The sequence below is a fragment of the Myotis nattereri genome (assembly GCF_964212035.1).
Source record: "Myotis nattereri genome assembly, chromosome: 9".
Lineage (NCBI taxonomy): Eukaryota > Metazoa > Chordata > Mammalia > Chiroptera > Vespertilionidae > Myotis > Myotis nattereri.
The window spans coordinates 26,971,973-27,032,920 of NC_138084.1; the positions used below are offsets into that span (position 1 = coordinate 26,971,973).

Below are 60,948 nucleotides of genomic sequence, written 5' to 3' on the forward strand. Positions count from 1 at the left end.
AAAATAAGTCAAATGACCATAATCTGTGTGTCAGAAACTACTAAAGGACATGAATCAGGGAGGCCAGGACAAATTGTGGGACATTACTGCAAAAATTTATCACACCCTTGTTAAACAAACTGTATTTAATACTCATCATATGATCATTTCTTTCTAAGCATTATCAACTCTTTTTTTCTAATTTCTCTCCAAAGTACTCAGCTGGAAAAATATTGAGACTCTGATCAAACCCAAAAATCTGCCTATCCTACCATTTACTGAAGCAATTGTCACTAAAGAAAACCCAAACATCCATCCTGAATTCTCTCATTCGTAATTGATGACTACAAATCTCATCTGTCACTGAATATTACTTATCAGTCTCACTTATTTGTTATTATCCTAGATGATAATCTTACTTCATAATATACATCCCAAACACACACATGTTGAGAAAGAATATGAATCAAAGAATCACTCATCTTCCTAGTAGTAATCCTGCATTTGTTGGCATATTCATTACCTCTCTTCTAGATACCAGTTAAATTGACTTCTCAGGCTTAATCTCTCTCTCATGCTCCCTTCTCACTTAGATGTCTGCTAGGCAGATCAAGCATAACATGCCCAGATAGAACACTTGATTCTATTTGTTTCTTCACCACCAACCTCCACCATATACTAGTAAACCTCATCTCTCTCCTAGTTTTTTAGTTTTATTTATGTAAAATGGCTCTTACTGTTGCTCAAGTCAGTAATTGGAACTCATTCTTGTTTCTAGCTACCCCTTCACATATCCATTACCAACTCCTGTTAGATACCAAAAAGATATATCAAATCCACATGCCTTTTTTTATATCTCTGCTTCTACTATCCCTGCCCGGCCAGCATCATCCCTCATCTCCTGCAATATCTTTATAACAGCTTCCCTGCTTCTTTCTACTCTTGAATTCTTCAGTCTACTCTCTGCACAGCTGCCAGAATCATTTAAGAACACAAATGATCATATTACTTCTCTGCTTAAAAACCTCTAATGGCTTTCCACTACACACAGAATTAAATACAAAATTTTTCATGGTTGTTTGCAATGCTCTGATATGGCCCCTGCCTACCATTCTCCAACCCACCTCCCATTGCTATGCTCCTTCTTATGCCTGGGCCGCTCTGACCTGCATTCTACTGCTTGATCACACCAGGCCTGTTCTAGCCTCGTGGCTTTGGCTCTTGCTATTTTCTCAACCTGGGATGCTCATCGTGTGATGAGGCATTGTTATAATTCAGGTCTTTGGTGACAAACGATGTGATCTGGCCATCCTTTCTAATGTTGCTTCTTCTCCTACTCCCTCAAATGGTCCAGCGATAGCCAACTGGTGGTCCATGAGGTCTGAAAGGTTTGTGACCACTGGATACTGTGCTCACTCTCGACCACACTACCCTGCTTTTTCCTCATAGCATTTGTATTACTTAAAGTTTATTCCTTATGTGTCTGTTCCACTAGAATCGAAAACCACAAGTGTTAAGAACACATCTTGTTCATCATTTCATTCCCAGCTTATAGGACAAAGCATTAAAAAATAGTAGGTATTCAATAAATACTTGCATAGTAAAGAGAATAAGTTTTTTACATTGCATGGTTTCTGTGAGGAATGTTTTAAACATATTAGAAACAGTTTGGTATGTAATAATCACTCTATAAATGATGTTCATAAAACACAAAATATGTTTTTCCATCTTGTATCCTTGGCACCTACCAGTTACTAGAAATAGTATCCATGTGACAATTATATTTTTTTTAGCAAACCAATGATTCCAACATAAATAGCATTAACGTTGGTTAGTATAAATTCCATAGAGTATTTCAGTCAAGGCTCTTTTTGGTGACAAGTAATAGAAATCTATTCACACTAATTTATATACAAGGAAGAATCATTAAAAGGACCAAAATGTCATCTACAGAGGCACAGAAAGTACAACCATGACCTCTCAGGGGCTTAGAACCAGGAACTAAAATATCACCACATTCTGTGGCTATTTCCTCTCAGCTAGCATGGCAATTTTGTCTGCATCATTCTCTCTCTGCAAACCAGTTCTCTCTGTTTATTTTTCAAGTAATGGCTATCCTAACTCTGTCTTTATATCAGTTCATAGTTCACATGACCAAAACAGACTAAACTAGTGTCTGAGAACTGAATTTCCAAATCCCTGTGGAGAAAATCTGATTGACCCACATTGGGTTCAGTCCTTACCTGTATTCAAACATGTGTAGCCAGGAGTTGTGGTCACATATTATCAATGACTCTGAAGGTCCACACCTCTGTGTGTATATGTGTGTGGAGGGGGAGGGAGAATAGAGTTCTAACAAAAAGTGGAGAAATAAAGGAATGGACAAATACCTTACAATGAACCTCTCAAGGCCCTAAGTTCAACTTACAGAGAAGTGGAGATTCTATCTCCAATGGCACCTTTTACTCTTCAGGTCTACATGGAGAGAGCAGACTTGGCTCAGATATAGGTGGAGATTTTACCTTGGTTTCAATCACTGGTGGGAATTCACACTCCAGAGGCCGTAGGGTGAGCCAGTGTTTGATCTGTGTAAATTATGTCAGATACACAAAGCACTCACAAGATGGGGCAAGAAGTCGTGTCTGATAATGCTGAAGGAACAAATGTAATTTGCATTTGGATAAAGATTCACATGTTCCTGGGAAGAACCACTTTGAAGCAAAATACTGAGTAGAGCTGCACATAAACACATCTTTGACCTCCAGAGACACTTGATTTATTAAGAGCATAGGAAAACAGAAGGATTTGATTCCTGGTGTTAGCACAGGCATTGCCGCCATCATGCAAGGAAAGGTAGTGGATTTGTTTTCATCCATTTTGCCTTAGCCCTCTGCGGACGAGCTTACAGGTTTCTCACGCATAAGAGAGAAGTGTTTAATGAATTTGAGGACATTATTCTTCTGCCTGCCTCCTCCCACTCCGTGGCTCTCTCATGAAGAATAAACACTATTTGGATTAAGAGATATACAAGAGTGAGAGAAAGGTGACAATTGAACTGACTTCCTGAACATGGAAAGAAGTCATAAAGGTAAAGATCATGATATAGGACTGAATGCTGTCTTATCTTGTGGACAGTCCAGATTAAAAGGAAAATATTTGTTTCGTTCCTTAAGTCCAGCTTCGTTTTAACAAGAACCAGGGAAAAGTACAGTCGTCCCCCTTATCCTCTGGAGATACATTTCAAGACCCCCAGTGGATGCCTGAAACCATGGATATACCAAACCCAATATATACTATGTTTTTTTGCTATACATACATATCAGTGACAAAATTGAACTTATAAATTAGCGTAGGAAGAGATTACCAACAATAACTAAAGATAAAATTAAACAACTATAATAATATACTGTAATAGAAGTTACGTGAAGGCTCTCAAAACATTTCTCAAAACATTTATTAAGCTGTACTCACCCATTTTCTTCTTGTGATGATGTGAGATGATAAAATGCCAAACTTATTTCTGAATTTCTGGGGCCCTCCCTGACGTGCAGTGAATGGCCCGTTTCAGGGGATCCCTGGCTGAAGTTTTTATATAGATTCAGTGCTTCCTGGCGGAACCCATTCCTGTCCATCAGAAACCATTTTCTGTTAGTCTTCCACCCACACACGTAATGCCTTTTCTGTCTTAATTAAAGCATTTATTTCACATTCTGGCCATAACTTTTGCAGTTTGAAGTGTGATAGCAAAACCAACATAGAATTCTTTCCTCCTTCACAATTTCAAGGACAGAAGATTTGTTCTTACCGCGGATCTCGGCAACCTCGGCATGCCATTCTTTTTCTTTTCTTTATTAAGTCAAGGACTTTCACCTGCCCCTCTTCCCCTCTCCCCGCCGCCCTTCAAGGAAGCACCTTACGGTCCCGCTTTGGCAGATCCGAACTGCCAGCAGGATCACCCTTGCACTTGGGGGCCTTAGTAAATAAAATAAGGGTGACTCAAACACAAACACAGCAATACCACCACAGTCCACGGCTACTAAGGGACTAACTCCTACGAGACTCAAGTCCCAGGCGAGACAACACGAGATTTCATCCCGCTGCTACTCAGAAAATCGTGCAATTTAAAACGTGTAAATGGTTAGTTCCTGGAATTTTCCATTTATTATTTTCGGGCCATGGTTGATCACAGGCCACTAAAATTGCTGAAAGCAAGTCCCCAGAGAGGAAAGACTACTGTAATTAAGAAGGTATAAATGTTGGATATGCTAAGGCTTTTTCTGCTCTGAGCAAGTAAAATAATTATACAGAAAATATAGTATTACTCAGATTTCAAACATTTTTTTTCATAACCATTTGTTAAGACCTGAGCTTGTGGACCAGGACAAAAATGAAAGATATACGCCAGATTCTATTTGTCATTATCTGTTGTGCTATCTAGCCAAATTCATTGCCCTGAATAATGCTAGCTATTTTGAAGGGTTCATATATCAGTTGGTTGCTAACAAGTACATTTTTATTCAGTTATTCATACTTTTTTTTACACATTTATTTTCTCAAAAGATGTTTTTAGGACCTTTCAAATTCCAGGTTCAAAAAAAAAAATTCTAGGTTCTGTTCTATAAATGTAAGCTATATAATAAAGCAAAAAATAAAGAAAAAGGAGAATAATAATAATTAATTAGGACCTTGCAGAATACTTTGTTTTGTTGAACTCATACTTTGTTTTGTTGAACTTTTACTTTGTGTGGTCATTAATTTTATGTGTCAACATGACTAGGCTCTGATGTCCAGTTGTTTGCTCAAACACTGACCTGGATATTGTTGGGAAGGTATTTTGTAGCTATTAGTTGTCTTCAGGTAAAGGAGATTACCTTTGATAATTGTGAGCGGGACTCTTCCAATCAGTTGAAGGCCTAAGAGCAATAACAGGTTCTCTGAGAAAGAAGCAATTGCACCGTAAGCCTGTAACATAAACGTCCTTCCTGAATTTCCAGTGCATCAGCCTGACCTATGAATTTCAGTTTGAAGACTGCAACCACTAACTGTTCCTGAGTTTCCAGTCTGCTGTCCTGCCCTACACATTATGAATTTGCCAGCCTCCAAAATCATGTGAGCCAATTCCTTAAAACTTCTCTTTCTATCAGTTCCTTTCTATCTTTTCCATATAAGTCACTTTCTTAAGGTTTTTTATTTATTTAATATCTCATTTAATCTTTGGCCCCAAAGCGCAAGACAGATTTATTTAATATCTCATTTAATCTGACTCAGTGACAGATCCAGATATTATGAGGCCTGAAGGTAGTCAATAGTCAATTATGAGGCCCTTCTTAAGAAAAACAATATAAAATTACAAATATAAAATTACATACTAAATTTGAAGAAAATATGTACAAATGATGCTTTGAAACTTATTAATGTTATAGGAAATCCACCTCTTTTTATAACAACCTATGAGATAAGTACTATTGTAAGTTTTTCCAACTGATACTCGAGGGAAACAATATTTAAGAGTGAGTTGTTTGATGTTTTGGAGCTCAGGATAGAGCAATGTGAAATTCTAGGATAAATCATGCTTGAAGTTTAGGGTTCTTTATAGTAAGTATACTAGGTAACATTTCAAACAAGAAGTTTCCATTTTTGGTTGAAAGGAGGAAAATCTGAGAAGTCTGTGCCTTCCAATTTGATGTGCCTTTTTAATTTCTAGCTCCAAAATGTACCACCACGATCCCTGACCAGACACAGAGCATAGAGAAAGAGTGCCCATGTACTCTGAAACGCACATGGTGTTGGAACATTAAGATTTATGGGCACAAAATGATAGTGCATTAAAAATTGGGATTTATGAGCACCAAATGATAATAGTGCAAAAAAAGGCTTAAAACCCACATGGTGCTGGCACATTAGGATTTATGGGCACAAAGGGATAATAGTGCATTAAAAAAAACTGAAGCAAAATGGAGTGGTTTTAGTACCTATGCGAGTGAAAATACATTTTCTTTTCTCTTATCCTTCATCCCCAACCAAATGTTATATATTATATTCAAGATACTTCGGGGTAAAACAAATGCCATTGTACATACAATAAGCTTTAAACAAATCTTAATGTTTTGCCATATTTGCTTTCAAATTTTAAGATAATATATTTCAGATAGAAGTTGAGCTACATTTGTATCTCTTTCTCAATCACAGTTTTCTTCTCCTCAATAACTATTTGTTGAATAAGTGAGTAAATGAACTACTGAACAAAAACACTTGCAATATATCGTCCCCCCTTTCCTTCCTAACAAAGCCATAAGTGCTTTCATCCTCTGCTCTACAAAAACACCAACAGATAAACACACTGCAGATCGGAGTGAAGAATCGGAAGGTGGATGTTCTGGCCCACCCAGAGTGTCAAAGAACATTTTTAGGAAATATATTCATTTATTGTAAAGCCCTATTGAAAAACCTTGAATCAACTCAGACTTTGCTCGATTGCTCAACCAATCTATGATCAATTTACAGGCATTGAATGCATCTGTCATTTAAAAATTGCTATCAGAATCTCCCGAGATCCATTTTTAGAATTATAGAATCACTTCTCTTTAATTCCTAGTTTGATCTATAGGTTGAAATGAGGACTAACGTTTCTGAAAAATCAGTATCCATATGTGGAAGTCACTTTTAGCATGAAAGGTGGGATGTTAAACTCTGTTGGAAAGAGCAAGAAAATATAGACACAGGTAACAGAATCACATCAAAGTTTTGTGACCTCCAACATCTGAAGAGCTCTGGTCTTTGAGTTATGCTATGGCTTTCATGTTCATGGAAGAATTGCTTGCGATTGCTGTCTGGCCCCGAACACTGGAGAGATAGAGGAAATAGCTGTTCTCCACCTCGCCAGGGTTCAGAATTCTTCTGTTTAGTGAAGGGAAGTAGAAGTCTGATGTATAGCTGAAAAGAGACATTTATTAAATCAAATGCCAATAATAGTCAACAGGTCAAACTCTGAGCTAGGCAAGCTTGGTTTAATATCCTGGTTTTTCACCTGACTAGCCTCATGAAGCCCGAGAAAATGAGCCCTTCTCTATAACTTACTTTCCTCACCTGTGATATGGAGATAATGATAGTAACTACCTCATTAGGCTGATTTTAATTACATATCTTGCATCTCAAGTGCTTTGCATAGCTGGGGTGCACCAAAGGTACATAACTTTAATTAGTATGTTTAAGAACCAGAAAATGAGCTGCCTCTCCAAGTCCCTTCCCTTTCTAGCAACTCTGCCTTCACAAAGTCACTTCTAGAGCCATCATACAAATACATTATAACCTCACCTGCTGGCCACAGATGATGGTACAGGGGTGGGCATCTGATCAGTCCTTTCCTGAGAATTTTGGAACTAGCACTGAGAGTAACGCTTTGAGTTACGTCTGCCAAAGATACAAAACGCTGGAGCTGCCTTCTTGGGAGCCCATGATTATGATGAATAAGATGCCGGTGTTCAGTGGAAGTAAAACTTCCACATGCAAATGGAGGTACATATGAGGAGCAATAGTGTGCTAACGGCATATGAATTGCAGTTGGTTTTGAGATACAGCCACATCCCTGCATTCTGTAAAGTCTTCATGTTTTATAGCATATCCCAATAACTCTCCAATACATTGCCCTTTATACTTAAGCTGAGATTGAATTTTTATTTTCTCTTACATATATTATCTCATTTACTTTTCAATAATGCCAAGAGGTAGATATTATTATCCATATTTTGCAGATAAGGAAACTGAGGTTCAAAAATGATAAGTAGTTGCCCAAGGCCAAATTACTAATCAATTGTAGTACCAGGATAGAATGTGAGCCCTCTGCCTCCAAGCTTTCATTCCTGACTCTCCTTTGCACCCATCAGGTTCTTGCCTTTTCTTGCTGCTCTCTCTCCCTTCACCTAACTTAAGTTGGTCCTTCAGGTGCTGTGGAGAGCAGCTACAGCGTTTGGACAGGTTCAAGCCTGAGACTAATGAGAGGACACGATCCTCTCATGGCAAAGCCACATGCAAGTCCCAGCACAATTATAGCCAAAGACTATAGTTGTAAGCTTGACCTTATGGTCTGAACCTGTAGCCCCACGTGGCTAAGTGATATGGGCTGCTGGAGGTACAGCAAGTAAACAAAGCTTATCAGCTGCATGTAATTGAGTAGATTTGAAACGTGTGAGAATGTTATAACCACGCCCTTACTTTGCCTCGTGGAATTTGGCTATAAAATAAAGACTCAGGTTACAGGCCATGGCACTGTCTCTCCATCAGAGAGGGCAGCGTTCCTCCTAGCGCCCAGCTTTATTCTCTTGTCTGTCTTTTCTTAATCCTTCACCACCCCCTCTCAGGCTCATCGAACTTGGCTGTGCCAGCTCAGCACATATAGCGTCCAACCTGGGGCTGAGTATGGGGAACAGGGGCCTGAGTTCGGGGGAACTGCAGGTTCACCCATGGCTGTGCCGGCTTGGCACAAGGTGCCAGCCTATCATTCCTTTGGGAAGCTTTCCTTGGCTCCATGGACTGGGTGAAGGTTTCCATTCCATGCTCCCTAGCTTCTGGGCTTCCCCTTATAACACATATCACTTTGTACCCTGAATGTCTTCTCCTCTGTGTACTCCACTACACTATAAACCATCCAAAGATAAGGGTCTTTTCTCCATCTTTGTATCTCATATCAGACTCAGCCCCAGGCATAAAGAAGGCCTTTATATGTATATTTTGAATTGAATGAATATTTGGAGGAGAATGAGGAGGGAGTTTTCTGTGTCTCCAAATTCATACTAAAGGTATCACCCACTTTCTTATACAGATCAGCTCATCCACCAGACAATCTTTTCCCAGGCCTGATGCTCCTATCTTATATAATACTAGAAATCTTCCTTTGACATAGCTGTCCCTCTTCTTCTCCCCTGAACCCTCACCCCAATCCCCTGCAGCTTTGCACTCTGCTTTAATTGGAGGGTGAGAGTGAAATAACAAATGAAGACAATTTAAACCAGTGGTTCTCAACCTTCTGGCCCTTTAAACACAGTTCCTCATGTTGTGACCCAACCATAAAATTATTTTCGTTGCTACTTCATAACTGTAATGTTGCTACTGTTATGAATCATAATGTAAATATCTGATATGCAGGATGGTCTTAGGCGACCCCTGTGAAAGGGTCGTTCGACCACCAAAGGGGTCGCGACCCACAGGTTGAGAACCGCTGACACTCTGAGTCATCTCATGACAGTTCTACAGCTTGGAAAAAATGTCTTGGGCTAGTAATGTTTATAGTACTTCTGGTTTAAATTCAGTCATACTGTCCTTTAATCTCCAGGAATAGAAGCTATTGTTTTTCATTAACTTTTACTCCAGAATATAAAACATTACCCAGTTTTTATATCTTTTTTTCTTGACATGTAGGAAATAATGCATTAATATAGTACACACACAGAGAATGTATACTTTGAATAAAATAAATAAAACCTAAAATTACAGTATTGTGAAAGATTCTTCAAAATTAAATTAATCCTAATAAAGTTGAAAGAATAATTTTTAAGATAAAATTTTATTGAGCATAGTCTGCACCTAATTAAACTTTTCTCCCCAGAGATGTTCTCATGCATAGGAAGAACCATTGGAACAGATGCTAAAATGAACTATCAGATGTGTGTGTGTTGGACTTGGGGAGCCTCACTTCTCAGTTTGATGGAGAACACTGTGTCTTTTTGTGGAGACCATACCAGAATGTTTTTGAATTATTAGAACTTTTGGTAAAGTGTGTCTATTTTGTAAAGGTGAACTGTGCTGAAGCTGTGAGTCTGTCACCATCCTCATTAAATAAAACAGTGAAAGATCACATCCTCATGCAGGTTGGGACCGAAGGTTTCCAACAGCTACTTTGTGGGCCACGGTGATCCAAGTTGTCCTTTGAAAGCATTGTCTCCTAAGCGAATGGAAGGAAGGGGACGAGAGGTCTTCAGCTCTACAGAGGATGGAGCAAACCAAAAGATACGGAGTGTGAGGCTTTCAGAACAGTGCAGCTTAGCTCGGAACACGTGAGACGCCGCCATCCTTCCTGCAGGCTGGGGGATGGCAGGATGGAAGCAGTCGCAGAAGCACGGAGGTTGACATCCGTAAACAAAAGCTCTCGAAACATAAGGAATAGAATTTGAGGGCAAGAACATATTCCTCAATCACTGTCAAAACTATTTTAAACAGGAGCTTTATGGTTCTCAAGCCCGGAAGACTTATTGTATTTAAAACCTTCCACAAGATGTGTTCCCCTTCCATGAATTTTTTTTACTAAAGTCGCTATTTCTAAATTTTGGTGAGAGGCAAGAATCTGTTCAGCTGTAGCTCCTTTGCTGATTACAACAAGGAAAGGGTTAGTTGTTTCACAAATAGAGTTTATCATGAAAGGTGCTAACTCACAGAGATAAATTAGATGGATGTTTGTCTTTATTGCCATGAAGATGAAAAGAGTTACTTGGAAATAAGCTGCAAACCTCCAATCAGAATGCAAGTGGAAATCAATAATTCATTCCCATACATCTTCCTGCACTTTGCTGGCAATTGCAGACAAAATTAACAACAACCCTGACAGCGAAAAAGAATGACTCTACCACGTTTCCCCAGGAGGCCTATGCCATTTCAGTCCCAGGGACATCGTCTCTACATCTTTCACACCTTTGCTCTGGGTACTTATGCGTCAGCTATTTCCTGTGACAGCTTTATCTATAGTCTGGGCAGTTATTATTTTCACGTAGCCAAAAATAATGTTTTTGTTTGCAAGGAACGGCCATTTTGTGGGCATAGCAGAACCAAAACTCAATCTAATTAAATCAGTCAACAACATTTATCAGCTGTAGGAAGAGGCATCAACGCTTCACAAGGTCTATGGGCTGCAGTAAATGCAGGGTCATCAGGGGTCATATGCAGAAATCACTTGATTTCCAAGAACAGAGAGCCATTACAGCGAATCTAGGTAACGTAGAGTTTAGAATAAGGTTAAAGGGAAGCAATATCATAACCACCTAAGGAGAAAAAATGGAGAAAATATGTCCTAGCTTGACTAAAATGTCAGAAACCCCTCTCTTTTTCTCTTGTGGTTGTGGCACAGAAAGAGAATAGATTCCCTGTCTCAGATTTAGTTCAGGTGAAAGTGATAATATCACACACTCCAAGAGACTATAAAAAGATTTATTGTTCACATAATAAAGCTTTCTGGGGAGAGTAGGGCAGGGTCTCAAGCAGTTCCAAAAATGGCTTGAGAGAGCAGGGATGGGCAAGTGCTTTGAGGCTTACAGCTGTTAAGGGGTGGGTGAGGGGTCTCAAATTGGGTCTTTCCTAGTTGAGACTTTCCACTAGTATGAAGGGAGGGAGCACTGGGCTCTCTTACCAGTGTTCCTAGATGTGGGGCAGAAGAGAAAAGAGGGGGATGCTTGAAAGTTGGCAGTCATCTAACATAAAAAATGTGGTCAGACTCTTTATTACACTGTCCCTCTCCCATTGGGCCCAAACATTCTGTGATTTCAGATTCTCTCTGGGTATCTGTTCTTTCATCTTTTTTGAGGACCTGCTCCCTCTGTAAGTCTTTTGTTTTCTGTACGTCCCTCAGGGCTCTGTTAGGGATGGCAAAAACTATAGCCATAACTCGCCGTGACCTTTTAATATTAGTGTCTATCCCCATGTAAACCTCTGTATTACATTCAGGAGTGAGATAAACAAAAAGAGAGAGGGAAATAATAAGACAAAGAGAGAGAGAATGAATCCTATGTTTGGTTTTCCCCCCAATCAAGTATCTAGTCTGGCCCATTAGATTCTGTCCAATGAGGTAGTCAAGTGGTTCAAATAGGGCCACTCAAATGCTCTCTCTCTGAAGGTCCTGTGGTCGGGGTGAATTTTAATTAAAAGAAGGCTAACTTAGGAGTGCTTCAAAATACCTTGGTGGTTTCCTTTAACCAAGTCCATACTTTGCAAATAAACCCTGTAATAAACCCTTTTCATTTATTTTGTTTGTGCTGGTTCCAGATACAAACCTGGCTATGTATATACACACATAAGCATACGTTTTAAATATACTCATATATTTAAAGCAATGAATAGAAACATCTGGAAATTATTGCTTAAATAAAAGCAAATGTTAATTTGCTTTTCCACATTATGGGGGATAAGCTTAAAGTTTAAACTGCTTATTTGATGATCAGGAAATACTGTCCATTTGGCAATACAAAGCCAAATAGTAAGCATCTCCATGGTTAGCCCTGACTTCTTAAGAGATTAAACCCCGATATATCATGTAGGCATCATTGTGCTCATCAGAAACACCATTCTGAACATTAAAAATGCTCAGGTGTGCCGAAACCGGTTTGGCTCAGTGGATAGAGCGTCGGCCTGCGGACTGAAAGGTCCCAGGTTCGATTCCGGTCAAGGGCATGTGCCTAGGTTGCGGGCATATCCCCAGTGGGAGTGTGCAGGAGGCAGCTGATCGATGCTTCTCTCTCATCGATGTTTCTAACTCTCTATCTCTCTCCCTTCCTCTCTGTAAAAAATCAATAAAATATATATAAAAAATGCTCAGGTGCTTAAATATTGATTTTATCTCATTATATCACTGTGTGCAATACATCTGATTTGTAAAATTTCTGTTTGTTATTAAATATGTTCCCCATAAATCCAAAGAATAGGCATATTGTTGAATTTTATTATCACTGACACTGTCAGCTGACCTAAAGTCTTACAGAAAGGCAAAGAAAAGAAATCAAAACTGTTGTCATATCCAAGCTCAGGTGCGGCCCTCAGGAACATTGTGCGTTTGACAAAGTCCTTGGAGCTCAGACTTCACCACCTTCTCATTGTGTGCCTAACATCCTGTTTTTCTTTCTCAAAACTTACTCTCAAACCTTATTCAGATTTTATTAACTGATAAAACTTGAAATGCCATCTTAAGTAATTTATTCTAATACTCTCCCCTATGGTTTTTTTTTTTTAATTTTTGGAAAATACAATTAACTGAATATATAAATCAAAATTTCTCATGGATAAACACGTATTCTTCAATAACTTCACACTCCAACAAAGATGTTTCCATTTCTCTGAAGTCACATAAGTGGTCCTTTTTTTTTTTTTAGTTTTTTTTTATTATTATTAGTTAAGGAATTACAAATGTGTCCTCATCCCCCCCTTTAACCCCCAACCTCCCCCCCACACACAAACTCGTGCTCCCATCCCCCCGTTGTCCATGTCCATTGGTTTGGCTTATATACATGTATACAAGTCCTTCTGTTGATCTCTTCCCCTTACCCCCACCCTCCCCTACTTTCCTTCTAGGGATTGATAGCCTGATCGCTGTTTCTCAGTCTTTGGGTCTGTCCTTTTTCATCAATCTATGTTGTTCTCTATAATCCACAAATGAGTGAGATCATGTGGTATTTATCTTTCTCTGACTGGCTTATTTCACTTAGCATAATGCTCTCCAGTTCCATCCATGCTGTTGCAAAAGGCAAGAGTTCCTTTTTTTTTACCGCAGCATAGTATTCCATTGTGTATATGTACCACAGTTTTCTAATCCACTCATCTGCTGATGGGCACTTAGGCTGTTTCCAAATCTTAGCTATGGTGAATTGTGCTGCTATGAACATAGGGGTGCATATATCCTTTCTAATTGGCGTTTCTGGTTTCCACATAAGTGGTCCTTAATCAGCCCAAGAACTTGGCTAAAATTTTATCCAAGTTATAGTTTAATAACTGGATTTTTACACTCCATTATGTTTTTTAACCTTCTTTATATGGGCCCATCAAAGACCCCCAAGAATTTTGTCACTTATCACTAAATTTCCAAGTCATAGCACTGTTTGTCTTACAGATAACCTTTGTTTACTGAGTACTTAACTATATAACAGTCTGTGCCCTAAATCCTTAATGCAGACTTTCACATTTAATCTTTACGACCACTATCATCCTACTTCATGGATGAAGTTTTTGAGGTCCCAGAGAGGTGTTTTGCACAAGTTCTATAGCTTTTAAGTGGCTGAGCTAGTTAAAGGAATATATATATATGCTTAACAGGAGAAATGGTGCACTTCTGGGTTGTCTCATGGTCCTTATAACTGGCACATGTATGTTTAATACATAGATTTTAATATCAATTACCAGTTCATCCTGATAAAAAAAATTTGTGGAAATTGTTAGCAAGAAAATATTTTCTGTGTCAATGAGACCTGGATTTCTCTCCTTTATTTCAATTGTTTTTGCAAAGAAAAGCAAAAGTGCCTTGTGGGCCAAAGGACTAATTGTGAAAGTTCTCTTGATCATGATTTTATAGACAATGCTATTCACATCAAGTGGGTTTGGAAAATGGCAGAACTTTAAACTGTCTTCATCAAGCCATTCCTTTAAATATACAGTCTTTTCTAGTATTTAAAGAGCACATATTGCTGTGGTTCTTAAGCTTATCAAAAGGTCAGACCAAGATAAATTGTAAGTGGAACAGAGGAGAAATGGCAAGGGAAAGGAGTAGGGATTTGAAGCAAAGAGAAATAGCAGACCCAGCGGGGAGACCTTTGGATCAGCGGGGGATAGTCAGGGTTGATGAATATAAGGAGGAAAGCAATCTAATTTCTATAAATGACCATATTTGTAGGACTGGAAAGGGCAGGTCCAAAGCATAGTCATTCCAAAGATGTCTTTCTTACTGTCTAGGAAAAGACCTGCCTGAAAAGGACCTGAGCCCCCCTCATAAGCCCTGTCTGTCATTTATTGGGCAGTCTGGCCTGCGGGGTCCGCATCTTACCAGGGTATCAAGGCCACATAGCCTGGGAAGCAGCAGTCTTACCATCAGGATATTTTTCTTGTTTTATATTTCTTGGCTACTTTTTATATTATCTGTTTGTTTCTCTGAATCTCCTAGACATAAAAACCTGAATGGTTGGCAATTTCCTGATATCCCTTCTGCTCCCCATTCTTCAAAAATGCATATCAGATTTTTTAAAAAATATTTTTTTATTGATTTCAGAGAGGGAGAGATAGAAACATCAGTGATGAGAGAGAGTCATTGATTGGCTGCTTCCTGCATGCCCCCCACTGGGGATTGAGCCCACAAACCAAGGATGTGCCCTTGACCAGAATAGAACCCAGAACCCTTCAGTATGCAGGCTGATGCTCTATCCACTGAGTCAAACCAGTTAGGGCCATATCAGCTTTTGGAGCTAATTAGATTTCTCTTCAGGTTCAGGTGTAGAGTAGAAAATTCTTCACCAATATTACCATGAGAGGTTTAATTAAGATTCCTCTTTCTCCCTCACCTCATCATCCAATATTCATTGAGAAATCCATTAGCATTTCCTTCAGAATATTCTGAAACTTTAACAGCTTTTCATCTTTACTATGGCTACTGTCTTTAAGTCCAAGCCCCATTATCTATCAACTGCACACTGCAGTAACCTAACTGGTCTCTTGCCTCTGTTCATGCTTCCCCTACAATTTATCCTCCACAAGGGAGCCTCAGATCTTATTCTGAAATTTAAGCCAGATCATATCACTTCCCACTGAAAACCTTATGATGAGTTTCCCTTGGCACTTACTAACATGCATACACATCCTGGTTCCCATCTGCTTCTCCAGCTGTGTTTCATCCCAGGCTCCACATTCCCACTGAGCCCCAGAAGCACTGGCCAAGCTCATTCCCATGATGGAGATGGACACTTGCTCTCCCTTCTGCCTGAAGTACTCTTCTTCCAGATATTTTCATGAACAGTTGTTTCATACTTCCAGGGCCAAGATCAAATACCACCCCCTACTTAAGATTCCTTCTCAGAGAGGCATTCTTCACAACCCAGTCTAAGGAAGAAATCCCCCCTCTCTTCAATCTTCTCTATTTCATTACCCTTTTTTATTTTTTCCCTAACATATACCATTCTGAAATTGTCTTTTTTTAATACTTTTTTATTATATTAATTTTCATTAAAAAATATAAGGTGCTTTTTAATTTTTAAAGTGTACTTTTAATTAAATGTATAGGGGTGACATTGGTTAATAAGATTATATAGGTTTTAGGTGTACATTACTAGGGTATATGATCTCTATATTGCATTATGTGCCTACCACCCAAAGTCAAATAATCTTCTGTCACCACATAGTTGGCCCCCTTTACCCTTTGCTACCTCTCCCCACCCCTCTTCCCTCTGGTAACCTCCATACTGTTGTCTGCATCTATGAGCTTCAGTTTTATCTTTTTTACTTATTTATTTTTAAAAAATCTGTCTCCTGGACATGTAATAAACTCCATGACATACATACATATACTTGGAAAAGCACCTGTCGATGTGTGGTCACAGTCAATATTTGTTGACTGAATGGAAGGCAGACTTTACACTCGCATGAGGAGGAAAATGCTTTCTCTCTCCGAACTTCTTACTCTCAAGTCTGGCGTCTGAAGTGGGTAGCTGTTTTTGAGCATAGCTGAAGGTTAAAGGGAAAGGTGACCTCTACCATGAGAAAAAAGGCTAAGAGCAGGGCAGGAAGTTATCCTTAAGTCTTGCCAGGAAATCAGGCCTGTAATGAATGTGGGACATCCTGTAAGAAATGCCTAAGGAATTCCCAAGCCATATAGCCCCTAAAATTGCCAGTCCACAGGTTGTCAAGTGTGAGCCTCAGGGCCAAATTCACCTGGAGATATTTTGTTTAGCTCACATTGTTAAGTTGCCCTTATATTTGCTGACAAAAATAAAAAACAAAAAACAAACAAACAAAAAAACCCAGTTGTGAGATGTCACAGAAACACCTGGATTTTTAACCTCTCTTGAAAAATAGTGACATTATTTCCACATAGTTACGGTCAACGGGAACGAAGGAGCTGCTGCCCCTTTTCAGCTGGCCGTGGTGGGTTTTCCCTGTCAGCATATCCCCACCAGCCTTCCTCCTTCATTTGTATATATGCTTGGTCCTTATAAGCCTTTGAGTTTCTAACTCCAGTTGAAAAATTGCATGAAACTTCTATAATCCTGGATCCTTTCTCTGATGAACGTTTGTAAACTCTTCAGTTTGCCTTGAGCTGTGCTATAAGTAAAGGAAAGACTAGAGTGGCAACTGGAACAAAGGGGCAGGCCATTATGGTTGACACCCAGCCAGACTTCTGCATGCCAAGCAATGTACCCTGACACCAGGAAACCAAAGCAAAAGGTGTCCCTTTCAAATTTCATTGGCCTCATAATAATTCATTGGCTGCCGGGAGCTGGTCCATGCTTGCTGTTTCAAGGGACCTGGCATATATGGCATACTGTTCTTAATATGTTTGCTCACCTTCTAGGCACTATGTGTTTTAACCAAGGTCTCTGAGAAAGGTTGTTTCCCCAGGTAGGGATTTTCCCCTGAAGTTAGGGAGGGAATAAAACCTCTTAACTAAGTGCCAGGTGGGTAATTAATCACTTTAACTACGAACAATCATGCTTAAGCTACATAATCTTTACTCCCTGGAATGGAGATAAGAAACGCCCTAACCTTTGAAATAGAGATTGATAGGATTGGAATCAACTGGTATAAATACAGATGTAAGAAGACAGGCAGAGAGAGAGACAGAAATTGGCACAGAACCTACACAGAACCTACAGACAGAAGAACTTCGCTGGAGAGAACATGGCAAAACATCCTGGACAGAAACTGGCCTCAGAACCTAGAGACAGAACCTAGCGAGAGAACATGGCAAAAGATCCTGGACTGAACCTGACTACAGAAATTGGCAAGAGAACCTGACTAGAACCTGGTGACTGAACCTGGCTGGAGAACCTGGACAGAACCTGGCTGGAGAACCTAGCGAGGGAACATGGCTACAGAACCTGGCTGGAGAACCTAGCAAGAGACCATGGACATAGAACCTGGCTGGAGATCCTAAACAGAACTTCGCTGGAGATCCAGACCAGAACTTGGCTGGAGATCCTGGCTAGGCTGCTGATCAACTGAATGCTGTCTCCTCCATGTGATTCCTTCTCCGCCGACTCCATCCACACCTTTGGGGACCCCTGGACCCGCTGGGGCTGGACCCCGGCAATTGGCCAAGAGCAGCTCATATGTAGAGGGTGAGAAATGGGTAAACAATGCCCAGTCAGGCCAGCATGGTGAGAGCAGAAAGAGTTTGCGCTGAAACTTTTAGTAACATTGGGTAGATCAGTCCTTTTGCACCAAATGCAACAGAAGCCCAGTCAGTGACTCAGTCGAATGTTACAGCTCAAGGGAAGCCCCCCAAAACCAAAGTTCAGGATTGAGTCAGGAGTAGACTTTAGGTTTAACTGCTGTGTGACCTCATTAGAACTCAGAAGCAGAATGACTTAGAGGGCTTCTGTTTTATTGACTTTCAGGCAACTTACCAGTTTCATACACTTTGAAGATCTCACACTGAAATATATACCGTTGTTGATTCTTAAATAAATACCTACTCTAAAGAATAGCTCTACCTCCTGCGGTGACTGAGTTGTCATTATATGGAATCGCTTCACTGAATTTTCTGAGTGATGTTAAGCACAGACTAAGACACAAACCATCACATGGAAGAAGTCAGACTCATGAATGATTTGGGATACCAGTCACACAGCCAAATACACTTGTGTTATGCCCTTGTCTCTGGTGCTCATTTTATTTCTTGCCCTTTGATCTAGGACTTCTGCCATCTGATTCTTGAGGGGATCGACAGCGTGTCTTGTCAGACTGACTCCTTGTCAGCAGGATGGCCGCACAGCATTTCTGTGATGTCTTCCTTATTGTCCAGAATGCAAGTTAAGTGAAACAACCATTTGCAAGAGTCTTAATACCCATAGTAAAGGGGAGAAATCGAGATATTGAATAGTTGCTTTCTAGTCACTAATCGCACAAGCTCTTAAACAGTTAAGACCAGAGGGAGGTTGTTATGAGTTGTATTGTGTGCCCCCCTCCCCCATCAATTTATATGTAGAAGTTCTAACCTGAAATACTTCAGAATGTGACCTTATTTGGAAATAGGGTCATTGCTGATGTAAAGTTAAGATAAGGTCATACTCGACTAGTCCCTAAGCCAATATAACTAGTATCTTTATAAAAGAATATTATGTAAAGAAACAGACATGCACACCAGAGAGAAGGATGTTATGTGGAGATTGGAGTTATGCTTTCGTAAACCAAGGAACTACCCAAACCTAGGAGAGAGGCCTGGAACAGATCATTCCTGAGTGCCTTCAGCAAGAGTATGACCTATTCCACACCTTGATCTCAGACTTCTGATCTCCAGAACTGTGAGACAATATAATTTGTTGTTCTATACCACCCAGTTTATGATACTTTATTATGATAGTCCTAGGAAACTCACACAGAGGTGTTCTGAATCCCCCTCCACTTGATTCTGTATTTATTATGTGAGAAGTATAGTTTGGGTTCTGTGTGAACATACGAAGATAAATAGGACGTGATTCCTACCTTTGGTGAGTTTGCTGGGGAGTACAATTTTTAATTTTTAGAGTATATTTTTATTGATTTCAGAGAGGAAAGGAGAGGGAGAGAGAGAAGGGAACATCAATGATGAAAGAGATGCATTGATCTGGTGCCTCCTACATGCCCTCCACTGGGGATCAAGCCCACAACCCGGGCATGTGCTGTGACAGAGAATCAAACCATGACCTCCTGGTTCATAGGTAGATGCTCAACCACTGAGCCACGTTGGCTGGGCATTGGGAGCACAAATTTAAGCACAAAGAATAAGACACTAAAAATAAGGACTGCATGGAAATAAAAGTATCTTGCTGCCAGTGAGCAGAGAAAAGAATAACATACCAGCCTTTTAGTCACATCCCCTTCCTTCTCAGTGCTCCCTCTCTCCTCACGCCACAGAGGGCTTCCTTGAAGTCATGTGGCTGCTCCTGCCCACATCCACCCAGGGGTACCCCTATGAAACCCACCATTCCTGAAGAGCAGCTCTGCCCAGTGACCACCTCTCTTAGGACTTACTTCCCTTGGGTTTATCCTATCCAAGAATGAGTACTGTGGTATATCTAAATTAGCACTAGTTCTGAGTTCTAGCCCCAAATTGTACAGATAAAAGACTATCATTCAGTCTCTTTTTTCTGTTTTGTTTTATTTTAAAAAAATGGGAATAAGGACCCTTCTCCATTCTATATCACAGCACTAGAGTGAAGATCAAATAAGGGAGGATGTCTGCAGGCTTTTATCAAACCTGTAATTTGTCATAGTTACTAATGGTCTAGTATGTTTACATCCAGTTAAATACTTTCCTTTTATTGGGAGCCTTTTACAAAGAGCTGCTACCTTCACCCAAATGGATGAACTAAAAATCTCTGCATTTTTTGGCACCTTATAAAGATCTACCAAGCTTGCAAATCAAGTTATCTTCCTTGATGTTTACTACAATTCACAGAGCTATGCATTGTTATGTCTGTTTTGCAGATGAGGATACTGAGCTCCAAGTGGTTAGAGGTGTAAAGTAAAGCCAAATCCAATGCTCATCTCATAGAACTTGGCAACCCCTAGTGAGGGGGGTGTTTTGGATTACCCAGCCCTTTCTATGTTTTTAAAAATAAACCCTTAATACAGGCAACTATAATGTCCACCATTACTGATGAAGCACGATTTTGATAGTGACAACCCTCTAGTGATACATCAAGGGTTTATTTATGTTTCCAGGCACATCATAAAGAATCATGTCTGTCCAGAAAGGAGAAAGAAATACAATGAAAAAATGCACAAAAAATGATGGGGATATGGTCAGAGCTTAAGTTGAATCCACCATTAAGAGTCTATTGTTTCCTGGGTTGAGGGCATTGATTTTCCTTGAGGAAAGAGACTAACTTGGTTGGGTATACCTCTGGAATAAATCTGTCCCTAGATATGAGAAAGAAAATAAAGTAAAAGATTGAGACACTTTGTCTTCTCCTTGTGTATAACCTTGAATTTCAGACAGTATTTTGAAAAAGAAGAGAAAAAAAATGTTATCTCATAAATATTGCCTGTAGTTCTTTTTGAGTAATTTTGGAAGCAAGAGACAAATAGATCACTATACCTTGGAATTATTATGCAAGGGGCAGAAAGCATGAATCATGTACTTGTGAATATATTTTGATTATCCACATCTGCTCTTGGGTTTGAGTTGGAAATAGGTAGATATGGAAGGAATGAATATGCCAGGCCCTTGTCTTGACATCTCGAAAGCATCATTGTCCCCAGGGCAACCACCCCTCGCCCACCCAAGTCTTCCATGGCACTGGTGTACAGAATCAGCTCCCAGTCTCTCCCCACTCCTTGCAACATTTTGCAAGACAAATCTAATCATCTCAGGCCCCACTAAAATGCCTTTAATTATACGATAGCATCTGAACACTTTAGTCTGGCATTTAATGCACTGCACAGTCAGCTTAATTGTCCCATGTAGGCTCACATATGCTCCTAAGTACACTTGATAGTTCACCACTTCCCCTGTTCACACCTCCAAACTCACCATGAGAGCTGCACCTTCATGACCTGCTAATGATGTAGCCTCTGCCTCTATGTCTTTCCTCTACTTATAAGGTGGGCAAACATCTCTTTCACTTTCAAAGTCTAGTTCAATGCTTTCTCTCTATCTTTCTCTGACTTCCCTTCTGAAAAGAAGAAATAATTTAATATGGAGGATAATATCATTTTGCTTGCATAGCAAATATGCCATGCATTCTTCCATTCATTATTTGTTGAGTTTCTAATCTATGTTTAGTTGTGGATGCATTATGAAAAGCAAAAGATATGGCCATGGCATTTATAGATTAATTGAAGAAAAAAAATATTTTAAGGTTAAATGCCGGGGTCCCACCCCAGCAGGTCCAGGGGTCCCCAAAGGCATAGACGGAGTCGGCGAAGAAGGAAGGACACGGAGACAGTGTTCAGTTGATCAGCAGCCTTGCCAGGATCTCTAGCCACAATCTCCAGCCAAGTTCTGTCTAGGATCTCCAGCGAAGTTCTGGTTAGGATCTCCAGTGAAGGTTCTGTGTCCATGTTCTCTTGCTAGGTTCTCCAGCCAGGTTCTCCAGGTTCTCCAACCAGGTTCTGTAGCCATGTTCCCTCGCTAGGTTCTTCAGCCAGGTTCTGTCCAGGTTCTCCAGCCAGGTTCAGTCACCAGGTTCTAGTCAGGTTCTTTTGCCAATTTCTGTAGTCAGGTTCAGTCCAGGATCTTTTGCCATGTTCTCTCCAGCGAAGTTCTTCTGTCTGTAGGTTCTGTGTAGGTTCTGTCTTCTAAGTTCTGTGTGTAGGTTCTGTCTTCTGAGTTCTGTCTTGTTACATCTGTATTTATACCAGTTGATTCCAATCCTATCAATCTCTATTACAAAGGTTAGGGTGTTTCTTATCTCCATTCCAGGGAGTAAAGATTATGTAGCTTAAGCATGATTGTTCATAGTTAAAGTGATTAATTACCCTCCTGGCACTTAGTTAAGAGGTTTTATTCCCTCCCTAACTTCAGGGGAAAATCCCTACCTGGGGAAACAACCTTTCTCAGAGACCTTGGTTAAAACACATAGTGCCAAGAAGGTGAGCAAACATATTAAGAACAGCATGCCATATATGCCAGGTCCCTTGAAACAGCAAGCATGGACCGGCTCCCGGCAGTTAAAGTCACAAGCAAACAAATGCCTAATTGCAAATTGTGGTAAATGACATGTAAAAGTGTTCTGAAAACTATAAAATGGTGTACTTACAAAAGGAATGAGCTTGAATACATGTTGATATGCAGACTTTGCTGTCCGAATGAGAGATTTCTTTTTTTGTTTTTTTGCTTGGATGACATTCTATACTTATTTTTATTTATATTCATATTTTTTGAAACTACAAGTTTCTCAAGAGCAGAGACCATGCCTAATTTATTTTTGTATTTACACAGTACAGTTATAGGCCTGCACACAGTTTAATAGATGTTGAATGTAGTAATGATGAGCAAATATTATAGCTCTTGGAAAGATGTCTTAGTATGCTAGATTTAGGCTTAGCTGATTAGCACTTCCACATAATAAATAAATCCCACTTTTTCTATATGTACACCCACTAACGTTTGAGTAGCATTAACATTAAAGTACTTACCAAGTTCTTTCTAGCATGGGGTCCTGGCAAATACCATTTTCTCTTTCTGAAACTTTCTTCCTGTCACGCTCTGCCAGGCTAACTCACACTCACCTTTGAGGTCTCACATTATATGTCACATCCCAGAGGAAATTTTCCTCAGTCCATAGACTAGGTCAAGTTCCCCATTTGAAATTATCAAAGCACCTATACTTCTCTTTCAAAGCATCTATCACAACTGTAATTGATTTTTATGTTCATTTCTTCACTGTCACTCCCACTATATTTAGAGTTCTATGAAAGCATAGAATTTATTCTTTTTTCCCCCATTGTATTCCTAGTACCTGCCACATAGAACATTCTCAATAAATACTTATCGTTTGAGAAACTCTCTAACTTAATGAAAGAGTGGTTCTCAATTACCTCAAAAGCACTGTTGTAAATCTCTAGAACAGTGGTTCTCAACCTTCCTGATGCTGCGACCCTTTAATACAGTTCCTCATGTTGTGATGACCCCCAATTTCATTGTTACAAATTGAACATAATTAAAGCATAGTTATTAATCACAAAAACAATATGTAATTATATATGTGTTTTCCGATGGTCTTAGGCGACCTCTGTGAAAGGGTCATTCGACCCGCAAAGGGATCACGACCCACAGGTTGAGAACCACTGCTCTAGAAGTAATTTCATGCTACCCCTCCATTACTAACTAGTTGGGTAAACTTTAACTAGCCACTTCACTTTTCTAGCTGCAGCTTCCTCATCTAAAATGAGTGGGTTTAAGCAAGCATTTCCATCATTTCCAATGCCAGGACTTTATAATATATCCCATTAAAATAGTAAAAGTTGAGTGTGACCTGTTATTAAAACTTAGATTCATGCTTTCACATAAGGATTTCAACTCATTGCAGGGTGTTTGGTTAATGAACGATCCCATGATATCCTCAAGTCCCAAGTTCTGTAAGAATGTGCAAGGTGTTCCCTATGAGCCAGGAAGAAAGGAGCATCACAGAAAGAAGACCACCAGGATGACAGAAGCCTCCCATTTTGGCCGTACTGTTAGCTCCATTCCTAATTCAAGTCAATGGGAATGTAGGCAGAAAGTAAGCATTTAGTCTTATATTTAGTGGAATTCTGAGAACAACTATAATACTTTTTCAAGTTGGCTTGAGGAACTCAGCTATTTGTCAGCAAGAACAAAGTCAGAAAATATCAGAGCTTCAGAGCTGGGAGGATCTTTAGAAATGATCAAAGCTAACCAACTCCTTTATTTTCCAGGTGGGGAAGCCGAAGCCCAGAGAGCTAACGTGACTCACCTTAGATTATATAAAGGGCAGTGGCAGATCTAGGGCTTGAACCCAAACAATTATACTTTTTCTGCTATCCCACTGCAACTGGAATTGAAAGAGTTAATGTTCCTTTAGACCAGAGGTTCTCAACCTGTGGGTCGCGACCCCTTTGAGGGTTGAGCGATCCTTTCACAGGGGTCACCTAAGACCATCAGAAAACACATATATAATTACATATTGTTTTTGTTAATCACTATGCTTTAATTATGTTCAATTTGTAACAATGAAATTGGGCGTCACCACAGCATGAGGAACTGTATTAAAGGGTCGCGGCATTAGGAAGTTTGAGAAACACTGCTTTAGACTTATGATGACATACTAATTCTCACACTATATTCATGGGCAGAGACATATCCCTAACACCCCCTGTTTAAAATCTTTGAGAAACAGTGCAGTAGACTCTGACAAGATCTGTCAGAAAGACGGCTTTCATAGGTGACATTTAATCTCATGCAGACTTTTGTTGGCTCTGTGCAGAAGAACTTCATTTGGATTCATAACCCTGCTCATAAATGTGAAAAATTCTACCCTTACCTTGACTTTTTGAAATAAAAACATTCTCCCAAAGCGGTTGCATTAAATTATATAGCTTCTGAAAACTGTCAAATACGCTTGAAGATCATGATATTATCTTCAGCGGTAGCCCAAATATTTAAAAAAAAAACAAACACACAAAATACTGGAGAGAAATAAGACTTGTGTTCACTGAGGAAAATATTTTCTCTGATTTTTGCTTGCTTTTCCATTTTACAATAGAGAAAAGTACCATAAAGATATAACAAAAAGCCATATATGAATTCTATATTATTTTCTCATATTTGCTTCATATTCAAAATTAAAAAATAATAATTTTGAAACTCCTTTAATGCTTTTCCCAAGTCCATTCTTTTTTCCTCTTGAGATGCAACCACTATGAATACTTTTGTGTGTATCCTTCCAATTCATGTCTTTATGCTCACATTTTTAGAATTATACATTTATTGTATATAGAGCACCCTATAGTACCTATTATTCTGTGCCACATAAAACCTATAAAATACAATTGGAAAAATAAGCTAGGTAACCAACCTGAGTAATTTTTTATAAGAATATAAATATCTCAAGATAGTTTCTAAAATGGCCCATTGTGATGAATCTGACATTGAAATTGTAATTGAGTTAATACCTTATATTTACTTATCATTATGTGAAAGGGGGAGGGGAAGTCAGATTTGTTGAACTCTTACTAATGTACAGGGTGCTGAGCCAACTACTTGATATGTTATTTTATTTCATTGCAAAAACAGCTTGATATTAGAGTGTCATATTATACATGAAAAAACTGAGTCTTGGAGAAATTAACTTACCAAAGTCACACAGCTACTTAGCAACAGTGATGGAAAGTACAAGGTCTGGAGACAGAGGGCTTGTTTTCACATTCGAAATTTACTCCCTTAGCTGTGTGACGTTGGATAGATACTTAACGTCCCAGTGCTTCAGTGCCTTCATTTATACAATGGAGTTAATAATTGTACCTAACACAAAGATTTGTTTTTAAAATATTTTTAAGATTAAATGATTATAAATATAAATATAAGTAATCCTGAGATCGGCCCCTAGCCGTTTTGGCTCAGTGGATAGAGCATCGGCCTGAGGACTGAAGGGTCCCGGGTTTGATTCCAGTCAAGGGCACATGCTGGGGTTGCAGCTCAACCCCCAGTAGGGGGCATGCAGGAGGCAGCCAATCAATGATTCTCTCTCATCATTGATGTTTCTATCTCCCTCTCCCTTTTCCTTCCTCTCTGAAATCAATAAAAACATATTTTAAAAAAGTAACCCTCAGAACAGTTTCTGGTGTTTCATGTACCACATATGAATAATTACTATCATTATTATTATTATTGGATCCCTCATTCACTGCCTCTTTTAAAAGAAAGTCAAATAAATAACAACTGAACAAACAATGAAAAAACAGAAACTAAATAAAACTGAGGAAGGGAGAGAAAAACTGCAATTGAGCCAAAAAGTGCGTCTCTAAAGCTTCTTGTGGAGACAAAGGAGATGAGGTGGCCCCGTGCCCTTTCATACCTAATTACTGACAGTGCTGTAATGCATCAGGACAGCATTCTTCCAGCTCCTAGAACTGTACGCATCTTCATCTTCTGCATACTGAGCAGAGCAATAAAACAGGTCCTCAGACGTGATTTAACAGAAGGACAGAACCTCTTCATTTTGCCTGTTCTTGGTGAAAGCCGAGGAGGTGTTCATTCAACAAGAGCTGCTGAATTTGGATGAGGGACAGGGTAATATATCCAGATTATGCAGCTTTTAGGTGCCTGGCTAGAATGAGGGTGTATGAAGAGGGGAGAGCATAGAGAAGCTTGAGCATTTTAAGGAACTGAATAGTGTAGATCAACCTACATCAATGAAGTATTTTTGATAGTAGCTGAATGACAATTCAATTTTGAGGTCTTGCATGAGAATAGAGAGAAACATAATAATAAAAAACCCTCACCCTGATCATTGTATCACTATAGTAGAATGAAATATCAACAGCCACTATTTGTTATTAAAGCTGATGGAGGCAGCATGTACATAAAGGGGGCGGGGGGAGGAATGAAAATAGATAGATTATTAGAAATCCAGGGGAGAAACAGAAACAAAAGCAATTTGAAGCACTGGATGGAAAATGTGCTTAATAAGTTCAGCCCATCCATCTCCCCTCCTGCAGATTCAGGCACCGGAGAAAAATGATGCTGATCTCTCCTCAAGGTCTAACCTCCCTGCAGCATGGGGATGTCTGAGGCTGAGAAAAGCATTGTCACCTGAAACTATTTTTAAAATGACAAGGGAGCACCTCGATAGCAGCCCCACTTTGGGAGTTCAGGGGCTTCAGGAAAATCCTTCCTCAGGAAGCTTAGCAAGGGCTGCATGTCCAAGAAGAGTCTCTTGGTCACATCTCTGTGGCCTGACTGGGCAGCTGGACGTGCTGCAAACACCTTAGGGAGGAGACAAGCTTTAAGGTCCATGATGGTAGAGCCTGGATCTGTTTTCTCACCACTATATGCTCAGGGACTTCTTTCACAGTATAAGGGCTTAATAAACACCTGTCCTATTGAGTGAAGAAGTGAATTAGTAAATGAATCCCAGGAAAGCCAATAACCGGTAGTACTCTCTATAGACAAACACAGGAATAGTAAACTATAGATAGTAACTTAAATATCCATCATGGTTATAAATGTTAAACATACTTTGCATCCCCCCATGCAGAATGAAAAAGAGAAAAGAAGAAATATTCATAAGTAAGGTATTGGATAAATAAATACCTTAAATATCGCTCATGGTATGTAATATTAGACTACAGAACTCTGTTGCTCAAATAGAAATATTCACATGCTGAGATGTCAAATGGAAAAAGTAGATTGCGATAATAGAGCAAGTATGAGTTCAAATTCGCAGATTACAAAATATATGTGAGTTTTCTGTATATGTATTTTTTATAGAAAACATTCTGTATATATGGTTTTAACACTGATTATGTCCAGATAGCAAGATTATTGATTATCTTAAATTTTTTTTATTTTTAATACTGTACCTAACAAAGGTCCCCTTTTACCCCATACTACCTTTATAATCAGAAGATTAATAAAGTGATTAAAAAGTGAAAATACTGGTGCTGAAAGAAAACTCTTTATTGCATCCTTGTCCGGGGATTGTGCAAGTGGCAGCTGTCACTCAATAGCACAGTGGGGGAAAAAGTGAGCCCTAGCCTGTTTGGCTCAGTGGATCGAGCATTGGCCTGCGGACCGAAGGGTCCTGGGTTCAATTCTGGTCAAGGGCACGTACCTTGGTTGCAGGCTCCTCCCCGGGACAGGTTCTGGTCGGGACATGTGCAGGAAGCAACCAGTTGATATGTTTCTCTCACATAGATGGTTCTCTCTGTCTTTCCCTCTCTCTTCCACTCTCCCTAAAAATCAATGGAAAAATATCCTCGGGCAAGGATTAACAACAACAAAAATTCTCTCTACAGAACCATCTCCCACACAATTTAAAGAATGCCATATTTCTCCATTAAATCTCGAGTGGCTAAAATGATGTTCTTCTTGAGCCAAGATTTGGCTTCATTGGATCATACACAAGCTAAATTCACATTAAAGCTACAATCTCAATAAAATCAACCCAAATTAAAGTATTGCTTTTTTATAAAAGGATAAATAGAGCATTTTATTAACACTTTTTTTGCAGCAACAAAATGAAAGCCCATATCTTTTCATTCAATACAACAAAAGCTGTGATCACATAACACCACTTTGAGACACAAAGCAAGAGATATGGTTTGCATTTTTAAAACAGACTTTATGTTTTATATTTGCAGTAGCAGAGCCTCCAGTCACTAGCACAATACAATGAACAGATCAAATATCCAGAATAGACAGTTGAATACACCAATAATATTTTGAGTTGAATTGGGAAATGCATTATTATCATTTTAGAACACGAAAAAGAGGTCTGATGTTATTTTTTTAAAAGAAAAAAAGAATCATTCCAACCACCCAAAAAAGCTACCACAAGCAAAATAAAGATAAGATACAGACAGGAAATTTTATGCATTGCACTTATTGCTTGGTACACAAATGTTGCTATTACTGTTGAGTTATATTAAGAAGTGACAAGCAAAATGCCTCTGCCCCCATCTAAAATTCTATGACTCTATGAAAGTAGAAATTTCAATCCCCTAACCCAACATTAGGTGTATGCTATTTTGTATGAAGATTGTTTATTATGTTTCTGTGTATGGATATGTATAAGATATACAGATATATAGAGATATAATTTTAATATAATTTGTTGTCCTATATAAGACAAATATATTTTAAATGGGACTTTAAATAATAAAATTATCTACTTACAATCTCTCTATTAAATTTATCTTTTTATATTATATATAGCTCTGTGGCACAAGTTTTATATAGCATTTAATTATTAAGGAAGAAGAATATCTAAACCATTTTCTATTTCTTTTGTTGTTAATATTGCATTTTCAGGGCTCTATTTCCATAGTAAATTTCTCATTAGATTCTTTATGGTGTGTGCATCTTTTTTTTTTTTCCTAATTCAAGTTACAACCTGTACAAAGTTGTAATAAAAATACATTGAAGTCTTTTTCTAATTTTTTTGCAAAAAAGTTATGTGATATGCTACATGAAAAGTCCGATTTATTAAAATGTGGAGTGTTTTATACTGTCAGGTAAATAAATGGAAGAACATGAAGCATACCCCACACTTTACAAGTTCTCGTTCACAGGTATGTGTTTGTGCCCAGCATTTCATATAAACCACTGCAAGACATTCCGTTTGATAACCAACAAAATGGCCCACATTATGTAATAACAATTATTTAGTATGCCTTGCTCATTGCTAGCCCACAATGTTCTCTAATTGAGAGATATTCCAAGTTCATGATTTACACCCAATAAACGTTGTCAACATCTGCTGCAGCCAACATGGCAGCATTATATTGTTGTGTTTTGTTTTGTTTTAACACGACTTCTGCATGAGATCTTGCAATACAGTGTAACAAATATATAAGTGCATTTGACATGATCAAGTAGCTTTGGCTTCCTAACTTTTGTAGGATGAAATGTGCCAACTGTTTTAGCTGTGCTTTATTAAATGGCGATGAGTTTTTGCTCATATAAATCCAATGAGTAACTACTTGTTTCTACAGTTTTTGATCAGTCAACCTTGAAAGCACAAATGCAAGAATAGATGACCTGAATGGAAAAGATGGAATTTCACAACTTCTACAGATTGCACTTGATGGTAACTTCATGAGTTTGTTTTCATTTAATTTTTACAGCAAGACTTGCTTGGTTGATGTTTACATGTTCACACCACATATTTTAAAAATTTTTTGTGCAATCACAATTAAGTTAATCACAGACACTAAAAATAAATCCAGCGTTTAGTTTTGTTATGAATACTCATCTCGGTCCTTATAGGTGTATGTGTCTTGTCCTTCTTCTTGTACAAATTCCTCTTTCTTTTCCCAGCCATTGGGCCAACCTCCATTGGCCTGTGTTGTGGCACCATAAGACTTGGTGGTACCATAATTGATATAATTTTGAGTAATGTCCCCTGTTTCTTCATCGAGTTCATCTTCATGGATAAACCCACATTTTTCTTCACTGGTTTCCTCAGGGTCTGCCCATGGTTGCTTCTCTCCTGAGGCAAATATTCCATAAAATATGACTCCACCGTAGTGGACGAGGGCAGCAATCAGGAAGACATATTGCCACTCCTCGCGTGACTGCAGGGACAAAAGTGGCCGTGTGAGAACAAACTCCCCATGTGTGAGACATCTTCTCTAAATGTTCCACCAGCGAGCTTTTCATAAAATGCTAGCTGTAGGGGAAACCTCTCTTCTTGATCATATGAAGCAAATCCTGTGACAGAAACTTCCTATAACACTGCAACTTTCATTATTTTAAAAGTAATTTAGTCAAAACCGGTTTGGCTCAGTGGATAGAGCGTCAGCCTGCAGACTGAAAGGTCCCAGGTTCGACTCCGGTCAAGGGCATGTACCTGGGTTGCGGGCACATCCCCAGTAGGAGATGTGCAGAAACATCTCATCGATGTTTCTAACTCTCTATCCCTCTCCCTTCCTCTCTGTAAAAAATCAATAAAATATATTTTTTAAAAAAATAAAAATAAAATAAAAGTAATTTAAATCTCATGTTTTGAAATAATTCCAAATATATCCGTGGTCAGCTAATTTTAAAAATATTTATCATTGATTTACTTAATATCCTCTTCTCACTCCTTTTATTTATTTTCCTCTAGTAAACCACAATTTTGAAGCTCTACACATAAGGACAACTAGCTGATAATTAAATTCTTCCCCTGATAACTACAGAAGGGTCCAAATTGAGTCTTGTAAATAAAGCTCAGAAGATTTCTCTTGCCTATTTTAATAAGCTGAGGGCAGAAGGTTTGATTTGTTAACTACATCAGAAATATCAGAAATATGACAAGGTGTTAAGGAGCATGTTGCTTATTGGTTGGGAAAGAGGGCTCACTCAGAGTTCTTGGATATTTTTTTCTGACCCTCAATCCTCTCCCCTACTCAGAAGTGTGGGGAGTGAACCAGAAAAGAAATGCCAAAGAGAATGTATTAACCCTTTCCCAAACCATGAGAGAGAATCTTCTACAACTAATCATCTCTTTTGTTCCATCTTACCTTGTTCTTTGTCATTGCACCCACAATGATAGGGCAAACCATTCCTGACAATGTGCCAACACCATTCGAAATGCCCATTAAGATGCTGGCATATCTTGGAGCAATATCCAGGTGGTTAACATTGAAACCTGAAATACATGTAGAATCTTTAATTCAGAGAACCCCAAGCCTCTTAGAAGTGCCTACAAAAATATTCTCTACCATACTCACTACCCTCCTTAAAACATACTAGGTACACAGCAGGTGCTTAATAACTACTTTTTGCTAATTTAGCTCAGGGATATAATGAGAATAAAATGAGGTATACTTTCTTATATTATGCTTAATATGTGATGCTCACTCCACAGAAGGAAGGAGATATGTTCTCATAACCAAAAAATAAATGAACTAAATAAAAAACTAAGAAGGGAGAAAGTGAATAGTAACAAGTCTAAGTAATGATTTCTAAATGTTTTATTATTTTTAATATAAATTGTAGTGGAAATATGTTCAGTAAACGTTCTTAACTCAAAATATTTAAATAGGAAAGTAGAATATATGGAGATAGATGGATAGATCGTCTTATCATCACCAGCCAAAATGAGATGTCACAAGTACAAATTTTAAAAATGTATGTTACCAGATATAGCAAATCCGCTGAATCCCACTGCAAGTACCAGGAATGAGATAGCTACCCCTCTAGTGTGAGAATAGCCAACGACCAGGAGCAGGGTTGCTTCCATGCCAAAACCTTCAGAAACAAATACATGAAAACACTTCAGAAATTTGTGTAAATTTTTCCAATGAGCTAAAAATGCTCTAGCAAACCACTTCTGGCAGCCTACTTAAAAATAATAATAACACTAATAATTTATATGCAAAGATTCCTGAAACCTTCCATGTGCTGAATAAAAACATCAAAAGCAACCTTAAGTTTCAGTGGTGGCAAGGTCAAGTTAGTTATACAGTTATTTAAAAGTAGGAGTTATGAAAATCTAAAATAAGATAGGAAAATGTTTATAAATGAGCAATGACACAAATGTAATGGCATATGTGATATGTATAGAAAAAGTTACTTATGCAGATTAGAACTTCATGAACTAAAAGTATGTTTTTAACATCATGGATGTAGGTACTTACCACCACAATTCATGATCTTTCTTACTGTAGTAGTTGAAAGAATTTGCCTGCTTCTTAGAAAGTCTGCAATCTGCCCTCCAATAGGTACAATAATTGTCATTACTAAGTGTGGCACAGCAGACAGCATGCCAACCTGATGACAAGAGGGGAGAAATATATGTGATCATAAGTAATGTGAGCAATGTAATGGTCTTGATTTTCTTGAACATCATCATAAAACTCTTCATGGGCAAAGGCAGGAAGAATTCTATCTCCAAATGACCACTTACTCATTCCTAGAATAAGTAGTAACTTTCACAGAATAAATGAGAAAAGCCAAGTAATTTTATTTGTATCCCTTTTTGTGTTCTGGAGAATACTTTTCTTCTGTGCTATGAGTCAGTACATTTTGAGTTTCTGAATAAGCTACCTTGAATCTTATCACAGAGTGATTCACATTTATGTGCCCATTTTATATTCTTAAATATGTTTTCAAAAATGTATCATTAGCAAAAAGTGGGGAGTAGAAGAGAGAGAGACAGAGATAGAGAAAGAGTCAGAAGGAAAAATATAGTACATTCGACAAAACCTTGAAGAGGCTGTAGTTTAAATTCATTTTTAAGTTAATAATAAGTCTAACAATGTTTATAGCATTTAAAAAATATATATCTTATGAGTTTTATATTTAGATTCTATAAGAGCCCAGAAAATATAGATCAATTATTCAATTTTAGGCATTTTTTTATGTCAAATATCAATATTTGGTCACATTGCCATACAATAAAATATATAGGGTGTGCCAAAAAATATATACACACACTTTGAATAATTACAAAGGCAGTGTTTTTTAAAATACATTTCATTTTCAAAATTGAGCTATCAGCTATTAAAGTGTGTATGCATTTTTTGGGACACCCTGTAGTTTCTATGCAACCTAAAAATCTAACCCACCTGCACCAATTCAACACAGAGTTTCTTAGCAATAATTATGTGCAAGGCACTATTCTCTAGACATTATGGAGGCAGGAAGTATAAATAAAATGCATTTTAATTATGTACTGTATTACCACATGTGTGGACTTAGTAAATTTTAACTATAAACATATAAGGAGGTTTTTCACTATGCATACTAGTACTCTGAAGCACAGTTCCTGACAAGTGTAGGATAAGTTTATTATTTGATGTAACTATGTCTTTCATATTAGACTACTGAAGGTTTGAGACAAAGATTGCGTTTTATTTTCCAAGGTGTATAATGTGGCGCCATGACCAAAGATTTGGGTTGTTTGGACGATTAATTAAGATGGTGAATGACTCTAAAATAGGTTAAGTGTCCAAGCTACTTAATTCTCTCTTTCACTTTGGATAGAAGTGTTTTATATTGTCATTATTATAGTTTATCGTAGAGTTTAGTTCCTGAACCATGTCAGCCTAGAATCAAAGCCCATGATCTATTTCCTCCATCACCTCCTTTACATGTTTTTCAGGGAAGTTTAGAGTCTTTTTTTTGTTGTTGTTACAGGTATAATCAAAATCATCAAGCCAATCTGTGTGTGTAGAAGTTATCCATAATTTTAAAATATAATAAGTGAATCAAATCAACCCATCTGGTTATTATATTTAGTTGTTGTAAAATACTATTGCTTTCACTCACGCATTTTCAATTAATTGGAGCTCCAGGGCCAGAATGACCATGCAGTTTCATTAACATCAGTTGGTTCCTTCACTCTCCCCCAGGAGACCTGACTTTATTAATAGCCTCTCAGTGTCATAGTTGGCCCAGATTCTGAAAATGGACTCACACCTCCAGCAGCCTTTGTTGAGAAGTGTAACACCTCTCAGAGCTCCCAAAGGCTACTCTGCTGCGTTTGATCAGCTACCGGGAGAAGAGCCTTGTCTAAAGCAGCATTATTCTTCTCAATAATGGAGGAAACAGTTTCCTTAGAAACAGGGATGACAAAAGGGCTCTTAGAATAGCTACGCCTAACTCAGGTTGCCTTCAGTTCCAGGCCTCAGATAATCTTTCAAGTAGAGGCATAATATGAATAGTGAGCCCAGCTGGACTTAGGTAATGACATGAAGAGAAATGGCAAGTCCATTGCCAGCACAGACAAGTGTATTCAGTACTCAGCCAAGGGCTAGGTGCAGAGATGGCATTCAACGAATACTTGCTAAATGCTTAAGTTAATATGTGGTTTACCTGAATTTGAATGGCACAGTAGAGGGAATTGAAACAAGTCAAAGGACCTGGGCTTAAAGTTGATTCTGTCATTTATCACCAGCTTGGCTTCAGGCAATTTAAATGCTATCCCTAGCTTCTGGTTCTACATCAGTTCAAGAGAAATGGTGATAGTTACACCCTATTCAATCATACAAGGTTGTTCATGAATATGAAAGGACCTTGAGATTTCAAACCCTTATATAAAGTAGTAGTATTATCTTCATTTCATCCTTATAGAAAACCTCAAAATGATTATATTATCATAGCTATGAATATATGCCTAAATACAATAGCATTTAGCATACTGCGCTGTAATTAGTAGCTTCCTCTTTTTTTTTTGGTCTACACCACCAATCAATAAATTCTTGAGGACAGAAAACATATTTTTATTTCTGAATCTAACACAAAATTTCATATATCATGTTCAACAAATGAATAAATTGGAGAAACACCATGTAAGCATGTTTTCAAATATTTTTTGTTATCCTCAAATCTTTTAGCCAGACAAATTTCTGAGAGCATTGAAGAAGAGTTAGATTGGTAATAGCAATTCCACCTTAATGAAGTACTTTTACATTCACTGTTCCATAGTCTCTGATATGATATTTAAAAGAAGTTATGTTTGCCCTGGCTGGCCAGTGTGGCTCAGTTGGTAGGGAGCCATCCTGTGCACTTTAAAGTTATGGTTCAATTCCCAGTCAGGTCACATGCCTGGGTTTCAGGCTCAACCCCGCGCACCGCCCCCGCCCCCCCCTCCGCCCCCCACCGTGGGCTCTGTGCAGGAGGCAGCAGATGGATGTTTTGCTCTCATGTCTCTCTCTCTCTCTCTCTCTCTCTCTCTCTCTCTCTCTCTCTCCCTCCCTCCCTCCCTCCCTCCCTCCCCATTCCCTCCCTCCACACCTCTCTCTAAGCATGTCCTCTGGTGAGAATTAAAAAGAAAAAGTTATGTTTAATTGCAGAGAGAGGGCAACATCGCTGCCCACCCCAATGGAGATGTAAGCTCCACGTGGGCAGAGAGTAGGTCTCTTTTGTCTGTGTTCCCTGCAAAAAAGGAGAGCAGATTCCAGCAGATATTTGAAGGCAGTGCATAAACATCGTGCTTAGCTTTTCTTTCCCAGAAGTTACTTATTGACCGAATACACAAATAACTCATGAAATTTAGAAGATAAAATCTTGGTAAAGAAACTTAATATTCACATAAGTACAAAAAGTATGCACTAGTTACATAGAGATAATTTTCACATACCTTGCTGATTTCAAATCCAAAGACTTCCTCAAAATATGCTGGCTGACTAATAAGCAATAAATAGAAAGTCCAGCTTCTACAGAAATTGGCGACAATGATTGCATAGACTGGCATAGATGTAAAAAATTTCCTCCATGGAGTCTTGAATTTCTGAAATCCCAAAAAGAGAGCCATTCTGACCATTTCAAATACATTCTAACGGGCTTTGCATTTTTATGATATGTATGTTGGGGCATGAGTAGGATGGTAGACAAGAAGTAGTGAGTCATTAATTGAAACAGTCCAGTTAACCTTAGTTATATGAATAATCATTAGAAGAGAAAAAATGTATTAGCCTCATATTTTGATTAAATTGTTTCAGTGTTGGGGATATACAAGATTCCATATTTATATAAAACTAATTCCAGAAGCACAGATCTCAGTTTTTAAGATTTCTTTCTGTTTTGCAGTGATAAGATCATGCCTCAGCTAAAACTCACTGTAACCTTGTTGGTATCCAAACCGGTGACCTTGTTGGTATCCAAAATATTTTGTCTAGAATATTGAAAATTCAACGTACTTATAAAAATAAGAAAAATTGAGTGCAATAATCTAGACCCTATCTAAAGACAATGATACCACTACTTATCTATAAACACTCTTGCTAGTCAATGGATATCAGTATAAATTCTGTGACACTGGAGTGCAAGGCTCTATAAAAGTTACATGATGGATATTTGGTTAAAATATTTAGCTTTAACCCAGCATACCATGCGCACATCATAACTACAGTCATGCATTGTATAACAACATTTTGGCAATGGTTTACCACATATACTATGTGGTCTTATAAGATTATAATAGAGCTAAAAAAAAATTCCTATCGCCTAATGACACCGTAGCCCAACACATAGCTCGCATGTTTACAGAGCCTACTGCACTGATAGTCACATAGAAGTATAGCACATCCCTGGCTGTGTGGCTCAGTTGGTTGGAGCATCATCCTGTACACCAAAAGGTTACAGGTTCAATTCCCAGTGAGCACACATACCCAGATTGCATGTTTGATCTGTCAGGGCACATGTGATTTTTCTCTTTCACATTCTCTCTCTCTCTCTCTCTCTCTCTCTCTCTCTCTCTCTCTCTCTCTCTCTCTCTCATTAATAAAAATCTCTTTGGGTAAGGATTAAAAAGAAAAATACCGCACATACAATTACAGCAGCAGGCTGTGCCATCTAGGTTTGTGTAAGTGCACTCTATGATGTTCGCACAATAACTAAATCACCTAAAACCACTGTTTCTCAAAATGTATTCAGTCACTAACTGCACATGACTGTAGTTATTTATGACATACAAGACATTCAAAATGAACAACCTAAATATGATTGGCTTTGCTTATAATACCCATTAAAAGTTGCATCCAATATACTTAAAGATTCTGTGTTTGCCCAAATGCACAAGTATCCTTCCCAAGACTAATTTTTACACCTTAAAATGTCTCTCATATTTCTAAACACTTTTCAATTACTTCACTTTGAACACCAAAATACTGTTTTGTGAAGAATCAATAGACTAAAATAATTTTGCTTATTTCTAGCTTGGGATCCTTGACCTGACCATAAGCGTAAAAGAGGAGGCACTCATCAGTGGAAATAAAACTGAAAGAAACAAACAAGACAAACAAAAACCACAGTAGGATGGTGGTTACTAGTGTCTGGGTCTATGAGGAAAGGAGGGTGAGGAGGGGGAGAGGGAGTGGAGTGTATGATGACGAAAGGAGATTTGACTTTGGGTGGTAAGCAATGCAAACCTCTAATCTTATGTCACCCCAATACATTTAATAAACATTTAAAATTAAAAAGAGAGGAGGCAAACATGCTTTTTACACAGATTTAGTAATTATTTCTGGATGGAGAATCCCATCATTGCTATTATTGATTGTGATTCTAACGAATCCTTTTAAAGGTCACTTTAAAAGTAATATAGTAGAATGCTATACTGTGGTGATCACAAATATAATATATAATATAAAAAAAGAATCAAAACGTCACAAAAGCCCATCCTAATAATATATAATGAGTTCTATGGCTTTGGATAAAAATGTTAAGTGTCAGCATTATAGACGGGTTCCAAAAGTGCAGGGTTGTTGTTTTTTTCTCCTTCAATTCAGAATGTTCTGGAACAATGGTGCCAGATGAATATACTTATTCACTGATAATAAAAATGTCCAAATAAGGAATGTTAGCATTATAGATATTTGTACAAGAAATAAGTTTAGAATATTATTAGAAGTAAATAACTTTTTCTTGCTCGACTGGCATTTCTTTTATTTACATCAGGGCCCTGAGGACTTTATTTTTCAGGTTGCAAAACATTTCATCAACCATAAGAGAAAAGTATCTAATTTCATACCTTAAAAAGTGGTTGGGGGTTGTTGGAGGATTTATGGTATTCTGATAACATTCTACTACAACACAGGTGTATTTAGTTTATTAAAATTTAGCAAGCTATTTGCTTATGATTTTGTGCATTTTTTCTGTATATATGTTGTATTTAATTATTTTTAAGAGAGATTCAAGAAACATTATAGTCAGCTGCAATGTGTGTGATCTTTAATTGGAGCCATACTCAAAATGAATAGCTATAAAAGACATATGAATATAGACTATGTATTCAAATTTGCACCAGATATTAGAAATTTAAATATCTAGGTTTTAAATAATGTTAGGAAATTATTTCTAATTGTGTTAGGTATGATACTAGTACTTAGATTCTGAAGGAGGATATTCTTATTTTCTAGAGACTCATGTGAGATACTCATGAATAAAGGTTTATGATATCTCATTTACTTTGAAATTATTCAGCAAAAAAAATGAAATAAATAAAACAAGATGTTAACAACTTGCATCTATGCAGTGGGTATATGGCTGCTCTTGCATATTAAATTTGTTCACAATAAAAAAGTTCAAAATAAAATGTAAGTTCTATCACCACTGATATATTTTGAATAATTTACCTTGAAGCTAAAGTATAAAATATCACTAAGTCATAAAATATTATGTTTAGAAAAGCAGTAAGATATAGAAAATGGGAATTTTGAGATTATGTTCTTTTATCCATCTGGCTGTTCTTTTGAGGGTTATTTCAGAAAAATTTATGCCTGATCTAGACACACAGTATTTCAAGAACTGGTAAATAAAAGAAGCACATTTAACTAATGAAGATACAGGCTGATCAGGTTGTTTTGGGCAGAAATTGAAGCTAAATTCTGAACTCACCTTGGACCAACCTACTTTTAGCTTCTGCTCACAGCAACTGTGGCTGGTGGGCACCAGAGCACACTGCCAATACCCACCCCACCCCCACATTTCCTCCTATTTTTTGAGTAGCCACCACTAGAAAGAAATTATCAATCCATTTACAGAAGGAAACAGGAAGGGGAAAGTTTTAAATATCAGTCTACTCAGCTCATGGAACAAATATAATGTAAGGATTATTTTTAAGTACTGAAGTTTAACTTCTGAATAATATCCAACATGGAATTTTTCTTATTCATTAAAAGTCAAAATACATGTCTTCAGTAACAACGGGCAATGACCTTTTACTAGAATGATATGTCAAAGACAGGCCTTCTCTAACAAATGAAGTAGGGAAACAGAGCTGGAATAATATACAATTCAAATGTGGGAGGAGAAACATAATGTATAAAGGGCATTGGTTCCTCAGCCAGTGAATGTCACCTTCCCACTCAGCATAAGGAAGTTAGGTTATTGATTAAATGCTGAATTACTAAACCTGTCTAAATACATGACTTTTCGTTTACTAGATTTATCGTAGTATCATATGGCTATCTGCTACTTACTATTTATGATTTATTAATGTCACATGTACTAAAATAGTTGCATTATTGACATATAACTTCATTTCACTCTCTATAGGCAGATCCTGTCCAAGAAGCCCAATCATAATCAGGAAAAGGGCTTTACAACATTATCTATATAATGATCTCCATAACAATGATTCTGAAAATGGATTATATCAATAAAAGGATTATGTTAATAATATTTTCACATCAGCTCTCTGTTATCAGCATTCTAATGCTTTAGGACTTCCTAAACCACATGTAATATAAATACATATGTATAAAACCAACATTTAGACTATTTGACGAACAAAAAAAAATCGCCTTTTCCATGACTGAATTAGGTGATTTGGCATTTCCTACAATCTAAAATTAACTATTGGTTGAATTTGTTTAAATTATGGCCCATATTGAACTGTTTTTAATAACTCACTTAGGTTTATAATCATAGCTATAACACAGGGCAAATTTGAAAATACTTAACAAAGATAAAGAAAAAATATAGCAATAATTCCCAAGTATATCAGGGAATATGAATGAAGTAAAGAAAACACTCATGATTGATACCATATTAGTTTTGTTGAATTGGTTGGTTGAAGGGAGATGAGATGGAGAATAGGAATAGAAATATACACCATAATAAAATTCTTACTTCCATTGCACCTAAAAGATTTGCACTCTCTCCAATGCTTTCTTCTATGTACCTACGTTCTTCATCTGTAATAGTAGGATGCTTTGCAGGACTCTCATAAGACACCAAAAGCCAAAACATGTACCAGACCATCCCAAAACTTCCTGCAAGCAAGAGTTCAAAAGGAGCAAGTCAAAGAAAACCATTATAAATACTTCCATTTAAAAGTCATTTGCTGAAATAACACTACAAAAAAATCTCATGACAATCATATTCTATAGAGTGTGAATTCAAGTTTCTGTTTCTACAACTGACTTTAGTTATCTCTTCTTGTCGTTTGCCACCAGACTTCAATCTTCCTGAAGGGTAGTCCTGGATTTACCTCTGTCTCTTTAAATAATGCTGATACGCAAGAAACTCACAACAAATAATTATAGATTGGTGTGGTCTGGAACACATTCACCCATCCAACAAATATTTATTGAGAAGTTACTTTTCCAGGCACTCTCTTAAGGGAGAGAAATATGAGGAACAAGACAAAATCCCTGTCCTCAAAGAATTCTATGAGGTTGATCCTTTTGTTATTGGCCTGTCTTAAATATAGAAGAGTGGTCTGCATTTCCAGAGAAAAGAAATGCCCCTTTACCTCTTCTGATAGCATTTCCAGATCTAGTAAACAGACTATTAAGTAAAATAGAGAAAATTATTTCAGTCTTGAGTGTCTATTGTACATTTAAAAATGGGCTTCTGTAATTAATATAGGAACATTTCCCACTTTATGTGACTGAATACCATATTATTTTCGGGACATGCTATTGCCTATTGATCATTTTTTGGGGGCAGATGAAAGTTATAAATTTCAGTACAATAAACTGTTTGCAAGTTCTTTTCATCCCCTTCTTTATTTACCTCTCTCACCATTAAACATGCCCTTACTTTGTGATATAAATCTGGACACATTAATAATACAAAGAATTTCAAGTGATTTATTCTTGTTTCCCAGCAGCTGGCCATTTCATTCTTGCCTCAGACTGTTCTTTCTCCCTTGGGTAACAATCCCTGATCCCCATATACTTTTTTTTTTTTTTTGCTTGCTCAGTCTCTCCGTGTCCCTTAATAATACCATAGTTTCTGATGTGGCAAGCTTCTTTCAATTACTAAACATGACAGTGAAAATCCGATATAGTGTACTGGTTATGGAATATGGCTCTCCCAGATTCAAATCCTGGCTGTGTCATTCATTAGCTACATAATCTGATCAGGAACTGAATCTCTCTAAACCACCACTGTAAAATGAGATAATAATTCATTTTTTATGAGATTGTGGCAAAGTAAAGTTAAGGCAGATAATGCATAAAGCAACTAGCACAGTGGAGGGCTGAAAATAAGAATTCAATAAATGGGAGCTCTTGTGATTTAGAAATAATTATCATTACTCCTCTCTGAATGCATCTGAAGTGCCTAATATGCAGCTAATTGCTTTTTACAGGATGTAGCAAAAGAAGGTTTACAGTTGTAAGTACCTGAAACATAGTTTATCCTGGTATTATTATTTATTAATGAGTGTATTATTTTCCATAAGAACAACTGTAAATCTACTTTTGCTCCCACCCTGCATGCATTATCTTTTTAAACCTTAGTCACTACACAAGTCTTATCTTACTGAGTTTTAAAATATCAATATTAAATGTATGACTCAAAGACCCAAATTTTGTTACACACAGCAACTGAGCAGGTACCATGATAGGATATTTGCAGATTACCTAATATTTAAACTTTGAACCATTCAAGGATAAACATAAAATAAGTTATAACTTGAAATAATGTGGCTGATTTTCATACATGCTTTGTGGAAATTAGTCTCCTTACTTTAAAGCCACACCATGTTTTCAGTCAAACACATCAGAGGGTTTAATGGATGGCCCTCCCAACTTGTACTCTATACCCGAGAAATACATGCTTGAAACTTCTTTGAATTATGAACTCTTAAAAATCTAATGAAAGATATAGATTAAAATCTGATAAAGTGATCTCTCCAGGAAAAACAATGTACAAATGCATGCATGGCTTATAATTTAGAGCATTCATAAATGCAAAGCCATCCAGGGCTTTTGAACCAGACTAAGAGCCCCTCCTATAAAGTATATTTAATAACACTCTACAAACATAAGTGTTTGCTCTGATGAGAACATTTCAAAATGGAAATGGATCTCAACAAATTTGGAAACAGCCAGATAACTATTCTGCTCAACCACATGGCTTCATTAATCTTTCAGGTTCTCATGCTCATGCTCAGAGATGGTATTAATCAGTGACAAAATCAGTTGGAACCCAGCTCTCTTATGTTTTTCCTGTCCTCATTATTATAAAAGTGTCTCTCAGAGACCCTTAGGGCAACGGTTCTCAACCTGTGGGTCACGACCCCTTTGGGGGTCGCCTAAGACCATCGGAAAACACATATATAATTACATATTGTTTTTGTGATTCATCACTATGCTTTAATGATGTTCCATTTGTAACAATGAAACTGGGGGTCACCACAACGTGAGGAACTGTATTAAAGGGTCGCGGCATTAGGAAGGTTGAGAACCACTGCCTTAGGGGGACTTTCATTGTTAAGTTTTCAGGTTCTAGTTAGAAAGTAAACAGAAAGGGAGTTTGAATTTAGGGTTTCTTGTATTTTTTATTTCCATGCGGGGGCTTAATCTCCTTTAATGCAAAAGAAATGAGGACTCAAATGTGCTACTGCTGCAAGGGACTGCTAATATTTCTTCACAAAATTGAATTGTTACGTTAGCATTACTATAGCCGTCCAGCTCTCTAACACTATTCAGACTTGAGGAGGCACAATCAGGGAAATGACCAAGGAAACAGTAGTAAGAAAGAGAAGTGGGGGCTTCCTAGCTCTTTCCTCTTATTCAGCTTTGACTCAAGAGCTAACTTAATTTTATTATTCATAATCAAGGGCAATATCCATCATACATCACAAAGTTTCCATCAGCAATGAGGTTGCTTTTTAAAAAACAATAAATAACAATGTAGGAAAAATCATAGAGGTAGAACATTTTCCTTGATCTTCCCAGAATATAAGGAAAGAACTCTTAATGGGGAAAAAAATAAGTAAGTAAACACAGAAGTTACATTTAGTGACCTATCTCATTGTTCTAGCTTAGGCAGAGTTCTTTGAACTCTAGGGTATAGAAATGTAACATACCATAGACATAGAATACTGAAGACCAGCCTGTATACTGTACAAGAATGCCAGCTAAAGGCATTGCAATCACAGCTCCAGCATAGGAACCTAAAGGAGGAGGGAGAATGGGGGAAAAAAATTAAATGAAATCAATAAAAATTCTTGACTTTATTTTATGTTCCTTGATTCACTCACACAAATTTTCACTTATACACTTGAGTACATGCACACTCACACTCATATATGCCTACATATTTAGCCACGAATACAGGACTACACAAGTAGTTATAACTTGCCCAAGACACAGCAAAGATTTAAAAATAATAAGACTACAATAAAAATTAAATTTAAAAGACTATAATAAAAATAATTCATAAACAAATTTGAAAACCTAGATGATGTGGATGAACTAAAAAAACAACAGCAAAGCACAAGAAGAAATACAGGATGTAAGGAGACCAATAAGAATTAAAGAAATTGAAATGGTGACCCCAAACCTTTCCTCATATACACACACAGGCACTCCCCAGTTGGTTTTTCAGGTGATCTTTACTAATTTAAAAATCTTATTCAAGTCGTTCCTAAACTTTCACCCACCACAACTACATTGGCGCATAGTATTTACCACAAAAGGAGGTGGTTGCCAATCTACTTCTCTCTAGAGGAGGGGCCCATTTGCTCCATATTCCATGACATGCTGGGTAGGTGACACCCTGTGATGGAGGAAGATATATATCACCATTTAGGATCCAGGGTCATTGGAAAATAGGCACATCCCCTTCTCTGATGCAGTTTCCTTAGAATGGGCACAAGGGAAAGTTGCTATTCATGAGACTTTGCTGATTCCCTGAAATTCCATCTTAGAACTTTCAGCCCAGCCCAGGTAAGGCCTGGCCTCTTTTTAGCGACCTGTTCAAATTTCCCACCCCTCAAGTCTGATTTCTACCTCAATTTTCTTCTGATCAAGGCAAAATGAGAGATCTTACACTATTCAGTTCATATGTAATTCTGAACAGTTTGGGAAATTTGGAAGACCTTTCTGTGAGGCATTAAACTCAGTGATTCTTAATATAAGGAATCCATACAAAGGAAGTTAAAGCTTAGATCCTTGAAGTTCACACTTCCTGAAAGTAGTATGTAGAACTTAAGACTCTTAAAGCATAGTCAGCCCTCTGCAGCCACAAATTCTACATCTGCAGATGCAACCAATCTCAGCTTGAAATTTTTAGGGGAAAAAATGCTACATTTGTTGCTGACATGTACTATGTAGTTGGGCCTGCCATGGTTGTGTCTGTACCAAAAATGTATACATTTGTTTTTCTTGTTATTATTCCCTAAACAATAGAGTATAACAACTATTTATATAGTATTAACATTGTACTAGATACTATAATTAATTTAGAGATGGTATAAGGTACAAAGGAGGCTGTGCACATGTTATACCCAAAGACTACACCAGTTTAAAGGACTTGTCATCCATGAAATTTGGTATCCAACGAGGGTCCTGGAATGACTATAATTCTCCTTTATCTGTTATTTCGATCCTATTAATTTTTCCTTGTTTGTGGAGAGAGGAGATTGTTTTCAGTGCCTTTATACTTATCTGACTTAATCTATTCCCACCATACTTCATAGAAAGAGAAGGGCAACAGGTAGGCCAACCTCAAGTTTTTAAATGCAATTCTTTCAAAGGCAGCAAGCTGATGGAGCAAAAGTCAGTCACTAGAGTTACATGCCCATTTCAATAAAATGCATCAGTGAAAACTCAAATAATGTTTCAAAACCAACAGAGAGAGTTGGCATAAAATTCCCAAAATTCAGTATTGTGGCCAGCAAAGAATACACTCAAAAATTTTTATTACAGCACATTTAAAAAAATGCCTGTTTTTTTAAAAAGTGAAATAGTCACTAAACATTTCTTTAATACCACTCAATTCTAGAGAAGGGGAGGTAAGCAGTCACAGTTGTAATTTATCATCATTTAAAGACAAAATAGCTGATTGCCTAACTTTTCCAATATTTTACATGATGTAGACACAACCAAATAAGACATATTTATTTGTAGATCAAGACAAAGATTGCTGGTTCTTAATAACATGGCAGCCTTAGCATGCTGTCATCCTGCAGTTTCATACCTCAACAAGTCCCTGCAATATCCTAACAAAGATGACACATCCATAATGCACTCTGGCTGCTGATGGGATTAGCATATTCAGAGTAGAGGTGAGAAGTATGGCAGCTCCAAAAACCCTGAAAAACAAAAGAAGTTAATAGATCTAAATTTCTCTGGTTAAGTTAATCACAAGTACTTTTTAAAGTAGAATGTTTTTTTCTCTCAAAGAATGAAATACGTTCTGGACTTGATTGGCTCGAGCCATTGCAAACAGATTTGTGGACTAACTCGAAATGCTAGAAATACAAGAAATAAAAGAAGAATCTAATAAAACTGGTTATACTTACTTGTACTTATTGTCTTTGTAGATGTACTTACAAAGTACTGCAAATATTTAATGAATCAGTGAATATGTTTTTGGTCTGTATCTCCATCTACAATGGAAGCTGCTTAAAGGATAGAGTGTGTTTTCAGATACACTGTTATATCCCCAATACTAGGTGCCAGGCATATAGCAGATACTCACTGAAGAGCTATTGAAAAAATAATAAATGCCTAAATGGAGCTGTGCCTTACATTATACAACCATTGTTAACATCCTTAAATCAGTATATTCATAAAATTTTATGAATGATGTCATATTGTAAATGCCCCAAGAAATCACATGATCAAATCTCACAGCACGTTTTTGGTTTTTGCTTTTTAAAATATTTTTATTGATTTCAGAGCAGAAAGGAGAGGGAGAGAGAGAGAGAAACATCAATGATGAGAGAGAATCATTGATCGGCTCCCTCCTGCATGCCCCCTACTGGGGATTGAGCCTGCAACCTGGGCATGTGCCCTTGACCAGAATTGAACCCAGGACCCTTCAGTCCTCAGACCGATGCTCTATCCACTGAGCCAAACCGGCTAGGGCAGCACATTTTTTTATAATCAAAATAACTATTACTTAATATTTTTGTCTCAGTTTTTTTTTTTTTTGGTGTGTGTGTGTGTGTGTTTTGTTTTGTTTTGTTTTTGCATGTGGGTAGGTGGGGAGATGATGTTTGAGTAGCATCTCTAGATTTGCTGAAAATATGATGCTAGGCCTTTTATCCATCTACAAATAGAAAGTCCATTTCATCACAATACATTTTTTAATGTTCATACTAAAGCAAGAAAAACATCCCCCAACTGAGTGATTTTAGAAATATCCTCTTGCCTGGAGGTTTGTGACATATTATCTCTAATGAGCTTAGCTGTGTGTTCTATGCAAGTTTTCTTAAGGCGCACATTCAGCCTTTTACTCAGTCAAAATTTGGTTGCCTCAGAGAACCTCAGATTCTTCCAGGGGCACGTTGAAATGTGACTGTGAAAGGCTTGAGCTTCTGTAAGGAGCCTTGATCGTGATTCACCTGCTACTGAAATATGAATGACTTTATGAAGGGTTGAAGAAGGTAAGCTCCTTTTCCATGAATCAAAGACCTAGACCGAGCCAAATACTTTTGTTTACTTGATGCAGCCAAATAGCCCCTGTCCTCAGAGGTTTCTCTCCAGCGAGGTAAAAGGTGACTCAGGAGGTGAATGTCCTGTTCCATTTTCCCTCCGTTCTGTCCGCTGAGTAGATATCTTTGTGTTTGTGTCAAAACATAATTTATTTCCTAACTCTTTGACACCACATAGAAACTTTCTATTTCTAGAAATAACTCTTCCCATGAAAATGCCACACACCCAGTAATGTTAAACTTCTGCTAAATATAGATTTTTTTTTTCCAGAAAACAAATGCAAAAATCCCAGAACCTGTCTTGTAAAATAAGAATCTAAAATTATTATAAGAATTGCTTTTAAAGTATTTTAATCCTTAATTATTCTTTTTGAATTAAAAGAATTTTCACCTCTCTTAAGTCTACAATCTAAATGTTCTTGTGTGCCATCCCCAGAACACCTTGGGTCCTTTAGGGTTGAGAGGAAGTAGAGGGAAGGAAGTCTTTGGGGCCTGTTTGCTGGACCTGGTGTTAAACGGGGCGTGTTCCCAAAGGCCAGTGAGGCAAACATATCTTCCCACTTTTCTAGGAGTTTGAATGTGGTACCTGTGCAGCAGAAAAAATGAAGGTGGAAAGGACAGATGGCACAGGAGATCAGGCCACATGAGTAAGCTGTCTGGGTGCTGGCAGACCTGCGCTGTCTTTCTGAATATCCATCCCACTTTGTTCATTATCATTGATAATAGTGAAACTGACTGCTTAGGGCTTTAAGGATAAAGAGAACCAAAGCTACATAATGCTGCAGGATTCTTGAAAGTGTTTGTATGAGTTATGCATCCTCTCAATTCAGCCCTTTCAAAGAATTCTTGCAAACTGTCATCTATCAGCCAGATGCATTAGAATTCGCTGAGTGCTCATTAAAAATGTAGATGTCTCCCTCCACCCGCTCCTCCCCCCCAAAAAAGAAAATATCATTTCACATCGAAAGACAAAGAGAGGAAAGCAGTGTGTGTGTGTGTGTGTGTGTGTGTGTGTGTGTGTGTGTGTGTGTGTGTGTGTAGGCTCTATATTAATAAAGAGATTACCAAAATTGAGACCCACATAGTATGGCTGATACAGAAATCTTGGGAAAAGGAAAAGCTGTTGTTGAAAACCTGTGCCACATCCTGCCTGATGATAAACCTTCAGTGTGTTCCAAAGTGAGTTAGCTGTGGGATTCGCAGTCATACCCTTTTTTGATGAGCCATAGCCACAAACCCCGCACATATCAAGCCCACCCCACAAGGATTTTCCCGGAAGAGGTGACAGAAGCACTGGTGACTTGTCACTTCTATGGATTATATCCATTTTCCCGGGATCAATCAATCAATCTCCATTTGGGCAGTGGCTTGTCACTAACAGGGAACTAGTGTTCCGCACCCCAGGTGTGGCACTAATCCTCTCCTAGAGCGTCTGCAGGAATAGAGTGATTCAGGCTGTTTAATCTATTTAGTCTAATCAAATCCGTGCTCAGCCACCTCCCTTTGTCACATCCGATGCCCCCACTCCCATATTAAATAAGGACTACACGAGCACACCAGCCCTCGGGCTCCCTTGGTACATCATTAAGTTGTAAAAATGACTTCATCACTCATGACAGAGAAATTGGACAGCCCCAACAGTGGCATATGGCAGAGGGGAAATCATTCTACCAGCTGCCCACCTCTCTCCTCCCTCCCCTCCAGGGGCTGCCATTGTAGGATGTGGCCACAGGGGAAGATAGAGCTGGTAAGGGGTGAGAGGAGGGGAAAATGAAAGGCCAGAGAAGCTGAGAGAAGCTCATGTCAGCAAACCACCTGCAAGCCCTTAGGGACCCCTCTCCCTCTCCCTGCATCTATTCATCTTGTGGAAAGGGTATTTCTTTTGTCAGAAAAAGGAAGGCCTCTTCTGCATTGCCCTAGATACCTAACCTATAGGGCCCACAATGGGAAGGCAGCTAGATGTTTGATAGGCAGCTAGATGAGTGAGATAGAAATAGTCACCTCTGACCCTAAGAGACTGAATGACTACAAACTGTTTTTCCATTATAGCAGGATAGTGGTCCCTTGCAGCAGGCTTTATGTTTATGATCTGAATTATTGTCTCACACAAAAGGAATTTGCAAATGTTTCTCACAGGAAAGGTTAAGGAACCATAGCTTGCAATTTACTTCAATGTTGTAGAAAACAAGTAAAAGTACAGAGGAAAAAAGATGAGACATAATAGATATATATAGATGATAGAGATAGATAGATAGATGATAGAAAGATAGATAGATAGATAGATAGATAGATAGATAGATAGATAGATAAGAAGATAGGGTGTATTTGTATGTGCATGCGTATTTGGCGATAAGACTTAAGATTTCCAATAAATGCTTGTTCCAATAAATAAAACACACTTTTATTGTTTTATTTCTCTGAAGGAAAAAGAATAGCTCCAGCAAAACGGTTTCTTTCTGGGCTTAAAATATGAAGGTGTTGTGTTTAAAATATCTTTGTTTCTCTCTTTCTGAAAATCACTCTCAGCGGGGGATTTTTCATAATTAGGTTAGCGAGAATATTTAAAACATATCAAATTTTTTTATATAGATGCAAATGCACATTAATAAACAGTTTTAAAATCCATCCATTTGAATCTGTGCATGTGTAAGCCTAAGTTCTTCCCTCTTTTATATTAATAGTATGAATTAAATTGGGCCATTTGAAATCCCAAGGAAGAACCCTTCTTCTTTGACAAAAGGTCTAAACTCCCCCACTCCCCCAGACATGCTGGAACCCCTACAATCTTCCAGGAGCCCAAATTGCCACAGGGGCTGAGTAGGGAAGAAAAGTTCTAAATATCATGTTTTCCTCTCCAGATAATTATACTCTTTCTTTAAGTCATTATCAAGTTTGGATATTGTTGGATATTGCCTTTTGTAGAGCGAAGAACAGAATCGCTCATGTTGTGGCCAAATAGTTTGGGAGCCAGTACACACACACACACACACACACACACACACACACACACACACACAAATACAGTATGTTTCTCCTGCCACAAAAATCTAAGGATCCCGTGGGCCTACTAAAAGCTTCTCTCTCTAATTCACGGATTTCTGTCCAGGATTTGGGGCATGATAGATTGTAGGCACTGATTCAGAGAACAGATGGCTCAGCCTGCTGCTGAAAGTGAACTTGGAGATGAAGCCCATACCATCAGGCAGAGATGTTCAATTTCAAAGTAGCTGTGGCTGTGGGCATGTACTATGGGACATATGAGTTTTAGTCTCAATCTCTCTGTGACCTTGGGCCAGTCACCTCCTCCCTGATTCTCTATTTCCTTTCCTGGTCTGTAAAATGAGAGGATTGGATGTGATGGGACCTGTCCAGCTCTCATATGGGCTCTTTCTGGTTCAGGGAGTGAACTCTATGGGACAAACATATGCAACCCTCAGTCTCTTCAAATACAGAATTATTTTTCTTTAGCAAAAGTCAAGTTAGAAACCCAAGAGATACCCTGAAAGACAAAATGTTACAGTAGGAACTGAATCTTCTTTAAATAAAGAATGGGGCAAGGGAAAAAGAAATAGTAGCTTTCAAGAGAGTTTAACCTCCAGCCTGTGGATTTCTTAGTGCATTTACAATGCCTGGCTAGAATTCAGACATCGCATGCACTGGAGTACTAACACTCTCAATACTCTGGGCTGAAGATATTTTTTAGGACAGCTCTTTATGAGACATGATACTTCCGGTGAACAGTAATATGAATAGCGTGTAAAGGAAAACAACTTTAAAGGCAGAAATCTGATCTGAAAAAAGGCATTTTATCAAAATAAAAATAATCCTTTGCATTACTAATACTTAAGGCAAATTTAAACACAAGCAATGCTGAATGTTCATAAGAGCTTTTTTCTTTTAATGTCTTATCTGGATTTAAGATTTTATTAATAATGAATGACAACAGCAAACAATTATTGAGTGCCAGACCCTTCTAAGAATCTCACACATGTTCTCTTATTTAGCTGTCATGAAAACCATATCAGGTAGGTATTTTGGTGAGTCCCCGTTCACAGAAATAGAAACTGAGGCTTAAAGAGGTTACACAATGTGTAATGCCACTCAGTTATTAAATAGCGTATTTAGGAATCTGAACTTACACCGTTTGCTTTAGAACCTACATCCTAACCACTACGACGTGATCCTTTTCTTTTTAAGCCACAAACACTTTGTTGTGATGTTCATTTTGTTTGTTAACAAGGATCTATCATGGACCAGGCACTCTCTGAGATGTCAGGTATAGAGCAGTAAAAAGGACATGAACAAAAACACTTGCTTTGTCATGAAGCTTACTTACATTTTATTGGAGAAAGGCAGATATTAAAGAGAAAAATAAGTGAACTATTGGAATGGCAGGTGGCAATGAGCGCTATCTAAAACACTACAGCAGGGTTGGGAAATCCCGGACAGGAGCATATTAAGGGCAATTTTTAAATAGGGTTTAAGTAATATTGCCACCTTGAATAAAGAGGCAAGAATAGTCTGTGTGTATATAATACTATCCATTAGAAATGTCATGTTGGCCAAACTTCCTTTGGTAATTCTGACCTTCTTTGGTTATGCCCACTGCAAAATCCTGTTGTTTCTCACATGAAGTATTTGCCCAGCAAGGTTCCTCCTCATTCTCTCACTGCAAGGTACAAGCAGTCCTTAGCCATCACTGGAAGCTCCAGGCTGCATTGTTTAAAGGCCAAGTTAATTGTCCCCAACACCTTTCAATCACTATGTTAAATAGGTTCTCATCTGAAAACAATGCAGTTCTTGTGAGAAGTCTTTCTTTGACGCCCCACCCTAAGGCCCTCCATGGAGGTGACTAAATTCTCCTGACCAGGATGTGCACTAGCCCTTTAAGGAAAGACAAAGGAAAAAAAATGATGCATGTTTGAGTTTTCTCTTGGGAATTGAATTTTCTCTTCCAGGGACTCCCTCATTTCCTCCTCTCCATGAGCGGGAAGGCAAGAATGTTTAGAATTTGACCAGAAAAGAAGAACCAATAACCTGTATTCTGTCCTTTTGCTTCATCCTTAAAATAGAGGCACCAAACTATTGCTGTTTGTTTTTCATTGAGAACTGCCTGGAAGTGTAACCAGGAGCCCTTCTCTCTTGAGGTGCTGTCTCCACACACCTCAGTTCCTCTATTCTATTTCCACCCATCACAGTGATGGCAAACATTTTCCAAAGCAAGCTTCTTTCATGCCTGGAGGGAAAGGAGTCTGTGCCCAGTATCCCACCCGAGGGGAATTTTATTCTATTATTAAATGATCTCTAGGGAGAATCTTATTTATGGGCCTCAATACTTGTAGGTGGAAAACTGGTCTTGCTGTGCTGTTTTTACTGTGTTTATAACAGAAAACATACACTTTTCAACCCAATTCTAAAAATCTCTCAGATTTTGTGTTAAAACAAAACCAAACCCTTCTAAGATTAAATTCCATGTAGCAGGTACAAGACTAATTAGGCAGTCACCAAAATGTTAATAATAGGTGACTCTGGGTGATTAAATTATTTACAATTTTATTATCATTTCTTTTTTTATATATTTTTGTTTAGTATGTCATGCTTTTATAATTAGAAAATGGAATGTTACATATTTTTAAAACCTGTTTTCACAGGAAGTTTCAACTATATTTGTAATGTTTTGTTATATATTTTTTTAAATGTAACCAAGATCTCAAAATCCTAAGATATAACAAAGAGCTAGTCAATGATTTTTCCATCGGTTCATAATATTTTACAATGAACTTTTAGTTTTCTCAGTCTGGTAGAACACAAAACATTGCATGTGAAAATATTAAGTTCCTCTCCCTTTAATACCCATTTAAAGGTAAGGTGTATACAGATCCAAATAAAAATTTTAAAATTCAGAAAAATTTTCCTTTGTGGAAAAATGTACCAAATTAATGAGAACCTGAGTCAGTATTAGTCAATTCTTTGCTAAACATGACACAAATGATAGCAAATAGCTTGCAAAAAAAAAAAAAAAAAGCAACAACAATGACAAAAACTAATAGAAAAACCTGTTTATTGACCTCCCAGTCTTACAACCAGGAAAGCTGGGACATCCCTGGTGCTGCTTTCTTGGCAGGAAAATGTTAACACTGTAACGTTTGGCAAGCTGGAGGCTTTGCCTCTCAAAACACTTACAGGCACAGCCATTATATTTTCATTGCACATTACATTGAGTTCCCTGAATCATTTTTGGGTTTTGGTAAATTTTTTGTATATTTATCCCCTAAAGTGAAAATATTTCATGTATGTATTTGGAGTATCTTTCTGGGGAAGTTTAGTTTGTTTTAGAAAATATTTTATAGGACAAAAAGAAAGATTCAAAACACAACATGTTAGGGATATGAAAGCCAAAAATGTAACAAGTTCATTACCAGTAATATTTAAGGGAATATTTCCTTAGCTTAGTCTAATATAATTTTTCTTTGATTTATCCCATTTAAAAATTGAGTCCTCTACACAGTTGATGCTTTTCATTTTAAACTGATTCCTTAAAAAAAAAAAAAAGAATATTTGTCTCTTGTTGGGTCTAAGTGCTAGCCATCCATAATCTCAGAGTAAAAACAATATTCAAAGGGCACTATTCTTAATCAATTGCATTGTCCTCTTAACATTTTGAAGGATCGTCCCAAAATATTCACCATAGAATCATTAAGTCTAAAATAAATTTCCAAGAATTCCTTCCTAGGCCTTGGAAAGGACTGGAAAATCTTGGGAAGGAAGGCACGGCTAGGAATGGGACTATAGGTAAAAAAAAGGTACTGGACTATTTCCCTGAGAGATGAAGAGGGGCCAGTTTACAAAAGCAGAGGAGATCAGACTAGAGAGGTGCCCGATTCTAGACTACTCGCCACCTTTGGGGGGAAGAAGGGGAGTAGTCATAGGTACAGGGTCTGATGGAAGACCCAAGTCTCTGTGCAGCATTACCTGGACGGGCGAGTATTCTTTATCAGTTCAACAATTCAGATTTAAAGAGCCCTTCCTTTTATTTGTCATCATTCACACAGTGAAGGAAATGAAGCCGTCTCTCACCCTCGGGTAGCTGGGTTCTTTGATACCCCCACCCCACCAGTTCCTATGCCCCGGATTTGGGGTGCCTCTCCAGGTGGCGCTTGGGGCAGTCCCGGGGCTGACACTAAGGCCTGGGCTCGCAGCCACCGCGCAGCCACCGCTGGAGGCCGCAGGCCGCAGGTGGCGCCGCTTCCACCCCGCCCCTGCTCCGCGGAGCTCATTAACAGGTGGAATCTCCCCCAGTCCCCTCCTCCCCGGAGCCTGAAATCCCGCCTGCCTCCATAGAAACAAATCCTTCAGACCTTGAGCCCCATCTGGGCGGGCGCCCCGACCCGGCTTTCCACCACCCTGCCGGGAGGTCAGCGCCTAAAGGAGCCGGGGCCGCGGGGGGACGAGCCGGGGAGAGCACGGCGCGTGACGCCCCCACCCCTGTGTGCATCTGGCCTCGCTGTCCCAGCTCCGTCTGCTCGCCCCCAGGCCTCAGCTCCCTCCAGGCCTTAAGGCACTGCCGTCGACTATTTTGCGAAGGGCGGATTCAGACTGGGCGCAGAGGAAGCGACAACGTGCGCCCTCCCCGGAGACCCCAAATCCTTTAGGGCGCCTTTATTCTGGAAGGAGGCCCCAGCAATTCCTGCTCCGAGAGGAGGGTGCCAGGGAATTAGGAGACCTGGCCCAGGAGTTCCCAACCCCCGCGGGGCGGTGGTCCCTGCCCCGAGTCTGCCCTTCTCTGGGTTCCACCACCCCGACCCGAGCCGGGCCCGCTGGGCGCGTTACCTGTTGGCCGCCAGCCGAGACGCGATGTAGCCGCCAGGAATCTGGGTGATGATGTAGCCCCAAAAGAAGGAACCGTGGATCATCCCCACGGTTTCCGGGTCCCAGTTGAATTTGGCTTTCTATGGGAGGAGGAAAAAAAAATTAAATAAAATTTAATTTACAAAACTGGGGTGGAGGGAAAGGGTAGAGTCAGCGCCTGGGCTGAGGGTCACTTTCCGTGGTTCGCCAGCCGAAGAGCCCCCGTTCCCGGGCACTCTCTGCATTCGGGGCGTCTGGGTGACTTGATTTCGTTTCTTAACAAAACAGAACCAATACCTTCTTATAGAGAGGAAATGTCTCTTTTTAACGGAAAACCCGTGCTCATTTGCAACGTTATTGTGATGAATAGAAAAACTAGACTCCCTAGCTTTGCTCTTGGAACAATGTCAGGTGGGTGGAAACTCCTGGACGAGTGGGGAACGCTTAGGGCTCCGGTTTGGGAAATGGGACTTCCCAGGAAGAGATTCCGTTAGCCCGCTGGGGATAGCGACCCTGCCTGGGCGCATTGATTAGACGCCAGCCAGTGCGGACCCTAGTGGAATGGCTTGGAGAACGGAATCCAATCCAGGAAATTTTGGGGAAGGAAAGTGGGAAACTTGGGGTGGAAGGTGCGGAGGCCCGTTGGAGGAGTTAGGAAGGAGGATGGTCCCAGCAAAAGGGGGATAGGCCCGGGCAGGAAGGACTAAGAGTCGCCCTGGGGATTTGGGGAGTCAGTGGAGAGCGAGCTGTTGCTCAGGGGTAGGTCAGGAGAGCTCAGAGGGGTGTGCCTGAGGGTCAGGGCCCAGCTCTGCCTTCGCCTGAGCAACTGGGGCCCCCTTTCTTCCTTGGAATAACATTCTGAAGCCGAGCGCACTTTGCAGGGTCTCCGGGAATCCCCAGGGCCGGTCAGCGCTCACCGCTTCCCCTCCAGAGCGAGCGCCAAATGAATCCTCCCAACCCTCGCCAGGTTTACGGTGGCCGCTCAAATCCCTAAACTGGAAATACAGACCCACTGGTTCCTGCGACCGTGACATTGACCCTTCTCTCCCTAGGGGTCACACACACACTGTACGGGAAGAGAATTGGATTCCAGAGACCCCAAGTTGCCCTGGGTGGCATCCCCTCTCCTCTCCCCGCTAGCCACGCGGATCTGCTTTGCTTTTCGGTTTTGTTTCATTTTCATTATGAAAAATGTTTGGAGGAATTCGGCAGGAAATTATAACTGATATGCTGCTCCATTCCTTCGAGTAAAAGAAAAATACTTTGATTTTAGAGTCTGCGGATATGACTAAACCCCAGCTTCTTGCATGAAGCTACTCTTCTCAAAAACCTAGTGAGCTAAAACAAATAATAATAATAATAATAATAATAATAATAATAATAAGCCTAGTGAGCTACACGCGCGTTTCCATTTTGCAGGTGAGAAAAGGAAGGCCCAGAGGGCAGAAGCCACTTGCTTCAGGAGCAAAAATGGCAGGTGATGATGATCCCAGAGGGTCCATCCTGGAAGGGCGGTCTTAGAAGGGCCCTAGAAGGGCCGAGGGGCACCCAGGCCTTCCGTGTGTGTGTGTGTGTGTGTGTGTGTGTGTGTGTGTGTGTGTGTTGGGGGAGGGGAGGGGCGTAACCGGGCTCTAACAGGGGCTGTGGGTTAGCGCAGCCGCGCGGCCGGCTGTCGCCCACCTCCTTGATGACCTTGCCCCCTCGGTGGATGGTGCTGTTGTTGACCATGTCCACGATGGCCACGCCCAGGTTGCAGCGGATGCCGAAGGAGATGCAGAAGCCCAGGCCACTCATGATGGCGATGATGTAGCGGCGCGGCAGGCCGAAGCACGTGCAGTCGCACAGCGGCGCCTTCTTCTCAGGCACCTCCAGGGGCTTCCCATCCTCCGTCAGCTCGATGGTCTCCCCGGTCTCCTGCTTCTTCTCCAGCACCCTGTGCGGCAGAGCAGGGGGGCGGGGAGGCAAGGACGCCTCCGGTTAGGCACCCCAGGCGCCCTCCTGTCCCCAATTCCCAGGACCCGGCAGGGCTGAGGGGAGCGGCGCTGACCCACTCCCCGTCCCTCCGGGATGAGCGTGCTCCGGCCTCTCCAGCCTCTGCCGGTCCCCTCCCCCCGGAGCCACCCCCACAGCACCTGGATTCACATGCACAGGCCGCTTGGGCCTAACTTTTTTGCGGGGTCTGCAGTTTATGAGGATTACCCCAAAGGCGGCTTCTGAGCGCCTTCTGAGCAACTGTGTGGGCGCCTCCCAGCCGCGGTTAGTGCTTTCCCCGGGATTTTTTATCCAGCTGCCCCCCACCCCCCCAGGCCCCGCACCCGTCCTACCCCTTCCTTCCCAGACAAGTAGCTTTCCGGGATGGGGACCCCGCGATCCCGCCCACAAAGGAGCCCGGGGCCTCCGGGGACTAAGGCCTCTCGGGTGCGGGGCCCACGCGGCAGTGGTCTGTGAATGAGCCGCGCACTCTCGGGCCCCTTCCCCCAGCCCCAGGTGCCAATCCAGTGTTTTCTCTCCGGTTACACATTTTTTCCTTGTTACTGGAGTTGGAAACAAAGGCCTCCGCAACATATGGCCGACACCTAAGCCTCCTACTGCCAGAACATGAATAATTAATTCTTCACAATCTTGCGTCATTACTATCTCGGTTACAAACACCGAAAAAAATGTCACCGGCCCATTTCCAAAGGTTTGAAATGCGACTCCCAGGTATACAAACGTGCCCCCAAATCAACTCTGGGAGGATGTTCCATACCCGGGTAGAAGGTCTCACATTTAGTTTTTGTTCTGCGTTTCTTTTTTAAAAAAAATCAGTGTAGCATCTCACCAGATTCCACCCGTCTGATTCCTTTTAGGGTTTTGTCCTTGGGGGGGAGGGGGGAGGGAAAAGCTGAGGGGCAGAAAGCTTTTGCTAAAAGCCGATAGTGTTGTTCTAGTCCATCATTTAACTGTGAAATGTCTGTTTTAAAAAAAGCATGTGAACGGTTACGTCGCCATGGACCCTTGAGGTGAATACTCTTAATATTTAAACAAAGAACCTCCCCGTTTAAAATGGGCAGGTATTTCCAATCTACCATATAATGGCCTTTTATGCGTGCCCTTTAAATGATATATCCAGACACAATTGTTGTCATACACACGGGTAAAGCAAATGAAATTTTAATATCAATTCCAAGAATGCATGGCTTGGGAGATGGCTGTCAAGCAATCTGAGGCTAGTAGGGAAAAAAAAGTCATATTTCCAAATTCTGTAAGTAACACCTGGGAATAGGTCACAAACATATTGTTGGTTCTGTTTGTTTATTCCTAAAGTCCAATCCCAATTGTAGAACATAGGGCAACAGATACTGGGAGAAAAAAAAAAGGGAACTAATGGGATTTTATTTATTTATTTCACTTTGGCTTTCTATACTCATAATGCAAAGTCCAGCTCTGCACCTGAACTCCCCACCTGATGGCAGTTGGGCTGGAGAGCAGCTCTTTCCCAGGCCGCTGCGGGACTGCAGGGCCCTTGCGGTATGCACTGCCGCATAGGTGCATGACCGAGCCTGCAGGAAGCCCACCAGAACCAAAGAGATTTGGAACGTGGGGAGGCACATTGGTCAATTTCTTTACATTTCCTATACATTTCCAAAGGCTTCCGTTTCCCAAATGTGAACATTAGCGCTCTCTTGTACTCATTTATCCTTTCATTCCTGCCCTCTCTTCTTGATTTGGCTCATATTAAGAAAGGGTGTAGTCATTCAGCATCTTGAAAGGGTATAAAGTGGTAGAATTGGCAGCATAATTGGTGCAATGACTATAGGGAGGATGAAATTATTTTTAAAAAATTTCCAGTACTTTCAAAGTCATTTAACTGGTTATTGTTACGGTTTTTCTTATAAGTAATGTGATCTTTCCCATACAAAAAATAGACTTCTATGCGAGGTCAAATAATAAACACATACACTGCTCTGGGTTCAGAGAGAAGAACTGCTTTCGCTATCAATTATTGATATGTTTTGATTCTTCTTCCTTCTTTAAAGAAGGATAATTCCACTGGGGGATTCGCTACTCAAGTGGTTTTAAAGCTACAATCTAAATTTCTTTTTTTGCCATTACTCTTTGGAATTTCTTGATTCATTTTTAAAGGGTTGTATTTTTTATTCATTTGTCTGCATAAAATTTTTTTTAACTTGGTGTCACTATAAGCACCAAAAGAAAGGGTTTTTTTTTGTTTGTTTGTTTTTTGGGTTTTTTTTGAACAGGTACTGGTCATTTTTCAATTGTAAAGAGGATAAATCCTGGGCAGGAAAGGATGAGAATCTGCAGGTACAGAAACAAAAATCACACACACACACATACACAAAGCAGACAGGTTCATTTAGTGCAACATTCCTGAATAAACAAGCAGGTTTCCAGAGTAGCCCCGCTCCAGCAATGAGCAAGAAAAAAAGACTTTCCGATCATATTACAATCTCTCTAAGCAACCTAAGCAACGGGGGTTTGCGGAAATAGCCCTGCAGATTTTTTGCATGCCGAGCCCCAGGCAAATATGGGTTTGCTTTCTCTTACCTGTAGATCTGGCCGAGGGATTTTCCAGCAAGATTCTTTAGCCCCTCTTTTCCTGGGGTCAAAACCCTTTGTTTTACGGATTCCATTCTTGCAAAGACTGGTGCAGGGCTCTTGCCAGGTTTAAATAGTGATCGCTATAGAAGGAGAGAATTGCGCATATTGTCTTAACCCCTTAAGGTAGTTGTGGGTTTTTTTCTTCTCAGCGGAATGGTATTGATGTGCCTCCAGCAAGAGTGCGAGTGAGCAAGGAGAGGGAGAGTGAGAACAGAATACAACAGAATAGCTGCATGCAACCCACGGGTTTCCTAATAGGAGAGTTGGTAGACACAATCAGAAAGTCTCATTGGAAGGGGAGGTTCCGGTGGCAAAGGGCGCATGGTATTTGGGCGGGCGCTGATGAGTTCTTGTCCTGGAAGTCAGTCCACTGAAAAACAATTTAAATTCCTGGTGCTGAAGCCTTATTGCTGTCCAATCTTCTGGCTTTTTAAACGGAAAGGTGGAACTATCCCAGAACCCTTGTGTAAGGACAAAGGCAAAATAAAAGCACTTGGTAAAAATATGTGTATTTGCTATGAGGAGCAGAGAGCTTTCAAAACTCATGGGAGCATCTTAGGTCTCAGGTGAGCAATGCTGCTATTCGTTTTGTCTCCTTGCCTATGATCTCCTCCCACCACACCGGCGCAACTCTGCTCTGCGGTAGAGTCGAATTAAGATGGAGAAAGCTCACTGCTCTTTGAGGACGTGAGTCAATAAGAGACTCACAGTTCTTCTGATTTGGGCAGCTTCAGGGAAGATTTTTTTTCAGCCCAGCTGACAGCGCCGCCGTCGCAGCGCCTTCGGGGGCGCGGCTGGGCAGAATGTTTCAGCACCACGGACAGAGTTCCAGGAAATGAGGATGCTTCTTTTGGCTGACCAGATTGCCAACTTTCTAGGGGAGCTGGGCGGGTCGCCCTGAACAAGAAGCCTTCTGGGGATCTTCAGACACGGATGCTATGGAGACCAAGTGGGAAGATGTCATCATCGCCCTAGTTTGCAGGAAGAATGGTGCATTTGGCGCTGCAAGGGAGGAAGACTATAAAAAATTGACAAGTGACTTTTCTAATCTACATTTTGCTCAGCACGCTGA

At 39.3% G+C, this 60,948-nt stretch overlaps 1 protein-coding gene across 1 annotated transcript; it reads right to left on the reverse strand.

Moving 5' to 3' along the window:
* Window positions 1–29,388: 29,388 nt before the first annotated feature.
* On the reverse strand, window positions 29,389–60,233 carry SLC17A6 (solute carrier family 17 member 6). Its single transcript, XM_081100396.1, has 12 exons — window positions 59,823–60,233; window positions 56,955–57,207; window positions 55,257–55,375; window positions 45,965–46,079; window positions 44,455–44,542; window positions 43,851–43,937; window positions 40,658–40,800; window positions 36,165–36,314; window positions 32,719–32,851; window positions 32,219–32,329; window positions 31,600–31,727; window positions 29,389–30,669 (listed from the first exon to the last, which is right to left on the reverse strand). Exons 1-12 carry the CDS (start codon window positions 59,906–59,908, stop codon window positions 30,334–30,336), a joined length of 1,749 nt encoding a protein of 582 aa, XP_080956522.1. The 5' UTR covers window positions 59,909–60,233; the 3' UTR covers window positions 29,389–30,333.
* Between the last annotated feature and the right edge of the window lie 715 nt (window positions 60,234–60,948).

What these genes read in the sequence shown, in the direction of transcription:
- SLC17A6 (XM_081100396.1), bottom strand. Translation starts at nt 59,908, where the DNA reads ATGGAATCCGTAAAACAAAGGGTTTTGACCCCAGGAAAAGAGGGGCTA. An exon ending in TATTGCAGGGACTTGTTGAG is followed by an intron (nt 44,543 to 45,964) that starts GTATGAAACTGC and finishes CCTCCATCACAG; the next exon opens with GGTGTCACCTACCCAGCATG. An exon ending in AAAGATCATGAATTGTGGTG is followed by an intron (nt 32,330 to 32,718) that starts GTAAGTACCTAC and finishes TTGTTTCTGAAG; the next exon opens with GTTTTGGCATGGAAGCAACC.